This window comes from Carassius carassius, chromosome 16 (genome assembly GCF_963082965.1).
Source record: "Carassius carassius chromosome 16, fCarCar2.1, whole genome shotgun sequence".
Taxonomy (NCBI): domain Eukaryota; kingdom Metazoa; phylum Chordata; class Actinopteri; order Cypriniformes; family Cyprinidae; genus Carassius; species Carassius carassius.
This window is the reverse complement of record NC_081770.1, coordinates 6,770,240-6,842,328: the sequence shown is the minus strand read 5'-3', so window position 1 is coordinate 6,842,328 and position 72,089 is coordinate 6,770,240. Positions and strand designations below refer to the sequence as shown.

Here is a 72,089-nt window from a genome sequence, read left to right as displayed (position 1 = left end):
ACAGGAATTATAGGTGGGGGGATTGCATGTACAGTGCTCTCTCCCTCAATACCATGACTTAGGTGCCCTTGAGCAAGGCATCGAACTCCCAACTGCTCCCCGGGCGCCGCAGCATAAATGCCTGCCCACTGCTCTGTGCGTGCGTGCGTGCGTGCGTGTGTGCGTGCGCACGCACTTTGGATGGGTTAAATGCAGAGCACAAATTCTGAGTATGGGTCATCATACCTGGCTGAATGTCACTTCACTTCAAACACTGGAGAAGAAACAGAAACTGTTACTAAGACTTGCTGCAACTATTCAGACCTTCACTGGTTAAAAACATTATGTCAAGACTAGACTAGAAAGAGATTTAATGGACAACATCCACAAAATAATGTTCATAAAATCAAGTGAGTTCGTATCTGAGTTCAGTGAATCCACATCTACATTTATGTTTACTAATGTAACCGATACTTTTTTTCCAACGTGACATACAAACAAAGTGAATAATTTTAATGAGACAATAACACACTTTCTAGAATACCACACGCTAAAATGAATATTTAATAGTGTATAATAGTTTTATTATTTATAAAAAAAATTATAAAAAAAAAACATAATGGCTGTCCAAGGTGCCAATTATTTTGCACATGGTTGACTAACAAGTCTTAGAGTGTGTTTTAGAGAGGAAGTGTCGTTGAACACATGGGTCATGATCTGATTCAGTCTTCAGTCTGGAGGAAGTCAGCAGATAGTTCACTTTGTTAACAGCTTGTTCTCTACACAACTTTACTGCAAGCTTTAACATTTGACTGAAACTATTTCATATCATTGAACTGATGATGTTTCACACACTGCTCTTTGGCTGTTTGTGCTGTTGCCGTCTGGTTGGTAAGTTGCAGACTTTTATTTATTTATTTATTTATTTTACATTTGCAAGTTATTTTTCGTGGAGCTCTTATGAATTCAAACCCACCATCAATAAATAAACAATTCTGTCTGTACAAACACAAGAGATTGTAATAAATACATATCTAATAGAACTTATGCCTGTTAGGCTGTTTCCTTGATTTTAAACAGTGTTGTCATGATCACTTTTTATAAGTAAGTTTGAGTGTAAAAGTTGTCAATTTAGTAAGAAGTTCAGCTATAGTAAGAGTTAGTTTGACATGTTTAAGATGCGAAGGCACTATTATAGTGTAGGGCACTAGGTCCTTGGTTGTTAAACTACTTTAAGTACAGCCATTGAAACAGCTTTGAACATGATTTTACATGGGGAAATCTGAACTGTCACATGTATAGACATCAAAACTCAGTCTACAGTAATGGTGACAATCAATGAAAAAAAAGACTCATGCTACAGTGCATGCTGGGTATCATAGTGCCAAACTCAACAATAGCACCCAGCAGGTATTATTGCATGGATGTGATTTGAGCAGATGAAGTCATTGAGCAAAAATGATAAAAAAAAGTGAAGCTAGTTTTTAGGAAAGCTCATGCAGCACATACACAACAATTAAACCCAGTCCAGTCCAAAATTGTGTCTGAAATAAGGTTCCCAGTCTAAAAAAAATTAATGTAAATGCAACTCAAGAGTTTGTGTAAAAGAAGTGATTGAACCTAATGAAACGGATGAATAAAACACAGGGCTATAAATAGAAGAGATTAGAAAGAAACAAAACTAGACACAGATGAAGGGGAAATCAAAAGCCACGGAAACCTAACACTAGAAACTAAAGAAAACAGAGCTGAACCAGGAATAGAGAAAACTGAAAAAACAGAACTAAAGGAGCATCTTTTGGTACTTTTTACTTCCTAACACTCTGTCTTCGGTTGCAGACTCTGCTTTACTCTCCACCGCTTCATTTTGAGCATGTGCTTGAGAATGTGGCTATTACTCCATGTTTATGGTTAATGTATGCTAGTGTGTGTATGTCTTGAGGTGTGAAGAGTGTGTGTGTGTTCTTGTGAGTATAGTGTGTGATTGAAAGGATCTCCACAATTTCACTTCCTCTATATGAGAAACAGTTTTACTGTGAAATAAAGTGCAGAATATAGGAATGCTACACTCTTAACAAATAATTTTCCAAGATGATGTTTTGTTGCAGTGAATTCATTGAAGAAACCTTTTTGGTTCCCCCCCAAAAAACTTTCAGTGAACCGATCTTAAACGAAACAGGGTACATAACATACACAGTTTCACCTAATCTCATGTTAATCTTGAGTACCTATAGAGTAGTACTGGATCCTTCATATATCCAAAAAGTCTTTAGTATTATCAAATTTATAAAAGAAAAGTACAGCTTTCCGATTCTTTCCGGAAAATCCCGAGCTCCTGGAGGCGTACCGTGAGCGGAGCTATAATACTGATGTTTCATGTTGTTTCCATTAACATATATTCACTTATGTGCTGATTTCCAACAAAATACAGAAATCTGATTCAATTTTACTTACATGAATGGGGTCTTTTATCACAGGGACGGCTCCATGTTTTAATAGCAAACGATGTGCAAATCCAGCGTCGACTTGGGCCTTGTTTATAAAACATTTGTCACTCAAATGAACAGAACACACAAACGCACTTGATACACTCCGTTGCTGCCCCGGAAAAACAAGCTGCATCCACTGTTCATGTAACGCTGGTTTCTTGGGGAAGCTGATCATGGTAAACTTTCCCTCACATCCAAAAATGCACTTATTTGGAGGCATTCTCGAAAAAAACAGCCAAAATTTGTGCTGCATTCCAGGCAACCCGTAACCCGTGTTTTTCCAACCTTCTACCTGTGAAAGTGCACTGGAACAGCAGTCAAACCCGTGACTTTCCACCCCTGAACTCGTACTAGATCGATGTACTCCCAGTTCTGAGTTATGACATCACATAGCCCACGAAACACCAATGGCTTCACCTACGGATAGTATTGCCTACGGATGCAGTGTTTATGCAAGTGGTACACGTGGAAAAAACTATTTTAGGTTTATTAACATAATATAATGTTGTAATACATTTCATAATCTAACAACAATTCCTTGCGCCCAGGAAGTTTGCCGTGACTTGCCTGGAACACTACAAAGTCGTGAGTCATAGTTTGAAGTCGTGACTTACGGGCTCAAAAACCTGCCTGGAATGCAGCATTGTACCAACCCGGAGGTAAGATTTTCGGCACAGAAATTCTCAGTCATTTGGCCATGTTTAGCGTGAGAATCCATCTCTTTAACACTGTGAACAGCTCTGAATACATGAAACACCATTGTACCCCCTTTTAAGGTTCTTCATGGAACTATTGATGCCAATAAAGAACCTTTATTTTTAAGAGTTTATTGTTTGAAAAAAGATCTTATTGATTGAATGGGAGATGTTAATATCATTTACTATGTGTAAATGAAATATCCGATTGATATTCAGCTGCATATGCCTCTCTATATATCCGTGCAGATTATTTATCAATCTGTCAATGTCAAGGACACAATCAAGTAAATTATTTTTAAAATAAAGGCATTGCAATATTATTGTACAGTTATCAATTTTTGGCAAATACAAAGTCATGAGGCTGCAGTTTCCTTTTGTGTGAAATCTGTTCTGTTTGGGATGCAATGGAAAGAGTGTTTTCTTTCCTTATCCTAACATTCATCCGAGGTAAACTGCTTCTTGAATAAGAACAAATGTAGGGCGGGGCTTAATTTTATTCATGGGAGGTAATTGGATGGTTGTGGTTTGCTGTTGGACAATCTCAAGTGAGTGACAAGTTGCCCCGCCCTCGTGCCAGTAAACACATCATCAGAGAAAAGATGTAGCTGTTAGAGGGAAGACAAGTTATTTTGATTAAAGATTTTGAGGGCACATGGATAAGTAATAATAATAATAATAATAATAATAATATATATATATATATATATATATATATATATATATATATATATATATATATATATATATATAATAATAATGTTGTGCATGGATACATTTTGATTTTGTGCTGGCTTTAATGGGAAGTAATTCATATTTATCTACGTATATTAAAAGCTTTGGACAATGCTTGACAGGTTAAATTTAACTTAATTGAGATATTTGCATTTTTATATGGCAAAACAAAGCATTGCTCTCCATCTACAGTGGCCAAAGTAATTAATATTATTTAATATTTAATTTTTTAATGCCATCTATTCTTTTTTTTCATTTCCCCCTGCTATTTATATTTTGTTACATGACTATCTGCAGCAACCCCACAAATACAAATGTAAAAATTTGTCACGATTTTTGTGAAAAACTGAATATACATACTGAAAAGACCCCTGATCAAAAGCGAATATATGGTGTACCTTGGGGCATCTTGGTCGCCAAAATGTGGAATATTCATATTCATATTTCAAGTTGCGTTGCACATTTTCCCTTTGCATTGTTTAATTGTATAGAACAATGCTCCAAATGTTTCAGAAACACAAATGTAGAAATATTTGTCATGCCAATAAAACGCCATGAAATTTAAACTGAGAACTGAGTAGCACCGTACTTCACCTTTAACTATGTTTAGTGTTGTTTTTAAAACACTTGAATCAGTGTTTCTGCCACACTGACCTTGGAATTCATGTGCTTTTATTTAAAGGAGCCGTTCACCCAAAAATCCTCTTTCCCCTTATATTGTTTGAAGTCTGTTTGATTTTTATTATGCTATGTAAAATGAACAACAATTTCAGGCAGAATTACAGACTCAGTTGATATTCACTATCATCAGTGGGAGAAAATAAATAAATACAAATCTGAAAACCAGGTGATGCTCCCCTCACCAGAGGTTTGCAAAATTTGAGCTTGCCTCTCCCCTTGCAGTTCAGCGCCTCTGCATTGCTCAGGAACCTTTAGGTACACACGCTAAGCTCTGTGTACTTTCTGAAAACCACATGGTGGCCAGTGTGCACGTGAACACTTTGTGCACTTTCTAAAATCAACGTAAGTGGTAAGTGTGCATGCAAAACTCTGTACACTTTCTGAAATCCTGTATGGTAAGGGTTATGCGCTCCACCTCATTCCCTTTCTTGAGATGATTAGACCTTGGTTCCTTGGGCTCCATTCAGCCAATGTGTATTTCCCCACGGGGGAAGTCGTGGCCTGGTGGTTAGAGAATCGGACTCCCAATCGAAGGGTTGTGGGTTCGAGTCCCGGGCCGGCAGGAATTGTGGGTGGGGGGAGTGCATGTACAGTTCTCTCACCACCCTCAATACCACGACTGAGGTGCCCTTGAGCAAGGCATCGAACCCCCAACTGCTCCCTGGGCGCCGCAGCATAAATGGCTGCCCACTGCTCCGGGTGTGTGTTCACAGTGTGTGTGTGTGTTCACTGCTCTGTGTGTGTGCACTTCGGATGGGTTAAATGCAGAGCACAAATTCTGAGTATGGGTCACCATACTTGGCCGAATGTCACTTCACTTTCACTTCACTTCACTTTCATTTGTTTATACACTTCAAGCATCGCTTCCCTCAACATTTGGGGCTATTTGGGCGATTCTCGTGGTAGTTTAGCAGCGTTCCCTCTTTCCAAGAAGGGTCACCTATGAGTGTGCTACTCTGAATTCGGAGTACTCCTCTAATATGAGACTGAGTTCTCAGTTTTTTCCCTACAGCGCTCCAGCATTATTTCCACAGATCGAGTTGATGACTCTCAAACATACTGTTTTGAGATGCACCATTTAATCTGTGAGCTGCTCTATCAGAGTGCCACGAAAGCCCATCCTTAGAACAGTATTTGCAAATCCATGCTATGGTAAGTGTGCACGTAAAGTCTTTGCGCAGTTTCTGAAATCCACACTGTGGTAAGTTCGCATGGTAGTATTCTGCATTGTTCCTAAAATCCTATATGGTGATGGCTTCGCGCGGTTGCTTCGTGCTCTTGAATCGGTAAAAGCCCCGTTCATCTTGGGCACCACTCCACCTATGTATCCTAGGATACCTATCTAAACAGGGTGTTGCTACTAGAGATCTGTTGAGACAGCTACTTCAGCAAGCTTATGCAAAGCAAGTGGTAAACCCTGTGTGACAGGTAAGACTTATAAAATGCTAAGTTCTTAGTCGTATCCCTTTAAAAAAATCTTTCCTGATTCCAAGCCTTCAGCTGTACCCCGGGCCGAGGCCCTAACAATTAAGTTGTGTGCACTTACTGCCTCTCAGTGGTGACAGCCCAAACAATTCACATCTAATTCTGGGTACACACTGAAATGTAATCGGGCTGATTTTGGGCCGATATACACCCTTCCGACAATCCTAGCTATGTCCAGATTATCTTGATGGTTCTACAGGTTATTTAATCAGATTTCTTCTTGGTGTGAGGTGTGTTAAGAGTGTCCGAACCTGATCGGAAGAACATCGGAGCAACCCGAACGCGTATCATAAATATTAATCATGTTTAATATTTACAATCAGAAATCCTGATGTGTTTGGGGAACCCCGAGGACAAATCGCTCACGATCTGGAGATTATCACGTGAAACGAAACAATATCCAATCAGAATGGGAGATGATGGAAGACGGAAGCAGTCATGGCACAGCACAAAGTGAAATTGATGTGGAAAGCAGAGATGGAGGATCAGCTTGTTGATTTGTGGCAACAGCAAGTGTGTGCTGTCTTTGTCACATCATGGCACACCACACACTATAGGAGCAAAAGGGTCAAATCTAGGATTTTTTGTATCCTCATGTTTGTATCACATTTTGAAAATCTTATAAGATGTAAAAAATGTTTTGGTGTGTACCCAGCATAAAGAGCACAGACTACATCTGATTTCAGGATTTAAAAACAACAGAAATCTTAATCTGTGTGAAATCTGTTTGTTCTCCAGGTGTGTTTAGTGAGTCAGTGTCAGTGATGGAGGGAGATTCTGTCACTCTGAACATAGATGTTACTCAAATACGTAAAGATGATTATATACTGTGGAAATCTGAAGCTGAAAAATATATGATAGCTCAAATCAGAATAGATCATGGAGTCTTTAACACATTTAATGGTCTCGATGAGAGATTTTAGAGACAGACTAAAGCTGGACAAACAAACTTTATCTCTCAGCATGTCAAACATCACAACTCAACACGCTGGAGATTATAAACTAGAAATACACCGAGCGAAACTGTTATCAAAAACATTCAGTGTTTCTGTCTATGGTGAGAAAAGATCATTTGTCTTTCAAATATTTTTATTTTATATTTTACATGCACTGTAAAAAAAAAAAAAGTTGCGTCAAAAATAAGGCAACTTATCGCAAGCGCTTTTTTGAGTAAACTGAAATTCAGCCAAGTATGGTAACTTATACTCAGAATTCATGCTCTACATTTAACCCATCGTGCACACACACACCATCATTTATGCTGCAGCACCCAGGGATCAGTTGGGGGTTCGATGCTTTGCTCAAGGGCACCTAAGTCATGGTATTGTCAGCCCGAGTTTCAAACCCACAACCCTAGGGTTAGGAGTCAAAGTCTCTAACCACTAGGCCACGACTTCATATTATTTAAGTAGTCTAAATAAATTTAAAAGACCATACCACGGGTCAAATAACTTTTTTTATTATTGAAAGTTTGTGTCCAAAGCACAAGGACATACCAAGTCTTGTATATGAACTTCTTTACTGAATGCATTTTACACTGAACTCAACACATGGTACATAATGCATGTTAAACAAATCCAGTGTTAATTATACATTCATACGTTAGCAGTCTTGTGGCATGAAGTCACATGTATTTAACATTTTTGTTTGTTTTTAAAGGAACTATTACGTGAAAATTTGTATATTGCGTATTTTAACATCAACCTAATCCACTGGGCAAAGTTACGTCCTGTGGACATCTTTTTATGTCTTTGCAGACGTTGAAAAGACGTCCACTGAGGAGACAGAATGTTTTTATGACGTCTTTTTTTGAAAATGTTTTTTATGTCTTGTGTACGTCCGATATAGACGTTATTGAGAATTAACAGAGGTTTAAATGTTGATATTTGATTCATTTGAAGTCACCATTGTGGTGATCAGTGTTTGGTTTAGTTGGGATCTTGGTCCAGTTATTTCTTGTGTTAGCTTGTCTCCTGCTGTTGTAACGGTGTATTTAAAAACGCTGTTTTTGTGGCAAAGAAAGACAAGATGTAAGAGAGCTCAGGTGTTATCAGCTCTTTGTTGGTGATGAGAAAGTCATCACATAATAAGTATTTGAGATCAAAAAATAAGTTTTGTTTGATATTTTTAAATGGCACCCGGAGCAAAATATTTATTTTGAAGATGGACAAAATGAATGCATTTTAAATAATTTGAGTAAAAGTTTCATGTACTCACACACACAGACTTCTAGATTTAGCATATGCATCACAACAACGGTGACAATCAAAAGAGCTCCATAGCACAAACTCATCCTTATTTTCCAGCCTTTTTTGTTCTGATTGTCACCATTGATGTGATGCATATCCAAAATCTTGATGTCTGTTTGTGACGACATGATCGGTTTCTAAAACTTATTTTTCTACAAGGTTTCTATCCATAAAAAACAATCACAGTCGCAATAATACAATAACATCTTATTTTGCTCAAATTTGTAACCATTACAAGCAAGATGTGTAGAGTACACTTGATCTCAACTCTCTTTTCCACAATAAGAGTGCTTTATAACACACAGTTACAACAGAAAGAGACAAGCTACCATCAACAAAGAGCTGATAACACCTGAGTTCTCTTAAATTTTGTCTTTCTTCGCCACAAAAACAGCGTTTTAAAATACACCATTACAGCAGCAAGAGACAAGCTAAAACGAGATGTAACTGGACCAAGATCCCAACTAAAACAAACACTTTTAGTAAACACAAATGAATCAAGTATCAACATTTAAACATCTGTTAATTCTCAATAAGAACTTCTCTAGATGTTTCACAGAAATAAAGTCACAGAACCTTGTAAGGAGGATCTGTGAACGTCTATATCGGACGTACAGAAGACTTCAAGCCACAAGACTGCTAACATATTAAGGTATAATTAACAATGGATTTATTTAACATGCTTTATGTACCATGTGTTGAGTTCAGTGTAAAATGCATTGAGTAAAGAAGTTAATATACAGGACTTGGTATGTCCTTGTGCTTTGGACACAAACTTGCAATAATAAAAATAGTTATTTGACCCGTGGTATGGTCTTTTATTTATTTAGACTATTTGAACAATATAAAGTTGTGGCCTAGTGATTAGAGAGTTTGACTCCTAACCCTAGGGTTGTGTGTTTGAAACTCAGGCTGGCAATAACACGACTTAGGTGCCCTTGAGCAAGGCACTGAACCACCAACTGCTCCCCGGGCGCCGCCAGCATAAATGATGGTGTGTGTGTGCACAATGGGTTAAATGTAGAGCATGAATTCTGAGTATAAGTCACCACACTTGGCTGATTGTCATGTCACTTTTTTCACTTTAAAATTGTGTATGCTTATAGATAATAGGCCTTGTGTTCAGTAAGCAAAAAATATTTTGTTCTGATTTTTAGGTAAACATGACTATTTATGTTGTGACAACTTGTGATATTAAGTTATTATTTTAAGTTGGGTGGACTTTAGTCCCCGTTTGTTAAGTTTACTCAAAAAAGCGCTTGCGGTAAGTTGCCTTATTTTTTTAAGTTGATGCAACTTTTTTTTTTTTTTAACAGTGTGATGATTTCTTACAGTTAAAGATGATACACACTCATTGTGAACATACTCAACATTGTTGATTAGTTTTGGCCAGACTTGTTTATTGTCTCATGTTTTTAGCTCATCTGCCTGTTCCTGACATTACCAGAGACTGTTCTTCATCCTCATCTTCACAGCAGGATTGTTCATTGTTGTGTTCAGTGGTGAATGTGGGTCATGTGACTCTCTCCTGGTACAAAGGAAACAGTTTATTGTCCAGCATCAGTGTGTCTGATCTCAGCATCAGTCTCTCTCTACCTCTGGAGGTGGAATATCAGGAGAAAAACAGCTACAGCTGTGTGATCAACAATCCCATCAGAAACCAGACCACACATCTCAACATCACTACACTCTGTCACACATGTGCAGGTGCAGCAGCGCATGTGCAGTAGAGGGAAGGATCTAATAGCAGCATAATTTTATTTATAAATAAAGATGGCAGTCTAAGAAATAACAATAATCCAAGACAAAGGTAAATGAACCCAAGAGTGTGTAAAATAAGTGACTAATGAATAAAACACAGGGCTATAAATAAAAGAGACTAGAAAGAAACAACACTAGACACAGGTGAAGAGGAAATCAAAAGTCATTAAGATAATTTGTCTGGGAAAGGCGATATTGTTGCATTATATGTAATAGTATACATAAGATAATACTACATATGCTTGGAGTATGTTAATATTTCTTACTTTCTAACACTCAGTCTTCAGTTGCAGACTCAACTTTACTCTCCACAGCTTCATTTTGAGCATGTGTTTGGCAGTGTGTGTGTGTGTGTGTGTTCTTGGGGGGAAGTCGTGGCCTAGTGGTTAGAGAGTTTGATTCCTTACCTTAGGGTCGTGGGTTCGAGGCTTCAGCCTGGCAATATCACGACCGAGCAAGGCACTGAACCCCCAACTGCTCCCCGGGTGCCGCAGCATAAATGATGAACATTGCTCTGGGTGTGTGTTCATGGTGTGTGTGTGTGCACCTTGGATGGGTTAAATGCAGAGCACAAATTCAGAGTATGGGTCACCGTACTTGGCTGAATGTCATGTCACTTTTGTGTGTGATTGAAAGGACCTCCACAATTTGACATCCTCTATATGAGAAAGAGTTTTACTGTGAAATAAAGTACAGAATCTATGAATGCTACACTATAAAAAAATAAGGCTCCAAAATTGTGCTTTTGCAGTGATTTCATGGAAGAAACCTTTTTTGCCCCCCCCACACACAGAAAACTAAAAATAAATATAAATAAGTAAAAATCCCACGACAGGAGACGAGACGAGACACTAGACTTGGTTCACGAGAACGAGAGAAGTCAAGACCTTTAAACTTTTTTTTTTAAAAGAAATCCAATGATGTAATATATAGGGGGAAACTGTATTCAAGTGAAAAACACAAAATGCAAAACAATGTAGGTGCAGTTTGAAATCAAATTGTACTTAATGAAATTAAATAACTAATATGCTACGTTTGTGTAAGCAGTACACATCAAAACATGAAGAATGAAAACGCAGTACATACCAGATTTGTCATAATAACGAGTCATAAACACATCCACAACTGTAAATCCGGGTTTAGTTTGGAAGGTAAGGGTCCACTGAACGAAATCTCATGGAGCACGTTTAGTCCAACGAAGTAATAACGTTGTAATTTGGATGATAATTCCTTTGTTTACATTTCAGTTCTTTAGCGACAGAACTGTTTGTGTCCGTTATGGAATAACTCGTGCTATGAAACTGCGTCTTCGTAGTAAAAAAAACGGCATGGTTTTGCAGCGTACAGTGTCACAAACAGAATGAGAAGATCCACACACACACACACACACACACACAAAAAGTGAAAGAAAAGCAAAAGATAGTATATTTGAATTCTGGCGCTATCTCGTGATGGCTCCTAATGTGCTCTGACGCACCTGTCAGATGATGGAGGCGGAACTTATAGCGATCATCTTTTTCTTTGTTTGTTTTATTTTTCAACAGTTTTTATATATGTGTGAGTGTGTTTTATGGTGAATGTGAATGTATCTGCATGATTACCATCTGTTTAAATGCAAATCAGATGAACGCCATATGAATATGGAGAGTGGTTTATTGACTTTATGGCGCATCTCTATGATTACCATCTCTGTAACTGGCCATCAGCACGTATTTTCATTGTAATTCATTGTAAATGCTGCATTTCTAGCAATCTCAGATTTGTTCTATAATTGGCATACAAAGTTAAATATTTATATATATATTTTTTTTTATTTATTATTTTTTTTTTATTCTTAAATAACTTATATGATGTCTTCGTTTCTGTCTAGTGTTTTATAATTGAAAAACAAATATGCAGTGGTATGTTTGATAACTAATAAATATTTTATATATATATATATATATATATATATATATATATATATATATATATATATATATATATATATGGGGTTTGGGGTCTAGACATAGTCTCAGAAAAATATTTGCAGGAATCACATTTTTCATGAGATCTTCTTCAGATTTGAAATAGAAACTCATTTGACATGTGACTTTCAACCCATTACTTTTCTAGATTGCTCCAGGACTGATTTCATGTATTTTTATATCAAATAATAAAAACAATATTCAGTGTGGTACAAAAAAAAAAAATCTAGGCACTTCAGTGTCTATAACTTTTAATACTGAAGTAAGGAACTGTTACAATCATAAGTTAGGTAGGGCAGTAGTAGGGGTGCTGGCTAACAAGATAATATATTTTATTCCTGTATAAACAACATGTAAACACTGCAAAACAAATATGTTTGTTCTCCAGGTGTGTTTAGTGAGTCAGTGTCAGTGATGGAGGGAGATTCTGTCACGCTGAACATAGATGTTACTCAAATACATGGAGATGATTATATAATGTGGACATATGGACCTAAAAAATCTCTGATAGCTGAAATCAGGAAAGATTCTGGAATCTTCTCCACATTTAATGGTCCTGACGAGAGATTCAGAGACAGACTGAAGCTGGACAAACAAACTTTATCTCTTATCATCACAAACATCACAACTCAGCACGCTGGAGATTACAAACTACAGATACAGAGAGCGAAACAGTCATCAAAAACATTCAGTGTTTCTGTCTATGGTGAGTAAAGATGGTTGGTCCAAAAGTTCACATTAACACTGTGAAATGATTAAAGTTTCATATTTCTCTTTCATTTCAATTTTTTAGCTCATCTGCCTGTTCCTGTCATCAGCAGAGACTGTTCTTCATCATCATCTTCATCTTCATCACAGCAGAATTGTTCACTGGTGTGTTCAGTGGTGAATGTGGGTCATGTGACTCTCTCCTGGTACAAAGGAAACAGTTTATTGTCCAGCATCAGTGTGTCTGATCTCAGCATCAGTCTCTCTCTACCTCTGGAGGTGGAATATCAGGAGAAAAACAGCTACAGCTGTGTGATCAACAATCCCATCAGAAACCAGACCACACATCTGGACATCAGCAAACTCTGTCACACATGTTCAGGTACAGCAGCTCTAGTGCATTTACTTAATTTGTTGATTTTACCAAGACTGTAAACTTAAGTTGCCAGAAATTATAAATGAGCTTCTACCGTCATTTGCATGTCTTTCTAAACAGTCTGAACATAGGTTGACACTCCAGGAGTCAGAAAGTAAAAGTCCTGCCATATGTTTATTTCACCCATGAACTCAGCAGCTGATTTCACCAGAGGAGGAATCAAGTCATTCCTTCCAAGTCAACAACAAATCTCAAGTTAAATCCCAAGTCCTCAAGGAGTTAAAGTTAATGAGATAATTAATTGACTAATTAAATGATGATTGTGCATTAGTGATGAACACCTGCTGTTATTGAGAATTACAGAGGATCAGATGTCAATGTTTTTTGGTTAAAATTATGCCACCATCATGGAGATAAGTGTTTGATTTAGTTGTGTTTGATCTCTTGACCCTTGAATAGTTGTGCTGGGTTTCTCTCTGTAGCTCTACATATGTGGTGTTGTAGAGACAAGAGATCAGTGGTATACAATAAACATATAAGACCAATGAGCTGATGATTATATTCAAAATAATGTTTTTTCGTAAGTTTATATTTTGAATAAATATCCCAGTGAAACTACAGCACCCCAAAAGATACTACAACAGTTACAAAGAATTGATTTTAAATCTGTGTAACACAAATCAAAATTTAAACTCCACTGATTTTTAGACACACACAGATATCAAGATAAATGATCAAGATTAAATGCATAATCCTAAACAGTTTTTTTCCTCATAATATTAAGTTTGATGGTGCAGTCACATTTTTTTAAAGAATAATACATTTGAATCAAGATCCTACAGTCATCAAAAGCATAGGTTACCTGCTAGTTTGTTTCTACATTGCATAAACGTTTGCTTAGAAGCAAACTTTTCAAAACTGTTAAAAGGCTCAAGAGGCCAAATGAAGCAAATACTGACCATAGTCATGGTGACAAAGTTATTTTTTATTTTCCTTCCAACTGATTTCATCCAAGACTGTGCTTAAAGTCAGTTATAGCTCTTTTCTTCAGTGATGTTAATTGTTAACAGTAGGTGTTCATCACTAATGCACAATCTTCATTTAATTAGTCACATAATTATCTCATTAACTTTAACTCTTTGAGGACTTGGGATTTAACTTGAGACTTGTTGGTGACTTGGAAGGAATGATTTGGTTCCTCTGGTGAAATCAGCTGCTGAGTTCATGGGTGGAATAAACATATGGCAGGACTTTTACTTTCTGAATCCTGGAGTGTTCACCTCTGAGTCTAATTATCTTTCTTTTGTTGAGAAGAAAATGAAATATGTTCATATGAGTTCATGTCAGAGACTAAAATCAGCTTTTCAATCTCATTTCAATTTATCATTGGTTTAACTTGTTTTTGTTTTTTCAGAGGTTCATCTCAGTTGTTGTGATACAGTTGAAGCTGCGATGCGATTGGTGGTCACTGCTCTGGTGGGCGTGGCTTCTGCAGCTGCTGCTGTTCTTCTGATAAATGACATCAGATCTGCTAGAGGTTAAAAGAAGAAAACAGAGCAGATATCAAATATTCTCACATATATTGGATTTTTATCTTAAAGATGACTATATGTGTAGTCTAATTGTTTAATGATGGCAAAATGAAGCTTTGCTAAAACAAATGTCACCCTTTTAACATTTCTTTTTCAACTACTCCTTACTTAATTTTTTATGCTGAATTTTCATTTTGTTTCATTATTATATGCAGCAACCCCTAAATAAAAAAGTAAAATTATTTGTCGCAATTTGTCCAGTGCTCCTTCAAAACCATGACTGAGGTGAGACCCTTTAGCAAGACACCGAACCCCCAAACTGCTTCCTGGAGCCACAGCAATAATAGCAGCACTATTCTCCGGGTGTGTGTGTTTGATTGTTTGTTTGTTTGTTTACTACTCACTGATGTGTGTGTGCGCACTTGAATGGGAAAAATGCAGAGCACATATTTTGGGTATGGGACACAATACTTGGTCACCTGACTTTCACTTTCATTTATTTTATTTCAGTCGATTTCTTTTAAGTCAGTTAGTTGTGTTTTTACTCACCTCTTCCCTTTTTTCGTTCTTCTTTTTCTTTCAGTGATTCTATTTGTTAAAAACATGTGTTGAATAATGAGCACTTAATTATCTGATGTACTAAAAAATGCTAACACTCTGTAGTGTGCACACTGAGCAGTGTTCATTTAACACTGATGATTGTGCTGAAGAGTAGAGCCGGTGTATAAGGCAAAGATGGAGCAGAAAACATTGATGGATGGTGCTTTAGTTAAAAGGCAGTAACTGTGTAGATGTCTATCACTGAGTTACATTAGTTCAGACGTGTGCTGAAGGTTGACTCCAAGAGATTTGAGTTTAATTGATGCAGGTTTAATCATTTATTAAGCGAGTCAGTTTAAAATATAAACACAGTATAAATATTAGTTTTTTAATGGTTTAAGACAAATCACAGTGAAATTACTAATAGTATACTTAATTACTTATATCTACATGAATTTGCATTATTTTTAACACAATAAATATACAATAAAATACAATTCAATATTAAAACAGCAGTGACAACATGCAACAGGAATTCTGAAGAGGACTTTTCATTGTAGACATACATTTTTAGGGTAAATACAATTAAGCATGCTCATTTTAACCGGTTAGCCGTTAACCGATTGTAAGAATTTTGACCGATCAGTAAATGTTACAGAGATAATGCTTAACGACACATATTTTACATTTTTAAACAGAACATTGTGTTTCTCCACATGTTTGTCTGACTGTAGTTTTTTACTTGTAAACTTTTGAAATAATGACTCACAGAAGGTAAAGTTAGAGAAAAGAACAGCGCTGTTTGCAGCTCAAATCAGACACAATCAGCACATCTATCAGTGAATTAGATTCTGTTAAAAAAAGGTTTATTTGACTTTTTATTTGAGCATTGTGTTAATAAGCGCAAGGTTGGGGGTTTGAATCCCGGGGAACACATGATAGGAGAAAATTGTTAGCCTGAATGCAATGTAAGTCGCTTTAGATAAGAGTGTCTGCTAAATGCATAAAATAAAATAAATAAAAAATAAGAATCAAACACAGATCTTAGTGTGATGTCAGGTTTCAGTACAGTATCTTTACTCATCTATGGGCAATCCTTCATACTTGTTTTTCTCCATGTCTGCTGTGAAAAAAACAATAATAATATTTTTAATGTCTCAACTGACTAATCAGAATCAGGTATTCCAGAGAGCCAAATAATAATTTTTCATAAAGCACATGATGTTTCTCTCTCACTATAGTTTCTTCATGTAATACTCACTATTTCTGGAGCTCCTGCGGTGATAGTTAATCACAGCAGCAGCAGCTACAACAGTCAGCAGCAGAACAGCAATAACACCAACAACAATTCCTGCTACAGCAGCTGAAGACAGACCTGAATCTAGAACAGATAAAGACTTTAGTGAGAGAAAACATTACAGTGTGTTTATATTCCATATTCACTGCATATATTCTCTCTATGGACACTTTTGCATCTCCAAAAGGTTTATTCCTCTGTTATAGGGATTATAATGACAGGTTTAGAAATAGTATATGAGGTTGGCCTCCAGAAATGTCAAGAGAGGAATTTTCACTGTCTCATGACTTAATGATACAATAGTCACATGTCAAATGTCACAGCTGCCTCGTTTCTGTTCTTCTTTCCAGTACTATGGCTTATTCATTATTTCTGACTTCTTTATTACAAGCAGCAGGTGGTTAGGATGATGTTTGACATTATATTTATGGATTTTTGAAATGTAGTATTTTGTGTTCAAATTAGGGCTGGGCGATATATCTAACGATATGATCATGCGCATCTAATCAGTAAAGCTGCTTCCGTGATCACCGCTAAAATCTCCATCACATAATTGTAGTGGCATTTAATAGACAGCAGAGGTGGGACTTTCAAGTCACAAACAAGTCTTCAAGTCATATCCAAGTCCTCAAAGGGTTAATGTTAATGAGATAATTAAGTGATTAAGTGATGATTGTGCATTAATGATGAACACCTGCTGTTCTTGAGAATTACAGAGGATCAGATGTTGATGTTTTATTGGTTTTATTGGTTTATTGGTTTTATTGGTTTTATTGCTAAGTCGTGGCCTTCAATACCACGACTTAGGTGCCCTTGAGCAAGGCATCGAACCCCCAACTGCTCCCCGGGCGCCGCAGCATAAATGGCTGCCCACTGCTCCGGGTGTATGCTCACAGTGTGTGTGTGTGTTCACTGCTCTGTGTGTGTGTGCATTTCGGATGGGTTAAATGCAGAGCACAAATTCTGAGTATGGGTCACTATACTTGGCTGAATGTCACTTCACTTTAAAGTGATGCAACCATAATGGAGATCAGTGTTTGCTTTAGTGGGGCTCTTGACCCTTGACTGTCATGTTAGATCTCTTTATGTAGCATTGCATGAGGTGCTGTAAAGCAGAGAGAAGACATTAATCTGTATGTGATAGGTGGTCAGATTACAATCAAATCAACATTAGCTCTATTTAAGTTTAGCATAATCAACCCAGAAAAACTACACTATGGAAAAAAAATTAAAGTAAGTGAATTTTAAATCTACTAAGTGCATACAAAATTTGAAAAACTATACTCTGTAGACACACACAGACATCAAGAACCAGCATATGACTCTCAACAGTGGTGACAATCAACAAAATGTTGCATGCTGGGTAAAACCTTAGTAAAAACTCCCGTCATGCACTGCAGTATGAAAAATTGTCACCACTGTTGAGGATCGTGTGATAAGTGTGTTTGTCTAAAAACCTGAACTGATTGTCTCCTTATGTGTCTTTCAACATTGAAGCATTGTGATCTTTTTTTTTTTACTTCAGTTCAGTAAGAGCTGAGTGTCAGTCTACTATCCAAAAATAAACACAATTTCATGATGTTCAGTCATCATGAGTTATAAGCAGAAAAACCATAAGATCATTGATTCAGCAATGCATACATATTTGTTGCGAAAACATTATTGCAATTGTTTTCAATCAAATTGGTTTGAATTAGTAAAAGGGTCAAGACACTATTTAAAGCAAACATTGACCACAATTATGGTGGCATAGTGTTTTTTTCTTTTACTTTTTTTTCAGATGAAGGCTGTGGCTAAATTCAATTGTAGTTCTTGTGTTTCTCTTTACTTCAGTGATGTTGATTGTTAACAGCAGATGTTCATCACTAATGCACAATCATCATTTAACTAGTCACTTAATTATCTCTTTAACTTTAACCCTTTGAGGACTTGAATATGACTTGAAGACTTGCTTGTGACTTGAAAGTCCCACCTCTGATAGACAGAGCCGTAGATTGCTGACAAGCCACGCCATATCGCGTTCATTATCGAAGGCGATTCATCTGCGATAATGAACGCGATATGGCGTGGCTTGTCAGCGATCTACGGCTCTGTCTATTAAATGCCACTCCAATTATAAGCAGGTGATGGAGATTTTAGCGGTGATCACGGAAGCAGTTTTACTGATTAGATGCGCATGATCATATCGTTAGATATATCACCCAGCCCTAGTTCAAATTAAATTCATGATTTTTAAATAACAACAGCAAAACCATGTTAAGTTAACTGTAAAGTCAAGCTCCCATTAAGAACAATGAATGTATAAATATATTGTACATCTTTTTATGAAATATAACAAGAGGTAAAAAAAGCAATGCAGAAAATATACCCAAGTCAAACTCCCTCTTCTCCATACGGGGCTCTTCTTCAGTTGTGACTTGATCCGACAGAGCAGCTGGAATAATAAGATTGATTATATATATATACATTGATATCTATATTGGATAAAGACTATGAATATGATAAGTCATTTTGGCAGTTTCTTTTCATCTGCATAACTGCAGGAATGCTGAAGTGATGAATAAAAAAATACTGCAATAATTCATAAAAATAGAATCATTAATTTTGATTTCATGGCGTCTTCAAAGAAACGGTGATAAATTATATCGGTGACAAATTATCACCGTTACATCGGTGATAAATTATAGTACGTTTGGTCATCATGAATGTTTTTTTTTACATTTCAATAACATCCATCTAGCCATCCTTTTTCTAATCCACTTGTGTTATGTAGGATAACAGGACTTCAGTAATAACATGTTTAATCAGAAGTACCATTTTATGCTGATGAACAACTTAATTTAAAGCATGCCAATGAAATCAAATTTGGTTTTATATGAACTATTTTTGTATTAAAATAGAAAAATCACTGATTTTTGGTCTAATATATAATTTATTCAAAAATAAAAGAATAAATGACTAACTTAAAGGGTTAGTTCACCCAATAATCAAAATTATGTCATTAATAACTTCCAAACCCGTGAGACCTCCGTTTATCTTCGGAACACAGTTTAAGATATTTTAGATTTAGTCCGAGAGCTCTCAGTCCCTCCATTGAAGCTGTGTGTATGGTCTACTGTCCATGTCCAGAAAGGTAAGAAAAACATCATCAAAGTAGTCCATGTGACATCAGAGGGTCAGTTAGAATTTTTTGAAGCATCGGAAATACATTTTGGTCCAAAAATAGCAAAAACTATGACTTTATTCAGCATTGCCTTCTCTTCCGTGTCTGTTGTGAGAGAGAGTTCAAAACAAAGCAGTTTCGTGATATCCGGAACGAGAAAGAATCACTCGATGTAACCGGATCTTCTTGAACCAGTTCACCAAATCGAACTGAATTGTTTGAAACGGTTCGCGTCTCCAATAAGTATTAATCCACAAATGACTTAAGCTGTTAACTTTTTTAATGTGGCTGACACTCCCTCTGAGTTAAAACAAACCAATATCCCGGAGTAATTCATTTACTCAAACAGTACTGAACTGCTGTGAAGAGAGAACTGAAGATGAACACCGAGCCGAGCCAGATAATGAACAAAAGACTCATGATCTAAAACACGTTTGCAAAACGTTTACCTTATGTGCGCTGAATATACCCGATGGCCGGATCAACATTCTGTCCAACGTTATATAACCAATCCAGGGGTTTTTCTGCATTGATCTTTTTTTGGCGGCTGTCAAAGCCTTATTTGATCGCCTGACAGGGCGCGTACGAGAGAGATCCCCGGCTCTCTCTCCCTTGTGCATATTAATCAAAATCATTTAACACGATAGAAAAAGGGCGAAACACCAAAGTTTCACGCGCGCTTGCGCACTCACAGTCTTCAAACTACACGAGCGCTGTCTTGCTCTCTCTCTCTCTCTCTCCCTCCCTCATGCATATTAACCAAAATCATTAGACACGATAGAAAAAGGGCGGAATGCCAAAGTTTTACGTGGAGCATTCAGAGATTTTTTTTCTTCTCCATGACAGGCTGCTGGCTCCCACTGTTAATTTAAATTTTTTTTTTTTGGGAAAAGCACTCTCTGTATTAGCTTAAAGCCCTAAAGTTTACATTGGTTACCGTATTCTTTCAATTGCTCTAAACAAGTATTTTGGGTGACCTTTTTTACTGAATGCTAGACATCAAGTTGTTGTTATTTTCATCTGAAAGAAGAACATTTTTTCAGTAAACTAGGCCCTATGTGTTCAGTAAGCTTGTTTCAGTAAGCTATGTGTTTTCAAGGCTTCAAGGTTTTATTGAATGCTATCTCTATACAAGTGCAAAGTAATGCATTCTTAGTCTTTTATTTTGTAATTTTAAGAGCAATAAACATATTTTGCAATGTTGAGGAATTCATGTTTTTTTCATTCAGATATGTAAATCAACATGTATAAATTGTTAGTAGTCAATAAATGGGGATATAATCGAAATTGAATCGGTCTGGAAAAAATTAATCGTTAGATTAATCGATGCATCGAAAAAATAATCGCTAGATTAATCGTTATAAAAATAATTGTTTATCCCAGCCCTAATTCTGAACTGATTCTGTGCTAATGTTATGAGCCCAGGTAAACCGAAGGCTTGAATCAAGGGCAATCTTCTGCAATGACGCCATTACGTCGAGCGCAAAAGAACCGGTGAACCATTTTCTTCAACCGGTTTATTGAATCGAACCGAAAGAACTACTGGTGATCTGAAAACCGATACAACCGGTTCTTGACTCGTGAACGAGTCAATCTTTCGTTCGTTATCTGGCTCGGCTCGGTGTTCATCTTCAGTTCTCTCTTCACAGCAGTTCAGTCAGTGTACTGTTTGAGTAAATGAATTACTCCGGGATATTGGTTTGTTTTAACTCAGAGGGAGTGTCAGCCACATTAAAAAAGTTAACCGCTTAAGTCATTTGTGGATTAATGCTTATTGGAGACGCGAACCGTTTAAAACGATTCAGTTCAATTTGGTGAACTGGTTCAAAAAGATCCGGTTACATTGAATGATTCGTTCGCGAATCGCGAATAGGAAATCACTACACTGTAGTGTTTTTAAATCTCACAACAGACCCGGAAGAGAAGACAGTGCTGAATAAAGTTGTCGTTTTTGCTATTTTTGGACCAAAATGTATTTTCGATGCTTCAAAAAATTCTAACTGACCCTCTGATGTCACATGGACTACTTTGATGATGGTTTTCTTACCTTTCTGGACATGGACAGTATACCGTACACACAGCTTCAATGGAGGGACTGAGAGCTCTCTGACTAAATCTAAAATATCTTAAACTGTGTTCCGAAGATGAACGGAGGTATCACTGGTTGGGAACAACATGAGGGTGAGTTATTAATGACAATTTTAATTATTGGGTGAACTAACCCTTTAAGGGTAAATTCTATTGAGTAACTCACCAGGGACGATCACCTTGAAAGTTTTTATGTTATCATCATGACTGATGCTGTTTTTTTTGGTGATTTTTGTGCTATCACACTTGCGGTTTCTGTTTAAACTTTGTCTTTTTCCTGAACTCTCACTTCTGATGATCTCTGCTTCATAACGTCCAGTGTGTTCAGTTGTGATGTTTGTGATGATCAGAGATCCAGACTCATAGTCCACCTTCAGCCTGTCTCTGAATCTCCCGTCTTCTCCATCATATAAACAGCTCGTGTTGGGATGTCCATTGATCAGAGCGATTCGAGTGTCTTCAAAATACCACAACAACTTGTCATGCTCTTTTTTGATTATATCAGTCTGTAGAAAGACTGTATCTCTCTCCATCACTGTCACCACGTAATCACCAAAAACCCCTGGAAAAACAAATAAATAGTTACTTAATATAGACTATAGTTCTTAATTTGAATTAAGTGTTATGGATATATCATTAGGGGGGAAATAAACATGTTATAAGCCATCTTTTAAGATATTTCTCCTTATATAGAACCTTTTTGGCATTAAGGGTTCTTAAATATTCAGTTAAGAACCCCATGTCCCGTGTAGGACACATAGAAGTCTGATACTACTCTCTAATGATGGCCAGTGTGCAGGTGACCAGGAACTAAAGAAACACAGCTCTTAACAGATGTAGGAAAATCAGAAACCAAACAGGGAAGTCAAGGAAACACAGACGACACAGACACAGGATACAAACACAAAACCAAAACTATGTAATATAATAGCGTTGTTGAGTTTTCAATAAAGTCATACAGTTAATTATTCATATAATATTTATGCTTAGATGTCATCGATCTGAGTCAGTTTAATGGTCAACGCATCAGAAACGCAGCTTTTATGCTGACGAGTCATTAAAACAACAGCATGACACTGACTGAACCTTTCCTGGGGAAATTTTGTATAAAAACGAAAGAACTCTATGAGTACAAACACAAGTACATCGACAAATACAATCCAAGATAAGATTTTAGCAGTTGATGATGTGAAATTGTCATTTACTATCGCTGAAAACCGAAAACGTTGAGGTTACAAATTGAAACGTCTTACCATGAAGGAGAAAAACAAACAGAGGGAGTAAAAAACAGCATCTCATCATGTCAACAGCTGTGTTTGTTAGAATTAATAATAGCATTGCTCCGTAGATCTACTGCGAGGCGTTCTCTTCCAATCACAATAAAAATGACACGAAATATTAATGGTTAGCCTATGGTTTCGCTTCTAGTCATAAAGGAAGAGAAGGGAAGCAAATTAGCGTTATTTGCATAGTGCAGCTGTAGTGCAACTCTACATCACACAAGAGCTCATTATCTCTTTGAATGAAAGCAGGGAAAAGTAACCAAATATTTCTAATGTTACCCACACTCTCAGAAAAAAAAAAGATACAAAAGCGGACACTGGGATGGTATGACTACATTTTCAAAAGCATACCTTTTGATTAAATGCACACTTTAAGTGCGTATATGTATCTTCAAGGTAGGCAAGCGGACTAGGTGTGCCTTTTGAAAAGGTACCGCCCCAGAGACAGCTTTTGTCTGAGAGTCAACAATCCAAACCGATATAATTTATAAAGTTGGTTCGACGTTTGACTTTTTGTCAGAGATTCAGCCTCGAAAATCTTCAATTGTTCTAACGATTTAGCACAATGACAAGAATCATACTGTGTTTTAATTGTTTTCAAATGTAGAAGAGAACACACATTGTGTTTTATTGGTTTTAATCTGCCTTAATGAATTATAACTGATAGACCTTATAATGTAAAAGTGCAGGAAAGGGACTGTCTGCAAAGTGCAAAACGAAGAGAAAAACACACACACTTATTCCATCTAAATGCTTCACTTGTGAAATGTATAAATAATAAATCTCAAATCAAAGGGGTGTGTCTTATTATGTGTTCATAAAAGAACATTTAGCTGTTGGTTTTATTCACAGAACTGTAGCACAACAAAAATTATTGAAATGTACCGAATGAGAAAAAGCAGGCAAAGCATGACAAAGATTGTGCAGTTTAACGCCACCTAGAGGAACATATATTGCACTTGTCTTGACCAAGTTTGACATTCAGAAGTTTAAATAAATCAATTTAGAATGCATACAGTTTGATATGTAAACTTAAATGGGTGTGTCTTGTTATTTGTTCAAAGAACAATATTTAAAGCCATCTTTTACTATGTAAAATCAGGATGCATACTATTGAATTAAATTTTAATCCGTTAACACACTCATTTTTAAAACATTCTGTTTTCCATCTCGACTTCAAAGGATTTGTCTTGTTATCTAGGCCTAAAAGAACATTTATGTTCAGGTTTTACTCTCTTATGTTATTCAGGATACATGCTATTGAACTAAATTCAAATCTGTTAATAAATTCATGTAAAATGCATGCAGTGTTCTTTCTCAAATCTAAAGGGTGTGTCTAGTTACTGGTTTCTAGACGAACATACTGATAATGGTTTTAGCCACAGAACTATAATAGAACTCATACTATTGAAAATGAAACCAACACATCATTTAGTTATGTTTTTTAATTTTATAATGTAGTTATATAAATACAATCTTTTATCTCAGCTACAAAGGCTGTGTCTTGTCACAGATTTAATAAATGATATTTTGCAGTAGTTTTCATTGTCAAAAGTGATGCTGAAGTCAGGGCCGTCGCTAGTGGGGTGAAAGGTGGTGATGATTATAGGGGCCCACGGCTGAGGGGGGGCCCCCAGCGATCTCAACCGCCTGGCTGAGGCCAGCCTAAAAGATGCTCAGAACAGTTGACGGGCCACTGCTGCGCTGTCACGAAAGCTTATCATTTTCACGTGTTTTTTAACCTTGCCGTTTTAAATATGCAAAAGAGTTTAAAGCGCTGGAAAGCTCAACTGAGTAGGCTATTCACGCGCTGTGTTCAGTGCACACGCAGAGAGCTCTCCTTCAGGAAGTTTGCATCCTCCTGCACCTGAACGAACAAATACAAATTTTAAACAAATAGAAAAAGATGCGAAATGCCCAATTCAGCACTGCAGTGTTCTGGTGTTCAGGGCGCACGCAGAGACGTGTTTCCGATTTAATTACAGAACCTGCCCCTTCTTGCATTTGCACCAACAAATAAATACAAAATGTCAAAATACCCGTCTTGAAAAAGTGTGTTCGAAAAAACTGTTGGTTATGTCTAAAAGTAAAAAGTTTGACATTCAAAGTTATAAATTATTTTAAAATCAATAAAGTCTTCTATTTTAACTTCAAAAGGTGTGTCTTGGTTCTGTTTTCTAAATGAACATTTCAATTTAGGTTTTACACTCGTATGTAAATCAGCACACATGTTATTGAATTAAACAGTAGGGTTCTTGAAACATCTCATTATCAAAGGTCTTCTAGATTTATACTCTCACAGTTTGTATGTCATTCCAGACAAAATGATGATGCTCAGATCAGATCTATGTGTGAAGCACTGGCTCCTGTCAGAAAAAAATCTCACTTGATTATTACAATTAATGGCCAAATTAATGTTTGGAAATGTAAACTATATTTCCTACTGACACACTACAGCAAAATATAGAAATAACTGACTTAAAACCATTTTTAGAATGTAATGAAAGTATCAAAATACTTGTGTTCAAATATTTTTGACCACCACTGCATATTATATATGAAATGCTAATCCAAAAAAACAACCAATATATATTGTATATTAGCAGTGTTGGGAAAGTTCACTTTCTACATGAACTAGTTCAAAGTTCAATTCACAAATTTTAAAATGAACTAGTTCAGTTCATAGTTCAAACTACAAAATTTTGAACTAAGTTCACAGTTCCAAAAATGAACTAGTTCATAGTTCTTATTTTCCATATGTTGCTGCCAGCTATTATTTTTCAAAATTATTGCCACAGCCCATATAGACTCACATTCAGCAATTATTTTATCAGTTTTAACAATGAAGCTATGCGTCAGATTTCATCTTCATATCCAATTTTGAATCCTTATCCAACCAGGGTTTACATTAGCATTGAGGGGACAGCATTTCCCCATTGTTGCTTTAATGCTTTGTCTGGTGTTGCCAGATTGGGTGTTTTTCCGCTACATATTAAGACCCGTTTACAGTGTGTTTTAGCCGGGTTTTCGCCTGGAAGGCTCTATAAAAATCTGGCACCCTATTGAACGAAGTCAACCTGAGAGAGCGTGCCGTTCACAGACACCAGAATGAACGAGTTGACAGTAACGTTCATCAGGCAGTAATACAGCACGTTCAGTTCACGTTCGCCCAAAATATGAACGAGTTCATGAACTATCGTTCAATGAACGCATTCAGGCACAACACTGTATATTAGTTTATTGACATATAGTGCATTCGTTTTTAAGCATAGAAGTATGGAACAACACAAATTACAATTAATCTATAGATCTATAAATACACACACATAAATCAGCATAACATTTCCATCCATGAATTACCATCAACCAACAACAAAAAAGTGGTGTTAGGGGGCAGTAATACTGGAGACTCTTGGGAAGGCTCTGCACGCTTTTATTGAACGTTAATAGCATGACTTCTTCATCACTTTTGACGATGAAAACTACTGGGAAATGTTTGTCTAGGAATCTCCAAGAATACACAGCCTATGGATTTGAGAAACTAAGCTGTATTCAATTTAAATGAATGTATTAACAGATTTTAATTTAATTCAGTAACATGTATCCTGATTTATATATGACAGTAAAACTTGCATAGATATGGTCTTCTAGGATACAGTAACAAAACACAAACTTTGAAGCTGAAATAGAAGACTATTGAATTTAAATGAATTTATTAAAATATTAGAAAGTCAAAACACCTGCAGTATCTTCCTCTAGGGGGCAGTAATACTGGAGACTCTTTGGTAGGCTTCAAATTTAGATTTTTGAAAGTCAATAGTGTCAATTCTGTATCACTTTTGGCAAATGAAAACTACTGCACAATGTTCTTAAAGAAATCTGTAACAAGACACAGCCTTTGAAGTCTGTATTTATTTTGAACTAAATTATGTAGTGGTTTCATTTTCAATAATATGAGTTCTATTATAGTTCAGTGGCTAAAACCACCATCAAAATGTTTGTCTAATCTGTAACAAGACACACCCATTGAAGTTGTGTAATAAAACTGTGTGTGTTATAAATTAATTTATTAAAATGTTGATTTTCAAACTCAAGTCAAAACAACTGCAAAACAAGCATTGTCTTATTTGTTGCATTTCAATAGCATGTTTTCTGTTATAGTTCTGTGACTAACAAATACAAAAAAATCTTCTTATGAAAAAAAAAATATTTAATAGTAGCGGCGGCAACGCATCACTCTCGCTCTCAAAATCTCGAGATTCATTATGAGTTAAACATTACGTTTTAACATAGCCTACATATAATCCTATAACTCATGAAATTATTAGAATGGTATCTCCGTTATATTATTAATAAACATTCGTGTTATGATGAACTTTTTAACATGTGCAAACTCATAAATCAATGCATAACACGGTTAATACACTGTAAAACCCGACAAGTAAACTTAACTTAAACCGTTTGAGTAAACAGATTGCCTTGATTTAAACCATGTAGGTTTTGAAACTTTGCATTCAAGTAATTAAGTGATTAACTAAGTGCTGATTGAGAATTAGTGATGAACAGCTGCTGTTAACAAACAGAATCACTGAAGAAAAGAGAAACACAAGAACTACTACAACTGACTTCAGACAAAACCTTAGATGAAATCAACTGAAATAAAATACATGAAATCTCTCAAGATCTGATTAAACAACCCCACAAACAGCATCACCAGCTCCACTTATTAATAACCAGACTGACTTTATTTCTGTCAGACGTCTACAGAAGATCTTATTGAGAATGAACTAAGGTTTAGATGTTGATTTATTGTTTCATTTGAAGTAACCATGTTAGAGATCAGTGTTTGCTTTAGTTGGGCTCTTGACCCTTGGTTTCCATCTAAGTCTTTTCTCTGGCTGTTATAACCGTGTGTTTCTAAAACACATTTGTTGTACTTCAGAAGCCCAGAAGAAATGCTAGCAGGTGTTAACCTGTCACTAGATGTAGGTTGTTATACTTTATATTGGCGACGGTAATCATCAATTATTGAACTGTACGGAGTCTAATCTCTGATGAAATAGGTGTTGTGTAATTTGATTCATTATAGTAAAAGTGATTCTAAGAGCCAGTGGTGCTGTGATAATTAGTTAATCTGAATGACTTTTCAAATAGTGTGGTCTTCTACGGTGTTAAACAGTCACACAAAAAACATCAATAATCAGCATGAATTAAGTACTCATAACTGTTAGTTTTTTCAACTTAAACGGTTTAAGGCAATCGGTTTCCTCAAATGGTTTGAGTTAACATAACTTAAGTATATCTGTTTACTCAAACCGTTTGAGTTAAGTTTAATTGTCGAGTTTTACAGTCAAGGCAATCGCTTTACTCAAACGATTTGAGTTAAGTTAACTTGTCAGGTTTTACAGTGTACATTGCAGATACGAAAATTGCATTAACAAAGTGGAGATGCTGTTGACAAAGTACAAAAGTGCCATTTTGGTAGAGTGAAAGGTTGAAAGAAAGGAACATAAAATTTGTGATCCACTGATAATTATGTTCCAGTTTTCTGTTAGTAAGAACAGTAAAGCTAGAGTGTTTTGTGACTGCTGTGTCATATGGGCCTGTGGTTACAGCTAGAGCACTTTCAGTAAAGCGTGGTCAGATCATGTTGGGTTGGGGGAGGATTCACACTAGAATGATATCTCACTTCTGTCCTGTTTAGTAGTCTGTTTTCAGATGTTATAATAGCACAGTGCTTAAAGAAAATGCTTCAAGTTATAATTTTGGTCTGCATGTGTTTGTGCAAACTTGCTGGTAAGTGATATATTGATGTTTATATATATATATATATATATATATATATATATATATATATATATATATATATATATATATATATATATATATATATATATATATATGTGTATATATATATACATATATATATATATATATATATATATATATATATATATATATATATATATATGTATATATATATATATATATATGTATATGTATATATATATATATATATATATATATATATATATATATATATATATATGTGTGTGTGTGTGTGTGTGTGTGTGTGTGTGTGTGTGTGTGTGTGTGTTTATTGATTTAGTTAATGCTTTAGGGTAATAAAATTAATATACATTTGTCATTATTTTCAGATATTCTGAAACTGAACAAGCATTCATAATCTGGTTTAGGTTCAGATCTATCATCACAGAATAATTTAAGGACAGATTCAGATTCTCTCCACTTTACACTTCCTTTTAGCTTCTTTCCTGTGTGGTGCTGTTTTGTGTTCTTCGTTTCACTTTTAAATAATTACAACATATAGTACATAAATCCTATAGCAAAGTAAACCAACATAAAGTCATTAACCCTTAATCTGTGACAAACTCTATATTCTTCAGGTGTGTTTGGTGATTTAGATGGACTGGAGTCAGTGTCAGTGCTGGAGGGAGATTCAGTCACTCTAGACTCTGGTCTTACTGAAATAATGGATGAAGATCTGATTCTGTGGAGGTTTGGATCTGAAAACACTTTAATAGCTCAAATTGATATACTGGCAGGCAGCATTATTCTATATGACGATGTTCCTGATGGGAGATTCAGAGACAGACTGAAGGTGGATCATCAAACTGGATCTCTGATCATCACAAACACCAGAACTGAACACACTGGACTCTATCAAATGCAGAGCAACAGTGTGAGAAAGAGATTCAGTCTCTCTGTCTATGGTGAGTTTCTTACCTTAAAGTACAACCTATTGAATAATTTAATTTTGAATGATTGTTATGAAGTTGGCATCGCAAATTAAAGTAAAACAACAACTAATCACAATAGTCTATCGTTTGTGAATAACATCACAAACTCTCCCTCAACACATTAAACACTGTCAAAAAACAGCCCTCTTATTTACCATTCATATTATTTAATCTGATTTTACTCATGTTTTCAGCTCGTCTGTCTGTTCCTAACATTACCAGAGACTGTTCTTCATCCTCATCTTCACAGCAGAATTGTTCATTGTTGTGTTCAGTGGTGAATGTGGGTCATGTGACTCTCTCCTGGTACAAAGGAAACAGTTTATTGTCCAGCATCAGTGTGTCTGATCTCAGCATCAGTCTCTCTCTACCTCTGGAGGTGGAATATCAGGATAAAAACAGCTACAGCTGTGTGATCAACAATCCCATCAGAAACCAGACCACACATCTCAACATCACTACACTCTGTCACACATGTTCAGGTGAGATAAGCATTTATTCATTGATCTCAGTCTACTGGTCATGTGCTGAAAAGATGGGTCAAATTAATGAGTTAACCAATAGTTGTGCTTCAATACATTCAGCTACACTAAACAACACACATTGTGTTTGTATCTATTCAGCCATGTCTTTTTACCTGAACATGTCAAAAAATTGTCTGCATAAAAAAATAAATAATAATAATAATAATAATTAAAAAAGTAAAAAAAAAACCTTCTACACTGTAAGAAATAGGGGTACAGTAGGAGTCAATTTCTGTCCCCCAAGGTACAATCTACACTAACGTACCCCATAGGGCTTATTATTGGACCTCAAGGTACATGTATGTACCTTTTTAAGGGGCAAAAAGGTACATATATGTTCCGAAACATTAAAAGGCACATATATGTACCGTTTCTTTTAAAGGTTAAGGTACAATTTGTAGAGCCAGCCCTGATTGGCTGCTTGAATCTCAATTTAAAAGAGCGTCCAGTTTCTTCTGTTACTTTCTTTTGGTTGAGACGAAGCCATAGCACGCTTATGCATGGGTTTTAGTAGATTTGGGTAGTCCAGGGGCCAAAAAGTAAAAGTCCTGCCATATTTTTGCTCCACCGATGAAATCATGAGATTATTTCATCAGAGGAGGAACCAAGTCATTCCTTCCAAGTCACAAACAAGTCTTGAGTCAAATCCTAAGTCCTCAAAGAGTTAAAGTTAACGAGATAATTAAGTGACTAATTAAATCAAGATGCATTAGTGATAAATACCTGCTGTGGTGAGTATTTGCTTCAGTTGAGCTCTTGAGCCTTTAAACAGTTTTTATAAATTTTCTTCTAGGCAAGGCAAGGCAAGGCACGTTTATTTATATAGCACATTTCATACACAATGGTAATTCAAAGTGCTTTACATAAAAGAAAGTAAAATAGTAATGAAGAAAAAAAATAACAAGAATAAAACAAGCAATTTTAAAACTTTTAAAATTATTAAAACTGTATTTATTTAAAATGAATTTAAAACAGTTAGAAAATGATTTTACATAAAATAAAATAAAAAACAGTGAAAATATATATTGCAATCAGTTTGGACAATGCACAGTGCTCATTCAATAAATGCACAGCTAAACAGATGAGTTTTAAGTCTAGATTTAAATGTGACTAGTGTTTTAGCACATCTGATCTCTTCTGGAAGCTGATTCCAACTGCGGGCGGCATAGTAACTAAAGGAGGACTCCCCTTGTTTTGTGTGAACCCTTGGTATTTCTAACTGACTCGATCCTAATGATCTGAGTGCTCTGTTAGGTTTATATTCAGTGAGCATATCTGAAACATATTTCGGTCCTAGGTCATTTAGTGACTTATATACGAGTAAAAGTACTTTAAAATCAATCCTAAATGTAACTGGAAGCCAGTGTAAGGACCTGAGGACTAGTGTGATATGATCAGATTTTCTGGTTCTAGTCAGAATCCTGGCAGCAGCATTCTGGATGAGCTGCAGCTGTCTAATGGTCTTTTTGGGAAGGCCGGTGAGGAGCCCATTACAATAGTCCACCCTGCTGGTGATGAAGGCATGAACAAGTTTCTCCAAGTCTTGGCTGGAAACAAAAGATCTAATTCTTGCAATGTTTTTTTAAATGATAGTATGCTGATTTAGTTACTGCTTTGACATGACTACTGAAACTAAGGTCTGTCTCCAGAATCACACCAAGATTCCTGACTTGATGTTTAGTTGTTTGACCCCTAGAGTTAAGGTATGCATTCATCTTGAACACTTCATCTTTGTTTCCAAATGCAATGACTTCTGTTTTTTCCTTGTTTAACTGAAGAAAGTTCTGGCACATCCAACTATTAATTTCATCAATGCATTGGCAGAGGAAGTCAATGGGGCTGTAGTCATTTGGAGATAAGGCTAGGTAAATCTGGGTATCATCAGCATAGCTGTGATAGGCAATTTGGTTCTTTCTCATTATTTGACTTAGTGGAAGCATTAGTTCTAAACAATTACATTATTGTTTTGCAGCAAACATTGGTGCAATGCTGATACAACTCTTGATATAGCAGATGACTTGTGTTTTTGATGATTGTATGATCTTGATTAAATTTCTTGATTATACGTTAAAAAAAGAGCTCGTGGCTTAGTTGTTAGAGAGAGCTGCTGTGTATTCACCGCTCTGTCTGTGCACTTTGGATGGGTTAAAAACAGAATACAAATTCTGAGTACAGATCATCATACTTAACTGTATTTCACTTTCACAAAAAAGAAAGAATTCTCATTATGCAAATGCCACTATATAATGCTTCAATATGTAGAAAGAGGAAAAAAAAAACCCCACATTTTGGAATGAGGCATTTAGCCATGAACATTTATCATGTGATCCTCAACAGTGGTGAAAATTATTATTCATACTGCAGTGCATTATGGGAGTAATTCATGTACTGCAACATGAAGCAATTTGTTAATTGTCACCATTGTAGAGATTCATATGCTGGTTCTTGATATATGTGTGTGTCTTAAAACCTCTGGAGTGCAAACTATATGGTACAAAAAAAAAAAAAAAAAAAACCATACCCTGTAAATATAAGAGCAATTTTTTTTATGTACATGCTATAGTATCACCGGAATTTTTCAAAACCTAAACATGTGATAAGAACGAATAAAAATAAATATTAGAGATATAGTTAAACCAGCTCATCGTGACTATATGTCTTTCATCTGTCTTCTCCACAACACCCCATGCAGAGCTACAGAGAGAGCTCTAGCACAACAAGTCAAGGGTCAAGAGCACAACTAAACCAAACACTGATCTCCATGATGGTGGCTTAATTTTAACCAATAAAACATCAACACTTGATCCTCTGTAATGCTCAATAACAGCAGGTGTTAATCATTAATGCACAATCATCATTTAATTAGTCACTTAATTATCTCATTAACTTTAACTCTTTGAGGACTTGGGATTTGACTCGAGACTAGTTTGTGACTTGGAAGGATTGACTTGGTTCCTCCTCTGGTGAAATCGGCTGCTGAGTTCATGGGTGGAACAAAAATATGGCAGGACTTTTACTCTTTGGCCCCTGGACTTCCCACCTCTGGTTCTTACAGGGCTTTCAACCAAGGGGGTCCTTCAAAAAATATCAGAAGCAGACATAGAAGTAACCGACGTCGAGATGTACTGCATTCTGAGTCTATTCCATTGTTTTGGCAAATCAAGTATCCTTTTAACATAGACACCATGTGGATCCTTTGTTCTATGAGCGTCACTTTTATGCATGATGTGTCAAGGCTGATAAAAAAAAGGACTATACTGAAACCAAGAGATGAAATGGATTTTCAGGCAAATTACACTCACTCAGTAGATGATCATTTCTATGTTATAGTTAGACATTGTTTTTAAATTGAAAAGGATTTAGTAAATTCTGATTTTAATTCAGCGTGTGTGTGTGTGTTAATATATATATATATATATATATATATATATATATATATATATATATATATGTTATAGCCAACGATTGTACCCTTTTTGAAGGGTGAACTTCTGTACTGTTAAATAAAGGTTCAAAATTGTCACCACAGGTACAGAACTGGTCTCTTAAGGTACAAGTTACAAGGGTACAAATGTATTCCCTATGCCAAGGGTACAAAAGCTGTACCCTTGAGGGTACAGCCCCAGTGACAAGCTATTGTACCCCTAAAGGTACAATTATGTACTTTATTTTCTGAGAGTGTAGGAAAGTAAATAGCTTTGGGAGATAACTAAGGGATATTAATCTACAGGCCACAAACAGTTGACTAGCATTCATTACATAGTCCACAAACTGGAATACATGTGGCTTTCAAACATGCTTCCTCTCTTCCCTTAGCAAAAAGTAGTATACTTCAAGTTTATTTTATTAAGTTTACTTAAGTAAAGTTCAAGTATACTTTTAAGTATACTTTATGTAGCAAGTATACAAAGTGTTCTAGTGTTCTAGTAGTACAATTGTAAGTGTACTGTTTCAATACTCCTTGGGACTAAATCGGCCCACTTTCTAGTATATAAAATATACTTTTAAATATACTTTAAGTATAACAGTAGCAAACTTTGAGTACACAACTAGTTTACCTCTATGTTTGTAGTTTGTACTGCAATTATAATAAAAGTGAACTTGATTTGCTGATAGTTTACTAATTAAATACTTTGTACACTCATACTGCAAGTATACTCATAAGTTTTCTTTAAGTGAAATTTATATCATACTTTAAGACTACTATGTCCCTATTCAGGTTTGAATTTGTAAAAGTTTCGTTACATGAATATCTGACCATGCAAAACATACAAATAAAGAACAGTGTATCTGCTTGTAAACTAAAACATTTAATTCTAGCTTCATGCATTCTTTTTTTAAACACGTTAATGTGGGTAAGTTACAAAAAAAAAGTTGATAGATGCAGGCTATGCACACTTTAACTACACAGAAATCCTTGCAAAATTCCAATCAGACAACGGATGAGGAGATTTCGCTCAAGAGCAATTGATGACATGGCTGAGAAGAAAATATTTAAGTGTAGGTATTATTATGGTTTTTATGACCTAGATGAACATTTTACCAGTTGTTACCTATACAGTTTATACAAACATTATGGTCATCGACCAGTGATTGATATCTCAAACATAATAATAGTGGTTAGACGTTGGATTTTGGTTGAAAATGAAAATCGGGTTGATGTCTAAATCCTACGACTGTGTGACGTCAAGCTCCAATGTTTAGCAGATGCTGAATTTTGGCTGGAATAAACACCCCCCACCCCCCAAAAAAACATAAAAAAACGGTGAAATGCATGGCAGTACACGTAATATCAGCTTCACGTATTACTAACCAGTTTGACTTTATTTCTGTCAGACGTCTACAGAAGTTCTTTTGAGAATTAACAGAGGTTTAGATGTTGATGTTTTATTTGAAAATGATTGGTCACCATTATTGTGATCAGTGTTTGCTTTAGTTGGGTAGTTTGACTCTTGGCTTAGGAAGTTTGTGGTTCCTGTAATAGGGTTTTTTCCAAAACACATAATTTGTTATAAAAGGAGCCATAAACAAAGATAAGGTGATATAGTTTTCATCACCATGAAGAAAAATGATTGAGGAAAATTAATTTTTATCGTCATTGACCCAAAGTGGTTTTTTATTATTAATGAACAATATTCAAGAGACAATACTTTCTTCCCTCAGATCAGACATTCTGAATTTTTATTTTTAAATACATTTTGGGAGAAAAAGCTTTCGAAACACATATACATCAATAATCAGTATATGAATCTCAACAATGGTGACATGCTTCATGCAGCCATGCATGCTGGGAGCCACCATAGTATAAAACGCATGGCTCCCAGCATGCATTGCTGCATGAAGCATGTCACCATTGTTGAGATTCATACGCTGATTGTTGATGTCTGTGTGTGTCAGCGTAGGTTAAGTTTTTTGAGCTCATGTTTGTTAAAAGATTTTTAACTGATTGTTATAATACCGCTGGATCTCATGTGGCAGAAACACAGGGTTTGTAATATGAATGTACTAATGGAACAACATAATTGTTAGATTATAAAACATCAGCGAATCAGGTTATTTCATGATGATTATAAAACCATTAACAGGTAACAGCCATCACTTGATCTCATGTCACTTTAGCTTTCTTTGATGCTGCAAATGTGCTCAACAAACAAACTGTCACAGCAGCCACAATAGCCAAAACATATAATAAGTGTTAAGAGCTCAACTAATGGAAACACTAATGGTTTTAATTTGACTATGTAAATGTTACGGAGCAGAAGAGAAGGCAGGCAAAGAGACAGATCTAAATGCAAGAGGTTATTATTTTTTAAACTGAAATGCAAAACAAGAACCAATAAGCAAGGACTGTGGGGAACAGAAACACATTTACAACTGAAAAAGGGGAAAAGGCTATGCAAACACATTTTAATGTGAAAATCTGAGTGCTGCATTTTTACACATGTAGGATTATGTTACTGTATCATTAAACTAATGCAGAATTGCATTTCTGTCTTGTTTCTGTATTTCTAGTGTGTTTTAATGTATTTTGAGGAATGTAGAATTTATTTTTATGAGCGAGACGAGTAAAGAGCTTTGCACAATATCACTTTATAGACAACAACCAAACTTGCCAAACATGCAAACTTTTTTTTTACTCATTAAAGCATTATAGCAAACATCTGTCATCAAAACTTGAATCAAAAGCATGCTTTAAATTATGTCAACAAGTAAAGCAGCAAAAACTGAGAAGGATGTTCATGTATCTGTAGATCAGACTGACAATTTCACTCAAACTAATGACTGTCTCTCTATCATTTCAGGCTCTCGGTCTCTGATAGTGCTGATATTTTTTTCTGCTGTGGCTGGATCTCTGTTGATTGTGGTTGCATTCGGGATGTTTCTCACATGCAGGAAGTGTAGAAAAACTGTTCAAAAAGGCAAGTTTGGCTGTTATCTATAAAGTGACATTGGGCAATGCTCTTGCTCAGAAAAACTAATTCTGCATTTCTCAAAATGCAATAAAGCACACCGGAAATACAGATACAAAACAGAAATGCAATTCTGCATTAATTTAATGATACAGTAACTCAGAAACATAATCCTATATGTGTAAAGATGCAGCACTAAGTTGGTTTTCATATTAAAATGTCTAGAATAACACTGTTTCACTGGTGGGTGACATTTTATTTCAGCTTCAACTTATTACATTTCATCACACTATAATAAAATGTAAATTACTTTAGCATTTATCTTGGTATGATTTATAATTTATCTGCAAATAATGTCTATAAAGTTCATTTTCTGTATGAAATCCAAACTGAATCCATTTGTTGAAGCCATTAAAACCATGTAATGGGGCATTAAACATGTTCATTGTGAACAATTAATGAACCATTAAATGTTTTAACTTTGACAGCCCTATAATAACAGCACATATGTTGTGAAGAACCAGATCTAGTTAAGATTGAGATGTTGTTGTTGTTGTTGCTTAATGCATCTATTATTATTTTCAAACAGTTCAGACTCCTGAAGAGATCACTTACATTGAACCAACATTCAACAACAGAAAAGTGCATAAAACAGTAAGATTTATTACAAAGGTATGCTGTTCATCTGTGTATCAATTTAGCACTCAGGAATTTATTTTTTTAAGGATACTGCCACAAACACAAGACATTCCACCTCTAAATTTTTGCACTTTTTTCTGTCAGTGGTACATACCGTACTATCCTGGGCTGCCTTTTCCAAAAGCATTATTAGCCTAAATACTATTGTATTTTTTACAGGATGTTAAAGAGGAGGCTCAAGTAGAGTATGCACCGATCACCATAAGAAGATAAAATATAGCAGACCTGCAAAATCCTGCGACATCGATTACAACTCCTGCTGATAACAAGTTCTTTGAAACGTGTAGATGAGTTTTGGGATTGTTGACAGTCACTAAAAATGTAGTAGCTACCTAAAGTCCTGTTCACACCGGCAGTGACTAAAACCACCTTTGTGCTTTCTCTAACAAATGACGGACCTGTATTTGGACTTGATTTGAGCTTTGAAATATTCATTGAGTGAATTCAGACATAATTATTTTGTCACATAGCAGGGAAGTACCGTATTTTTCTGACTATAAGTCGCACCTGAGTATAAGTCGCAGGACCAGCCAAACTATAAAAAAAAAGTGTGACTTATAGTCTGGAAAATACGGTATGTGATTTTGGATGCAGCAATTCACTTCCAAAAATCCATGTTTTTATACCAGTAAAAAGTCTTCTCTTGTAGCCTAATCTTAATGTACAATTACGTTGTGTTTACCAAAATAAAACTTATTATAGACCCAATTCATTGGTGTTTAAATAGTATAGTCCTGGTTTAAATCAAGGCAATCTGTTTACTCAAACGGTTTGAGTTAAGTTTACTTGTCTGGTTTTACAGTGTATATTCTTGACCTTACAGAGGTTGCATTAAGTGTTTCTGTAGTTATATAAAAAAAACATCTGTGTATTTGACACATATTGCATAATCCACTTCATCAGTGTTAAAGTAGCCCACACAAAAACCACGCTCACATCACTATGGAAAACATGAAAAGTGTTTAACTCCAGGCCTCTGATTTAAATCCTCCCATGATTGCAAGTGGCAAATCTCATCTTTCAGTTAAATCCAGCTGAAGATGAACACAACTAGAGTTAATCTGGCTAAATTAATGAGGAAACACTTAATTTAGTAGCTATACAGAGTGGTCAGATGGCAAAAATATGTGTAATCTGACAAATTTAAAATCGATACTTACGCATATGTCTCTCCATAACCTCAAAGTCCCACTAAATGCCAGATAAATAGTGACAGTTTCAGTGGTTATTTTTTGCTCCCATAAGAGATGTTATTTCTGACAAGAACTACTCTTGACATCACAAGAATACACCACATTTCTTGATGTAGACACTGATGTGGTCGAATGTGTTAGAGCAGCCACAAAAGACCAGCTACTTTCCGCCTACTGACCTAATATGTAATCATTGCGAGAAATGTTCAAAAGTGGACAGAAGAGATGGATTAAAACGGCAGATGTAAAGGGTTATGTGTCTCCATTGTCCACTTGTGATCTGATCGACCAAAACACATCTTAATACCAAGGCCGTGATGGTGTTTCACCTGCCTGTCTAAAAGTCTGTGCTGACCAACTGCCCCCATCTTTACACAGATATTTAACAGATCTCTGGAGCTGATATTACACAGTGCCTGAAATTTGCCGGCTGCAACTCTGCAACTACATAGACAAGCTGGAGACTTTTCAGGCTATGCGTAATATCATTGTGCCAATTGTATGGCAGCAAAGTTCCTTGATTATTTCACCAGAATAAGAGTATAGTACCTAACCATAGTGGCCTAGAAATTCGCAACTTTTCATTTTCTGTCGGTCTTAACACAAAATGTATCTACAGAAGAGTCAAGTTTTAAATAGAAAAAATATTGAAACTCTTTGGTCATTTTTGAGCGAGATGCTAACGGTCTAATCAGATTCAGTGATCTATGCTAAGCTAAGCTAAAATGCTACTGTCAGACCCGGAGATCGGCTGAATGGATTCGAAAATGGTAAAACTCAACTGTTCAACTGTTTAGGGGAATAATAAATGATGATAAATGATAAAAATGTGAATTGATAAAAATGTGACATAGAAATGTATAAAATGTAAGTAAAAAAACAAAAAACAAAACAAAACATAAAACGGAATTTTTTTTTACCTGTGTGTCATGTGGCCATTAACCTCAGAAAACTAAACAGCAAATGTTTTAATTAATTATGAAATCTCGGGGGTAGTCAAGAAAATAGATTAGGACAAACATAATGTACTGACAAAAATAAAAAATTTAAATTAAAATAAAGGAATATCATTGAATTTTGAATATCATTGATTCTTTTAATCTGATGCAGTGGGTTAAAGAACCCACACACAACCGTGGTCATATGTTGGACTTAATATTGTCTTTTGGACTCTCAATAACTGATACGGAAGTGATTGAACTACCCATCTCTGATCATTTTCCTATCATATTTAAAATGGCTCTTCCAGCTATGCCTTACATGACTGTCTCTGACTTAAAACAGGTTAGAGTGTATTCACCGCGATTTTGCGAGGCTTTCACTGAACGTTATAATGAAATCACTTCCTCAGTGTCCTATGAATCCTTATTATTAGATCTAGATGTTGAGCAACATCTTGAATCCCTAAACACTGTGTGGTTGGAGACTTTAAATGCTGTTGCACCCTATAGGTTGCTAAAGCCGCAACATAAAGCTGAGCCTTGGTTAGATCAAGATATCCGCTCCCTGAGACAATTATGTAGGAAAGCAGAAAGAAAATGGAAGAAAGACAAACTTCAAATATCCTTTACCATACTTAAAGAATGTTTATGGACATATCAGAGTGCAGTTAAGAAGGCCAAGTCTCTTTATTTTTCTAATCTGATCGAGGAGCATCATCAAAGTCCTAGAGTTCTTTTTTCGATTATCAATTCAGTATTACATCCCCCTGTACAGACGTTCCGTAATCCTACTAAAGCATTATGTGAAAATTTTCTAAATTTCTTCGAGACAAAAATTATAAATCTAAGAGTTCAAATACAAGACACCAGTGATGATAAATTGACTTCAATGACTCCATTGGCTTCTTGGACTACTTTTAATTCTATTTCCTTAGACTCATTAAAAGAAATAGTTTTAAAACTAAAAACCTCTTCTAGTCCCCTTGACACTATGCACCCCCGCTATCTGAAGTTATTAATTGATATTGTAGGACCTGGCCTTGTAACTTTACTTAATAAATGCTTGCAGTCAGGGATTATCCCTGATAGTTTAAAAAGGGCCACTGTGACTCCAGTGCTAAAGAAACCCACACTTGATACATCTATCTTAGCAAATTTTCGCCCTGTGTCTGTCCTTCCGTTTATTTCTAAGGTGTTGGAAAAAATTGTCTCTCTGCAACTTCAGTCTTTCCTATCCACAAATCATATATATGAGATCTTTCAATCAGGCTTCAAATCATTACATAGTACTGAAATGGCCCTTATTAGAGTCTTAAATGACATCTTAATGATTACTGATTCGGAAGCTTCTGTCATTTTAATTATGCTGGACTTGTCTTCAGCTTTTGATACTGTTGATCACGGAATTCTCATCTCCCGACTGGAGTCCTATGTGGGTTTAGGCGGGGTAGTATTAAACTGGTTTAAATCTTTCCTAACAAACAGAACTTTTTCTGTTAAAATTGGAAATTTTACTTCATCATTACGCAAGCTATCCTGTGGCGTACCACAAGGATCTGTTCTTGCACCCACTCTGTTTTCTTTATACTCCATTTTCAGGAAACATAATGTAGCCTTCCATTGTTACGCTGATGACATGCAAATTTATCTTCCTTTGACAAGCGGTAATGAGAATGCTGTTAGTAACTTATCAGCGTGTTTGAATGATGTAAAGGCATGGCTCTCAAAAATTTTTCTGAAATCTTTTTTTGAACTCAGATAAATCGGAATCTATTGTTTTCTGCCCTACCGAGCAAAGAAGGAAATATTTACCTAACCTTGATCTTTTAAATTTCACTATCTCAGCAAAGGTTTGGAATTTAGGTGTGGTAATAGACAACAACTTACAATTTGATAGGCAAATTGCCTCGGTAGTGGGCTCTAGTTTCTTTCATCTACGCTCTTTTTCCAAAATTAAATCTTTCCTATCCAATGATTCTCTTGAATTTGCTATTCATGCCTTTATAACATCCAGGCTAGATTATTGCAACTCTCTTTATTATGGGATTTCCAAGAATCAAATCTCGAGATTACAAATTGTTCAGAATGCAGCAGCACGCTTTTTGAAAGGTGGCAAAAAATTTTATCATGTGACACCTCTTTTGAGATCCCTTCACTGGTTACCTGTCCAATATAGAATTGACTATAAAATTTTATTATTAGTCTATAAATCATTAAATAATCTTGCACCATCGTATTTATCGGATTTACTCCACCCATATACTTCAAAGCGAGAACTGAGATCAGGAAACAAATCCCTCCTTCGTATTCCTCGAACCCGCTTGAAAAAGAGGGGAAATAGAGCTTTTGAAGTGGTGGGCCCCACTTTATGGAATAATCTTCCTATTCATCTTAAAATGGCTTCCACTTTATCAGAGTTTAAAACAGCTCTAAAAACATATTTGTTTGGAGTGGCTTTCAATGTGTAATTTACTTGAACTTATCTTTTTATGCACTTTAATTGATTGTTGATAGTGACGTTGTTGGTACATTACGTATTTTATCGTGATTACTTTTAATGTGTATTTACTTGAACTAACTTTTAATGCACTATATTTGATTGCTGATAGTGACGTAGCTGGTTAGTATGTATTTTGTCGTGATTACTGTACAGCACTTTGGTCGGCTAAAAACCGGAAGTAAATGTGCTCTAGAAATAAACAAACTTGAACTTGAACTTGAACTAGGAATATCTTGGTCATTCAAGAAAAAAAGGTATTTGTTCATCAGTACTTGATGCAATGTTTCGAACATAATTTTAAAATTTAAATCATTGTTGTACTTCAAGTCAAATGTTATATGGCCAGGAGGTCGATATAGCTTACTTGTTACACCCCTATTCTCTATTGAAGCCATATTACATCATATCTCTGTGCAACAGTAACATCAGTGTTTAGAGTATCAGAATCTCTCTCTATCACTGACACTGCATCAGCAAACACTGGAGAAGAAACAGGAACTGTTACTAAGACTTGCACTGAGCTGTTCAGACCTTCACTGGTTAAAAATATAACAACAACAAAAGAATATGTGACCCTGTCTGTGAAATCCAGGCTAACGTCTCAAAATCAAATTATGAGATAAAAACATCAAAGTTTCATTTCAACCAAAATTTCACTATGATTTCAATCGGTGACATGGCCTTACTCAGTCAGTATTAAATATATCAAGGTTACATTTTCACAAAATGCTCTTTACATTACGGAGAAAAAAAAGACTTTAGCTGGGTTTTCACAGACAGAGTCACATGTTCATAAAATCTAGCGAGTTACAACATCTGAGTTCAGTAAATTCACATCTACCTTTATATTTATTAATTTAAATATATATATATATATATATATATATATATATATATATATATATATATATATATATATATTTTTTTTTTTTTTTTTTTTTTTTAATTCAAACGTGACATACAAGCAAGAAAGCAACAAAGTGAAGAACATACTGTATAGTAAACTGCAACCTAAACTGAGTATTTAATAAGTAGTGGATAATAGTTATGTCAAAAAAATAAAAAAGGCTCTCCTGGCTGCCCATTAATTTTGTTGGGTGTGTTTTAGACAGGAAGTGTTGTTGAACACATGGGGCATGGTCTGATTCAGTCTTCAGTCTGGAGGAAGTCAGCAGATAGTTCACTTTGTTAACAGCTTGTTCTCTTCACAACTTTACTGCAAGGATTCAAATTTGACTGAAAATATTTCAGACCGCTGGACTGATGATGGACATGTTTCACACACTGGCTTTTTGCTGTTTGTGCTGCTGTCGTCTGGTTGGTAAGTTACAGAATAGATTTCTTTTTTTTTTTTTTAACAGCTGCATATTTTTATGGTGGAGCTCAAATGAATTAAGTTCCACTATCAATAAATAAATAATTCAGCCTGTACAAATATTTGAGATTGTATAATAATAATAATAATAATAATAATAATAATAATAATAATTAACTTTAGGGAGTTCCCCTGATTTTAGTTATGAATCCTAACACCATAGAAACTAAAGAAAACAGAGCTAAACCGAAATAGTGAAAACTGAGTTAGTCCCATAGGAGACTTTGAAGGGCATGAATCAAAGCCAGTACACTACACACCATGAAAGTATGAAATGTTATCCAATATTATTTAAGTAGAATTTTTGCATTAGGTGTAATAGCACAAAATAGCATAGAGTATGTGAGCTTGGAGTATGTTAGAATACTTCTTACTTCCTAACACTCGGTCTTCAGTTGCAGACACTGCTTTACCACTGCTTCTCCACAGCTTCATTTTGAGCATGTGCATGACAGTGTGGCTATTATTCCATGTTTGTGTCATGAATCGAGAAGCACCCGGCTGCAGCCTGCAGATCAAGGCGGGGCTGCACCTGGGGTGTGGTTACACATGCAGCCCCGCCCCATACCTACTCTGATTGGTTCAATCGTCTTTCATAGACTTACATGATAGGAAATGTGTGCGTAGTTGGTGTAGGATGGAGAATGCTGTTTAAAAAGCTAAAAATGCTGTACAGTTTTATAAAGCCTTCATAATGCACAAAAGAAGAAAAAAAACATTAGCCTGTAACTCGCCATGTCCCTGAAATGAATGTTTTGTTAAATTAAGCTGATCTTTAGGCTAACATACAAATATAGTAAATTAATTGGGTTGATTATCCACAGGTATTCAGATAGAAGAATTAATTATGAATTAAATTATTTTAGAAAATATGATTATTTCATATCATCAGAGTATGAGAAAGGAAAATAAAAGGGGTGTATCATTACTGTTTTAATTTATATAGCATGACAAGACAATTATTGTTACATATAATTATCCGTCATGCAGTTGATAAATGACTGCAATAGTCTAATGTGTCTGTCAATTCAATTTCTATGAAACTTTACATTTCCTTTACTACATTGCAAAACATAGACTTTTTCTCCCCTTTATTTCAGGAAAATATGCTGCTCCTCGTTATTTGAGAGTGAAGAAATCGATAAACTTTTATTTCTATCAGCCAGTGATTATTCTGAAAGGATATACCTGTAAACCATTGCTATAGTAACGAACACAATTTCATGATAATTGTGCTCTTATTTTAGTGCAGTCTCACAGCCACTGTCAAATATTGAGATAAACTTTATAAAGTATCATCTATTTATATTAAATTGGTATCTTCTCCGATATCCATTTTGTGACCATTGAGTCGATTCTTTTCAATCAGCAGGAATGATTCGGGACATTCTACGTTTAATGTGGCTTAATGCATTAAAAGAGTGTTTTTAAAAGACCAAACTCAGTAAACAAATTAATAATAAAGCATTCTATTCACTGACAGGCAGATGAGTCCAGAATAAGAATGCAATGTGTTTAATTACGTGTTAAGCATTTTCCTCCCATAGAAAACCATTAGACTGAAAGAAAAACGCATACCGTGGCCTAATGCATTAAAACGTGTTTTAAAAAGACCAAACTCAGTAAACATTTTTAATAACACATTTTATTTACAGACAAGCAGGTTATGGGTGGAAATTAAACGCTTTGTGTTCGTATTTTGTGCTCATATCTGCTTGTCTGTGAATAGAATGCTTTATTAATAATTTGTTTACTGAGTTTGGTCTTTTTAAAACATAGTTTTAATGCATAAAGCCACGTGCTTTCACGTTAAGTGGGCTTTTAGAATGTCCAAATTATTCATTTGTGAATTGAATATTCACATTATATATTATAAATATTCAATTTTATTTTTTTTAGTGCTTGAAATAATCTGCTTTAAATTCCGCTGGGTTTCATGCGCTTGAGCCATTAGGCTGTTTTCATAAATAACATGCACTATACATCATATTGGGTGAAAACAGGCAACCAGACCGCATATGTGTTGTATTAATCAATAGCAAGCAACCGGAATCATCTAACCACATGTTCTCTTGCTGTTTTTACTATAATAAAGATTACAGCATCTAAAGAACATCACTGACAAGTAAGTGTCAAATTGCACAACTAAAGCCAACACTTACCACCATTATGGTGACATCAAACCAAACTATTACTTTTAAACAGACATCAACATCCAACATCTAAACATATGTTTACATCTTAATTAGAATGTTAGGGGATAATGTTCTAATAATGTTGTCAATAAACATTTTTAGAATGTTTTTAGATAACGTTATCCTATCTTTTGAGAGAATGTTCTGGGAACAAAAATAAAACTACCCGCTAAAAACATTGTTAGAACAATCCATAGGAATGTTTTTAGAACATTTTAAGAACAAAAAAATTCTAGCTGGGACCTCCTTTAGTGGACTTTGCTATCTTAGGAACTACCAAAAGTCCAGCGTCCAGCATTTTGTGACCTTAGGGAACGTGATGTATTGTAACATGGTATAAGACTATTAAGGTATGCAGGAGCTAAACCATTTAGGGCCTTATAGGTAAGTAATGATAATTTGTAATTGACGCGGAACTTAATAGGTACACTGTTAAAAATGTATTGTTCTTTTCCTGGAAACACCTGGCAACTAATTGCCGTGAATTTACAGCGAGTAATACACAAGAAACATACTGTTAATTTAATACAATAAAATTCTGTGTTTATACAGCAGTGTTGCTGTGATTACAGTAGCATTGATACAATAAAATGTTGTATTTTGTATTGTTGTCGTACAATCCTCAACAGTGGTGACAATCCCGAAAAACAGAATTGCAGCAATGCATGCTGGGAGCCATGAACATGTTTTGTATGCTGGCATTGAAACATGTCACCATTGTTGTGTTTCATACGCCAAATGTTGATGTCTGTGAGTTTATAAATAACCTAAAGCATGTTTTAAACATAAAGTTAGCAAAGATAATATTTATACACTGTTAAACATCAGTGTATGAACCACAACAGCGTTTTAAATTACTTATTTTTATATCAGTTGGTTCACTTAAACCATTTTAGTGCAGTCTGTAGGTTTCTGGTATTACAGGTATATCCTTTCAGAATAATCACTGGCTGATAGAAATAAAAGTTTATCGATTTCTTCACTCTCAAATAACGAGGAGCAGCATATTTTCCTGAAATAAAGGGGAGAAAAAGTATTGCAGCAAAAGTTGATGGTCAAGAGCACAACTGAAGCAAACCCTGATTTCTATGATGGTGATCTCAAAAAATCATTTTCAATAAGACATCAACATCTTAACCTCTGTGAATTCTCAATAAGAACTTCTGTAGATGCATGACAGAAATAAAATCATTCTGGTTAGTATTACTATAAGTGAAGCTGGCAATGCTGTTTGTGGAGTTGTGGCTGAAGAAAGTTGTAGTTTGTGTTCTTATTTCTCTTTCTTTCTTGCTTGTTCACAGCAGGTGTTTGAATGACTGAGAGAATGTTGCAGGAACATTTTACTAACCTTAAAATAACATTATACTAATATGGAAACTGGACTTTTTTATGTTAGAAAGAATATGAAATTACCAGTTTTAATGCTATCCCACAATGCTTTGTGGTGTCTGTAAAACAATGCTTCTACAGTGTAGTTACAATAATATTACAGGACTGTCCTTCAATTTCCCATCATGCATTTGCATTTACAATAAAAACCATGAATACAGTGTATTGTTGTAAAATGTATTGTAAAATTACATCAATTGCTAACAGTGTAGCCAGTGCAGAGACTGTAAAATTGGGGTAATATGATCATATTTTCTTGACCTGGTAAGGACACTAGCTGCTGCATTTTGGACTACCTGTAGCTTGTTTATAGAAGATGCAGGACAGGCACCTAGAAGTGCATTACAATAATCCAGTCTAGAGGTCATGAATGCATGAACTAGCTTTTCTGCATCAGAAACAGGTAACATGTTTTGTAGCTTGGCAATGTTTCTAAGATGGAAGAATGCAGTTTTTGTAACATGGGAATATGATTTTCAAAAAACAAGTTGCTGTCTAATATAACACCCAGATTTTTGACTTTAGTGGAAGTAGCAGTTAGCTTAGATAATTTAGAAGTTTCATCTGGTCTCGTTGAGATATATAGCTGAGTATCATCAGCATAACAGTGGAAACTAATCCTGTATTTTCTAATAATATTACCAAGGGGCAACATGTATATTGAAAATAGAAGGGGACCTAGGACGGATCCTTGTGGCACTCCATATTTTACTGGTGATAAATGAGATGACTCCCCATTTAAATAAACAGGATGGTAGCGAACAGACAGGTAGGATCTAAACCATCTTAGAGCCTGCCCTTGAATACCTGTATAGGTTTGTAATCGATCTACAGTATGAGTATGTCATGATCCATGTTGTCGAATGCAGCACTAAGATCAAGTAAAACTAGCAATGAGAGTCTTGATCTGATGCAAGAAGCAGGTAATTTGTAATTTAAACAAGTGCAGTTTCTGTGCTATGGTGGGGCCTGGAACCTGACTGAAATTCTTCATACAGATAATTTTTTTGCAGGAAGGAGCTCAATTGAGCAGACACAATTTTTTCTAAAATTATAGACATAAATGGAAGATTTTAAATAGGCCTATATATTGCCAGTTCACTAGGATCTAGTTTTGGTTTCTTAATAAGAGGCTTAAAACCGCCAGCTTAAATGGTTTTGGGACGTGACCTAAGGATAATGATGAGTTAATAATATTGTGAAGCGGTTCTTCAGCTACACTGTCAGAAATAGGGGTACAGTAGGAGTCTGTTTCTGACTATTTCTGTCCCCCAAGGTACAATCTACACTAACGTACGCCATAGGGCTTATTATTGGACCTCAAGGTACATGTATGTACCTTTTGAGGGTCAAAAAGGTACATATATGTTCCCAAACAATAAAAGGTACATATATGCCAGCCCTGATTGGCTGCTCGAATCTCAGTTTTAAAGAACGTCCGGTTTCTTCTGTTTCTTTCTTTTGGCGGAGACGAAGTCATAGCACGGTTACGCATGGGTTTTGGTAGATTTGGGTAGTCCAGGGGCCAAAGAGTAAAAGTCCAGCCATATTTTTGCTCCACCCATGAACTCAGCAGATGTTTCCAATCCAAACACCTGCTGTTTACAATCAACATCACTGAAGAAAAGAGAAACACAAGAACTACAACTGACTTTAAACACAGCCTTGGATGAAATCAATTGAAGGAAAAAAAAACTTTGCCACCATAACTGTGGTGAGTATTTGCTTCAGTTGAGCTCTTGAGCCTTTAAGCAGTTTTTAAATTAATTGCATTATTGTTTTTCAGCAAAAAATTGTGCAATGATGATCCAACTCTTGATCTAGCAGGTGACTTATGCTTATGATGACTGTATGATCTTGATTCAATTTCTTAATTATGCGAGAAGAGTTTGTGGCTTAGTTGTTAGAGAGAACTGCCGTGTATTCACTGCTCTGTCTGTGCACTTTGGATGGGTTAAATACAGAATATGAATTCTGAGTACGGGTCACCATACTTAACTGTATGTCACGTTCACAAAAAATAGAGAAATCTCATTACACAAATGCCACCATATAACGCTTCAATATTAAGAAAACAAAAAAAAAAACGTTTTTGAATTATGCATTTAGCCATGAACATTTATCATGTGATCCTCAATAGTGGTGAAAATTATTATTCATACTGCAGTGCATTATGGGAGTAATTCATGTATTGCAACATGAATCATTTTGTTGATTGTCACCATTGTAGAGATTCATATGCTGGTTCTTGATATATGTGTGTGTGTGTTTGTGTGTGTGCGCGCGCGTCTAAACAGCACTGAAGTTCAAAGTTTTATATGTGTTATTAGAGCAATGCTTTCTTTTTGTGCATGTTGTCGTTTCAGTAGAATTATTCAAAACCTAGACATGTGATAAAATAAAAACATTTGAGATATAGTTAAACCAGCTCATTGTGACTATATGTTCTTCATATGTCATAGTTCTGTCTTCTCCACAACACCCCATGCAGAGCTACAGAGAGAGGTCTAGCACAACAAGTAAAGGGTCAAGAGCACAATTAAACCAAACACTGATCTCCATGATGGTGGCATCATTTTAACCAATAAAACATCCACATCTGATCCTCTGTAATTCTCAATAACAGCAGGTGTTTATCACTAATGCACATTCAATAGTCACTTAATTATCTCATTAACTTTAACTCTTTGAGGACTTGGGATTTAACTTGACAGTCGTTTATGACTTGGAAGGAATGACTTGGTTCCTCTGCTGAAATCGGCTGCTGGACTTTTACTCTTTGGCCCTGGACTTCCCACCTCTGTACAAAACTGGTCTCTTAAGGTACCAATCACAAGGGTACAAATTTGCACCCTATGCCAAGGCAGCCCCAGTGACAAGCTATTGTACCCCTAAAGGTACAATTATGTACTTTATTTTCTGAGAGTGTACAGGTAACAACTCTTTCAGTAATTTAGTGGGTGCAGGATCTAATAAACATGTTGTTGGTTTAGATACCATGATACATTTATTTAGCTCTTCCTGTCCTATAGTTGTAAAGCACTGCAGTTTATTTTTGGGTGCGATGGATGAAACTGAAGTGTTAGATGCTGTAGAATCTACATTCGCTATTGTATTTCTAATGTTATCTATTTTATCAGTGAAGAAATTCATAAAGTCATTACTATTAAACGTTGATGGAATATTTGAATCAGGTGGTGTCTGGATATTTGTTAATTTAGCCACTGTGCTAAATAAAAACAGTTTTTGGATTGTTTTGGTTATTTTCTATGAGTTTGTGTATATGTTGTGCCCTAGCAGTTTTTAGAGCCTGTCTATAGCTGGACATAATTTGTTTCCAATGTTGAACAAATACATCATTTAAAACACCACTATTGGAATGTCTTCAATTAGAAGTGATGGGAACAGAAATTATGACTGTGACCTAGGGCTGGGCGATATATCGAACGATATGATCATGCGCATCTAATCAGTAAAGCTGCTTCCGTGATCACCGCTAAAATCTCCATCACCTGCTTATAATTGGAGTGGCATTTAATAGACAGAGCCGTAGATCGCTGACAAGCCACGCCATATCGCGTTCATTATCGCAGATGAATCGCCTTCGATAATGAACGCGATATGGCGTGGCTTGTCAGCGATCTACGGCTCTGTCTATCAGAGGTGGGACTTTCAAGTCACAAGCAAGTCTTCAAGTCATATTCAAGTCCTCAAAGGGTTAAAGCTAAAGAGATAATTAAGTGACTAATTAAATGATGATTGTGGATTAGTGATGAACATCTGCTGTTAACAATCAACATCACTGAAGTAAAGAGAAACACAAGAACTACAACTGAATTTAGCCACAGCCTTCAAATGAAAAAAAAAAGTTAAAGAAAAAAAACACTATGCCACCATAATTGTGGTCAATGTTTGCTTTAAGTAGTGTCTTGACCCTTTTACTAATTCAAACCAATTTGATTCAAAACAATTGCAATATTGTTTTCGCAGCAAACATGTATGCATTGCTGGGTTGAACCTTGCAGTAACATATGAACTTATGCTTTTTCTGCTTATAACTCATGATGACTGAACATCATGAAATTGTGTTTATCTTTGGATAGTAGACTGACACTCAGCTATAACTGAAGTAAAAAAAAAAAATCACAATGCTTCAATGTTGAAAGACACAAAAGGAGACAATCAGTTCAGGTTTTTAGACAAACACACTTATCACACGATCCTCAACAGTGGTGACAATTTTTCATACTGCAGTGCATGACGGGAGTTTTTACTAAGGTTTTACCCAGCATGCAACATTTTGTTGATTGTCACCACTGTTGAGAGTCATATGCTGGTTCTTGATGTCTGTGTGTGTCTACAGAGTATAGTTTTTCAAATTTTGTATGCACTTAGTAGATTTAAAATTGACTTTTTTTTTCCATAGTGTAGTTTTACTGGGTTGATTATGCCAAACTTAAATAGAGCTAATGTTAATTTGATTGTAATCTGACCACCTATCACATACAGATTAATGTCTTCTCTCTGCTTTACAGCACCTCATGCAATGCTACATAAAGAGATCTAACATGACAGTCAAGGGTCAAGAGCCCCACTAAAGCAAACACTGATCTCCATTATGGTTGCATCACTTTAACCAATAAAACATCAACATCTGATCCTCTGTAATTCTCAAGAATAGCAGGTGTTCATCATTAATGCACAATCATCACTTAATCACTTAATTATCTCATTAACTTTAACCCTTTGAGGACTTGGGATATGACTTGAAGACTTGCTTGTGACTTGAAAGTCCCAACTCTGGTAAAAGCTGAATGTCAGTCAACAATCCAAAGAAGAATATCTCACGATGTCCAAGTCATCATGAGTTATAAGCAGAAGATCATCTGTTACTACAAGGTTTGACTCAGCAATGCATACATGTTTGTTGCGAAAACAATATTGAAATTGTTTTGAATCAAATTTTTTTGAATTAGTTAAAGGGTCAAGACACTACCTAAAGCTAACCCTGACCACAATTATGGTGGCATAGTGTTTTTTTTTTTTTTTTTTTTCAGTTGAAGGCTGTGGCTAAATTCAGTTGTAGTTCTTGTGTTTCGCTTTACTTCAGTGATGTTGATTGTTAACAGCAGAAGTTCATCACTAATGTACAATTATCATTTAATTAGTCACTTAATTATCTTATTAACTTTAACCCTTTGAGGACTTGGATATGACTTGAAGACTTGCTTGTGACTTGAAAGTCCCACCTCTGCTGTCTATTAAATGCCACTCCAATTATGTGATGGAGATTTTAGCGGTGATCACGGAAGCAGCTTTACTGATTAGATGCGCATGATCATATCGTTAGATATATCGCCCAGCCCTACTGTGACCAGTCCCAGATAGCATATAATAATCGGCCCAAGCTTGGCTGGCCCTTGGCTCAGACTCGGCATCAGTGAGTGTTATCCGGTCCGAGTGTGGTGCACAGCTCGCACTCGCGCATGTGTTTGTGATGCGGCTGTAAAGCCCCAAAAAAGTATCTTATGTTACTTACACGTCTAATGTCGTGAATTTGTCAAAAACAAAATGTAAAATGCAAAATGTAAAAAAATATATATATATACAGGACATTATAAATTATAGATGCTTTATAGAACAGAACATTCACTAATATTTATAACAATAGCAAATCTATATTTATGTAACGCAGCAGGTAATTCTTTTATACGCTTGCTTGTATTTTGAAAGTGCTTCATTGTGCACATGTATCACCTTCACTCACGCAGTGGGCAGAATCTTGTACCTGTGCTCACGACTACTGTCCGCCATGTTTGTGCAGTTTGGATGCAAACAAAACAATGGATTATTTACCAAGAGATATGGATGTATGGAGTCATTTTGATAAAACACTTCTGGTAAGCATCATTGAGGATTTCTTTTTAGTATTTTACTAGAGCAGGCGCTTATAAGCTCATAAATATACTCCGAAATCTTCACCTGACGTGTGAAACTGCAGTGAATGTGGCTTTGTGTGAAACCTAAGTAAAAAAAAAAAAAATAAACAATATATTTTTCATTTTTGATCAAATTGTTGTGCGGGTCTACTCTAGAGTTTTTACTCTGCAGAAAACTGACGAGAAACCCAACCCACCAACAGACGAGGAAGATGAGGATGATAATCATAGTGGGCCAGCATATACAAAGAGAAAGGTTTGTTTGTATTTTAGCTCCACACATTTTTATTTTTCTGCATAGCGATGACTGGTGAAAAGTGTTTATTGATTTACTTCAATGTATAGTTAACCAGAATTCTGTCTTTTGACACTTTGAAGAATGCTGGTAATCAAACCCAAGAAGTTTGTCAGGTATGGACAGTACGAAGGGGACACAATGATTTTCATATTTTGGGTGAAGTCTCTTAAATTGGCATGCTTCACACTAAATATTAATCATGCTGGGCACAGCCACTTATTGTGCTGTCATTGCAGTTAGTGCTGTAAATAGTCTGTCTAATTATAAATAGTCTGTACATTGCTACAACATAAATGTAATGTAGTTCACAATGATGCATTACGTTAGACATTTACTAATAGATACTTGCATATTATTTGCTCTTTACAGGTGCAGAAATAAAAACTCTGAAAACAAAAATGTCACCAGATTAAGATGTGAAAAGACATGTTACAACACTGAAACCATAAATCCTGAGCAATTTGAAAATGGGCAACAACCGAGGAAAAGTACTCACTGTTTCTCTCAAAAATGATCCATGGTTATAGTAATAGTAAATGATTAGATGAATAAATAAAAGGACAAAATGGTTTTAATTTTAAAACTCTGCCATTTACTAATGTCTTGTTCAAAATACTTAGTTGTGGTTTATCTTTACCATAAGGTATCATTAGTTAAAATTTGTAAATGTTGAAATTAACATTAAACAAGAATGAGCAATACATTTGTTACAATTTGCATTAATCTTTGATACTGTTAAAAACAACAACTGTTCTTTGTTAGTTCATGATAGCTCTGATCCATTAAATAATGTCAACAGGCACAAATTTTTCTTAACAATGTATTAGTAAATGTTGAAATTAACTAGGTTAAAATATTCACTACAGTTAACTAAGGTTAATGTTACGTATTTGTCATGTTAGTTCATGTTGGGTAGGTAACTAATGTTACAAATGAAACCTTATTGTAAATTATAAAGTCTCACCTGAGTGTTTATTGTTTATATGTGTTAAATTATTTATATGTAAGTATAAATAAATGCAAGGGTAATTTAGCTGATTTTGATATATATACTTTCTGTATAACTTATTTTTTCTTCTTTTTTGCTGTAATTGTATAGTTTTGTAAATAAATTGTTCTCAGGCCAACTTAATCCAGTGAGCTCTTTACTTTTAAAATGCATTTATCATAATGAGATGAGTTAGGGTTAGCGGTAAGTAAACATTTGAGCAGCTTATCAGTTTTAAATGAAAGATTAGTGAACAGTAAAGAAGATATTAAAAATGAATTCGGGCCACGTTCGGGGCGCTGTACACTTCAGTGTCAGTTTTCAAGATGATAGAATGGAACGTCTCTATGACTTTCACATAAACCAAGAAAAAACTTTCATAAAACATAAAAAAAGCTAATTTCAAACAAACATTCACTAATAACATTTTCATGTTTTCTAGATGATAGAATGGAATGTTTTTATAACATTCACATAAACCAAGAAAAAAACTGGACATTTGAAACATTAAAAGAACATTCAGAAATGAAGTTTTCGTAATGTTTGCAAATGTGAATTGAATGTTCCTCTAACATTCTCAGTAACCCCACAAAAAAATGTTTCTTAATACATAAAATTTTTTCAATGTGTACAAAACATTCAGAAATAACGTTTTCATAACTTAATGGCACAATCTGACTTTGCTGCAGCCTGGAATTGAACTACTGGTTTTGTCTGGTCAGAGGAGAACTGGCCCCCCAACTGAGCCTGGTTTCTACCAAGGTTTTTTTCTCCATTCTGTCACCGATGGAGTTTCGGTTCCTTGCCGCTGTCGCCTCTGGCTTGCGTAGTTGAGGTCACTTCATCTACAGCGATATCGTTGACTTGATTGCAAATAAATGCACAGACACTATTTAACTGAACAGAGATGACATCACTGAATCCAATGATGAACTGCCTTTAACTATCATTTTGCATTATGACACACTGTTTACCTAATGTTGTTCAGTTGCTTTGACGCAATGTATTTTGTTTAAAGCGCTATAAAAATTAAAGGTGACTTGACTTGACTTAATGGAAATGTTAGCAAAATGTTCTGACAACTCATTTTTGTTAGCTGGGGCTGTTCTTCATTACATTTACAAAACCGATCTATTGAAGAAAGTCAACAAAATGATTTGAGACCTTTAATCTGTGTCTCTGTTCTTCAGGTGTGTTTGGTGATACAGTTACAGTGAAGTCAGTGTCAGTGACAGAGGGAGATTCAGTCACTCTAGACTCTGGTCTTACTGAAATAATAGATGAAGATCTGATTCAGTGGAAGTTTGGAACCAAAGACACTGTAATAACTGAAATCAATTTAAGGGTCAGCATAATCTCTGTATATCAAAATGTTCTTGATGGGAGATTCAGAGACAGACTGAAGCTGGATCATCAAACTGGATCTCTGACCATCACAAACACCAGAACTGAACACACTGGACTCTATACACTACAGACCAAAAGTGTGATCAAGAGATTCAGTCTCACTGTCTATGGTGAGTTAAATACTGGTTTTATGAATGTGTTAGATGTATATTAACAATTCTATTCTTTTAATTATTGATTATTAAAACAACTAGATAACTTTAATTAAGCATAATTTTCCTGTCTGATATTTGTTCATATATTTAAACAATAATCTGTTATAAATGTAAAAAGAGAGAGGAGTGAAGATCACTGCTGTGAGACTGACTGATGCAAAAGACACAACTATTATTTGTTTTATGTTTTCAGCTCGTTTGCCTGTTCCTGTCATCAGCAGAAACTCTCCACAATGTTCTTCATCATCATCTTCATCTTCATCACAGCAGAATTGTTCACTGCTTTGTTCAGTGGTGAATGTGGGTCATGTGACTCTCTCCTGGTACAAAGGAAACAGTTTATTGTCCAGCATCGGTGTGTCTGATCTCAGCATCAGTCTCTCTCTACCTCTGGAGGTGGAATATCAGGAGAAAAACAGCTACAGCTGTGTGATCAACAATCCCATCAGAAACCAGACCACACATCTGGACATCAGCAAACTCTGTCACACATGTTCAGGTACAGCAGCTCTTGTGCACGTATTCACTAAATTAATTTCTTGATTTCACCAAGAGAACTTAATGTGCCAGAAATGATGAAGAATGGGATTTTTTTCTTTTTGTTTTTTCCTGTGTCGCACAAAAGGTTTTAGACATAAAATTTACAAAATGTTTTATACATAATAAAAAATTATCAACAATACACATCATTTCAACTGAAAACAAAGAAGTATTAGCAATTTGTTTAAAGATTGCATTAGGAAAAAAGTAAGAAAACATAGAAGACCAAACATCAGAACTTGAGGGAAGACATTTAACCATCAATTACAGTTTATACGAATTAAAATCATCCCATATTAAAATGGTTCTACTTGCTTTATTTATTGTCAATAAAACAGTGTTTAGATAATTTGAAAAGCCTTTCAAAAAGAAAAGAAAAGAAAAGAAAAGAAAAGAAAAGAAAGTGTGGTTTCTTGTTGGCAAACTTCCTTGTGTGGATTTAAAATTTTTAAAGAAAATATATTAATACAGATTCATAATGTCCTAAAATATTGTTTTTAAAAGTTATGGATACATCTTGCTGAATAATAAATGAGCCAATATTTGTTCCCAGAGTTGTTCAGTTCAATCAAGTCCAGAATAAATGAAACACAGTTTCTGTGGGAAACTGGCAACATCAAAATTTTGTGTCAAAATTAGTCTTACATTTTTCATACATTGTTTTACCAGGATACTTCCTTTACTTTATTAGTTAGAAATAGTAATTTTGTTGCAAAAGTGGGGAGTAACTGCTATTTGCCTCTTCGCTTATTTTTGACATAAAAAAAATATATATTTTTAAATTTGAAAAATTGTAGCTTCATTAGACATTTCCCCATGTTTTTTTAATGCCACCAGATGGCACAATTCTCACTTAAAAAATGAATTTTAAATTGCATTCATTGACGATTGATAAGTAAATAATTAAATAACAAAAAATATATATTAATCAGAATGGGTAAAAATAGCTTATTATTATTATTATTTAAATATTGCATACTATCATAAAATCCCTTCAAATTTCTAAATAATAATCAGAAAATATTTTTGAACCAAAATGTATTACATTGATACTCCTGAAAAAAAAAAAAACATTTCCATTAAATTGGAGAGTTCTATTAAAAGGCCCATTTGGGTCGCAACCATACAATATTCCCTTTAAAATTATTTTTAAGGATGCAGAGATACTTTCTCCATGACCTATCCATAAATCTATACCCCACTTTTTTTCTTATTATTTTCAGAAGCACAGGTCAGTTGTTGTGATACAGTTGAAGCTGTGATGCGATTGGTCGTCACTGCTCTGGTGGGCGTGGCTGCTGTAGCTGCTGCTGTTCTTCTGCTCAATGACGTCAGATCTACAAGAGGATGAAAGAAGAAAACAGAACAGATTCAAGATATTGTGACATATATTGGTATTTAAATTGTACAGATGAGAATATGTGTTGTCCAGTCCAGTTGTTAGTGATGGCAAAATGAAGCTTTGCTCTTTGCACTTTGGTCTAGTGTCCAAAATGATAAATATTTCATTTCTAAAATACCATCCATTTTATATTTCTTTGTTTTCATTTCCCCCTTCATTTATGTTGTTATTGTTTTGTTACATTATCTGCAGCAACCCCACAAATACAGGCTCACGGAAAAAAGACAAATAATGCAAAATTTGTCATGTTTCTCTGTCATTAATCTTACTGATAATCATATTACATTTTAAACTCCTCATAATCAGATTACTGTTACCAATGATCTTCAGTAATTATTGATCTCTGGGCTGCATTTCCTCAAAAGCATTGTAAGCTAACTGTGGTGGTAAATTCCATTTAACTCTATTGGTAACAAAATAACTTGCTACCATAGTTGTTTTTGAGAAATGCGCCCCTGTACAAAATTTAGGATATTTTTCAATATTTTTTTTTTTCATGTAGTGCAGGAATTCACAATTTTTTTTAATTTTTTTTTCAGACAAATCTGTAATCTATCAGTGAATCAGATTTTGTTAAAAAAAGATCTTAGTGTGATGTAATGTCAGTTTTCAATGCAGTATCTTTCCTCAGCTCAATATTTCTTCGCGGCCCGGTGAAACACACCAATTTGCACGCTCTCTGCACGCTTAGTAAACAAACTACAGCTAGTCCAAAATGCAGCAGCAAGAGTTCTTACTAGAACCAGGAAGTATGACCATATTAGCCCGGTCCTGTCAACACTGCACTGGCTCCCTATCAAACATCGTATAGATTTTAAAATATTGCTTATTACTTATAAAGCCCTGAATGGTTTTGCACCTCAGTATTTGAATGAGTTCCTTTTACTTTATAATCCTCTACGTCCGCTACAATCTCAAAACTCAGGCAGTGTGATAATACCTAGAATATCAAAATCAACCGCCCTCAGATCACTTGGACGTGGTTGTGTACAAGAGGTAAAAACGATATAAATACTATTCGTTTTCTCACACAAGCCGCTCGTTTCATGTCTTAGGCCATCAATGTGTACTTACGATGGGGAATTGTTTAATTTGGACTTCTCTGTGCATGCTCTTTGAGGTGGTGACCATAAACCTGCATTATATGACTGACAGACAAGAACGGTTTGACCTAAAATTATCAAAATTGAAACTACTGCGGAAACAAAGACACCTACATCTTGGATGCCCTTGAGGTAAGCTAAAACATACCAAAATTTAATTTCAAAGTGAGCTATCCCTTTAATGTGCAGCGGTAATACCCATTATGGATGTCCACCTACTGTGTGTACATTTAACTTTTCCGGCCTGTTATTGCTACCTGTCCCAACTTTTTTGGAATGTGTAACTCTCATAAAATCCAAAATGAGCCAATATTTGGCATGACATTTCAAAATGTCTCTCTTTCAACATTTGATATGTTATCTATATTCTATTGTGAATAAAATGTAAGTTTATGAGATTTGTAAATTATTCCATTCTTTTTTTACTCACAATATGTACAGTGTCCCAACTTTTTTGGAATCGGGTTTGTATAAGAATTTTGCAACTATAGCAAAGAGAAATGGTGTAAGATTCATCCTGACCACTGTGCTGCAAATACAGGAAACACTTGGTGGAAGTTACTGCAGCCAGAGCAGAAGCACATGAACCAGTCATAAAATGGCAGTGTCGTCATTGGCTGGCTTTCACAGTTATAGAGTCAGTTACAGTTAACGTTGTTTTTTTTTTAATTTGCCTATACAGCTGATTCACAACCTCAGAGCTCCAAACAAGGTTTATCAGTTATTGTTAAAAATCTATTTCCTTATGGACTGTTGTGCTCTATTCTTTGAAATGGTTTATTATTAATAGACTATATTTGCATATGATGAAATAAGTTCTTTGAGCATTTTTACAGAATATGAATTTGTTAACTGTTGAACAAGGCGCACTGTTCGCTCAAATAGAAACAAACAAACAAATACAAACCATTTACACCGCCAGCAACACTGACAAAGTGACATGATCTCATTGATTTCAGTAGACAGTTGTGGATTTCTGATAACACGAGCGACCCTGACCTTTGACCAACAGGATGTAGCTGTGTACAGCGACGTGATAAAGTTCAGACAGCCTATGTTTGTTTTTATGTAAATGAGAGTTTACAACTGAGAGTTTAATTTACAAACATCTACTGAAATTGAGGAAGCAAAAAGAGGTAGTAGTCTATAGCGTGTCGTTAAAATGCTAAAGAGGTATTAAACTAAGAAATAACTGAGATATTATGCTCTTTTGCATGATCATCAATCACCCAATAGACAAACACATACAAAAAAATACATTTTCAGTGTGTTTTTACACCGTAAAACCTGACAAGTTAACTTAACTCAAACCGTTTGAGTAAACAGATTGCCTTGATTTAAACCATGTAAGTTTTAAAACTTTGCATTCAAGTAATTAAGTGATTTACTAAGTGCTGATTGAGAATTAGTGATGAACAGCTGCTGTTAACAAACAGAATCACTGAAGAAAAGAGAAACACAAGAACTACTACAACTGACTTCAGACACAGCCTTAGATGAAATCAACTGAAATAAAATACATGAAATCTCTCATGATCTGATTAAACAACCCCACAAACAGCATCACCAGCTCCACTTATTAATAACCAGACTGACTTTATTTCTGTCAGACGTCTACAGAAGATATTATTGAGAATGAACTAAGGTTTAGATGTTGATTTATTGTTTCATTTGAAGTAACCATGTTAGAGATCAGTGTTTGCTTTAGTTGGGCTCTTGACCCTTGGTTTCTGTCTTATTTGTTGTAATTCAAAAGCCCAGAAAAAATATCATCAGGTGTTAACTTGCACCTAGGTGTAGGTTGTTACTAGGGATGGGCGTATCGATCCTGTAGTATCGATAGATCGATATCCTCGCGCTACTCATTTGGCATTGATTTCCTTAAAAAAATATCGATATAAACTAAAAGATTATAATTGTATCACTAATTGTAATATGTATCACTTTCAGCTGTTTTAGATTACTTCCTTAAATTACTATGTGCCGGGACACCCCTGGCTGTACCAGTGGCGGCGTATTGAGCTGGTCCATGTCACGTGACAGGAGACGAGCGAATGAGCGAGCGTCATTGTTGAGCGTCACAGCCGACAACGACACACACACACACACACACACACAGCTGAGCCAGCCAAGGCCACCAGCCCAGCACGAAAGCGGGAGTCGGAGGGAAAGAAGTTGAACTAAGAAGCATATAATATGGCAGACAAAAAACGAAGCGTGGTGTGGTGTTATTTTTCACCAGTCGATAAACTCACGGCAAGGTGCCAAGTGTGTGATAAAAAAGTTTCCCACAGCAGCAACACAAGCAATTTATTCAAACATCTAAAGACGACGCACCCCGAGACCCACAGTGAGCTTGAAAAAAGGCAGGCAGAGGCTGCTGTGAAAGTCCAGTCTCCTGCACCACCCGCAGTCCGGCAGAAGACCCTGCACGAGAGTCTGCAAAATAGCCAAGTGTATCCAGGTACAGACTTGACAGTGGAGTGATAAAGTCTATAAATATTACAATCACAATCTAATTTTAACAGACACTTCAGGTGAAGGGGATAAGTATATCCAGTAACGTTACTGTCTAGTTGTTGATTAGCCTAGGTCTTGGTTTTTAGTAATGTTTACTGAATATTTTGTTTAAATAATTATCTGAAATTCAAATAATTTCCACACCTTAAAGGGGAATTTACAGAAGTTGAAAATTGCTGGCTCAGAGTATTAAAACAAGATAAGAAAATATGAGATACAATTTGGGGGATTTTTCATCTTTGCATGACAGTTTTATTTTTTCCATTGAAAAGAAAATATTAAAAACTATGATGTTGGGATATTGGTTTTAATCTGTAACATGATTTCTTACATTTGGAAACCATAATTTCATATTTCATTAATTATATATCACAAACTTCTGCAGCTTCAGATATGACAGTTAATTGGAAAGTGACGTGAAAACTTTATCCTTTTCAGGTGAGTCTCAAAGAGCACGTGCTATCACAATGGGCCTGGCCAAAATGATTGTGAAGGACTTACAACCCATTTCAATGGTAGAGGATCAAGGTTTCCGGCATTTTATGAAGGTGGTGGATCCCCGATACCAGATCCCTTGTCGGAAATCCATGATGACAGGTGAAATTCCCAAACTGTACGAGCAAGCACAAAAAACAGTAAAGGACTCCATACAATCAGCAAGCAGTCTGGTTTTAACAACCGACATGTGGACTGCGAGAACCACCGAAGCTTATTTGACTCTGTCAGGACATTTTATTGACAAGGACTGGCAGATGCAGTCTTGCAATCTTACAACAATCCATGTAGCTGTGCAGCACACAGCAGATAATATATCTGAACTCCTCACAAAAATAACTGATGAATGGGGCATCACCAGTAAGGTTCATGCAGTTGTTACAGACAATGGAGCCAATATGGTCTCTGCTGTGCGTAAAACTGGTTGGAAACATATTCCTTGTTTCTCTCACACACTCAACCTCATTGTGAAGGACTCCATTAAGGCTGACACAAGTATTGAGTCCAGCTTGGAGAAATGCAGTGCTATTGTTCGGTTCTTCCACCACAGCACCAGAGCGACTGACAAACTAACAGAAGTCCAAAATCAGTTGAACTTGCCACAGCATAAACTAATCCAAGCAGTGGATACTAGATGGAACTCGGTGTTGTACATGATTGACAGACTGTATGAACAACAACAAGCCATCACAACTGCACTTTGTCTTCTTGGGAGAAACAACATGTGCCTAAGTGATGGAGAATGGTCCCACATCAGGCAGGCCATTGACGTCCTCAGGCCTTTTGAAGAGGCGACTAAGGAGATTTCAGCAGAGCAGTGTGTGACAATTTCCAAAGTCATACCTCTGATCTCTCTTCTCCAGCAAGCAACCGCATCTGCTGGGCAGAGTAACAGTCTGGCTTCACAACTTGAAGCACAATGCAAGCGACGGTTCCAGAACATTGAACGCAACCACACTCTTGCAGTCAGCACCTTTTTGGACATTCGCTTCAGAAACATTGTGTTCTGTGATTCTGCAAATGTGGAAATGATTAAATCACGGATCATCACAGAGATGCAAGCCCTGGCTTGCGCTGAAACACAGTCAACCAGACATGAAGCCGCTGCGACTGCATCAACTGTGACACAAGTGACACAAGGGTCACCTGCTGAGTGTTCATCATCCAAGGGATTATGGCGGGAGTTTGACAGTCGGGTTGAGGCTTTTCAGAGCAAACGCACAGCAAACACAGATGCATATATTGAAATGAGAAGATACATGGAGGAAAAGGTGATCCCAAGGAGTGAGGACCCTTTGATTTGGTGGAAAAAAAATGAAACCACATTTCCACTGCTGAACAAAGTTGCGAAAAAATACCTTGGAACTGTTGCAACGTCTGTTCCAGCAGAGAGACTCTTCTCTAAGGCCGGAGAAATAATCAGCCAGAGGCGTAATCGTCTTAAAGCAAAAAATGTGAATATGATACTTTTTCTGAACAGCAATCTGAAACTTCAGTAAAGTGTGACGACATATCTTGAGTGCACTAAAAGCGTGATGGTGTCAGACAGTTTTCTAGTTCATTTTTCCAAGTTCATTTTCTCAGGGAACAACTGTCTTTGTTATGCAGGTTTATAGGATAAGTAAATCCTAGTTTATCATGATCTTTATGACGTCATGTTTTTGATTCAGTGAAGTGTTACATGTTTACTTCTACAAAGAGGCTCGAAACATAACATTGTTATGATGTATTCGGGGTTTTTTTTTTTTTTTTTTTTCCTTTTAGCTTTTTCTACCAAGATTGATCTTTTTTTTTCTTTTTTTTGAGAAATAAGAAAAGTGAAAATGTGTATGTTTTTGTTCATATTTAATTTATTTCATTCATATTTATGTTATTTATTTTAATTTTTATTTTATGTATTGACCATAATAAATTTTGTATAAATGGTCCGTATTTGTCATGTGATTTGTCTTAAATGTAATAATATTTTTACTGACAAAAATTGCCAATAAGAAATGAACGGTATCGGTATCGGTATCGATGAAAATGCAAGAAAAAGTATCGGTATCGTATCGAATCCTAAAAGTGTGGTATCGCCCATCCCTACTCACAATTAACAGTTATTCAATCTATTTAATACAGTAAAAGGAAGTTTTTGGTTTTACGCTCCATTACCGTTGGAATTTGACAGTGTTTTGCTGTATATTTTACTGACTTTTTTTTTACAGTGTAGGTCACGTGACAAGGACAGAGATTCAGCACTGTTAAGATCATTTGAAGGAGAAAGTTATTTTGCACAAAAAGAAGAACTAACACATGAGCATATTAGCATAAAGACACAAACACATCAAGAATCAGTGTGTCAATCACAGCAATGGTGACAATCAAAAAATTCAGATAAACAGATCAACTCTGAACGTCACAACTAAAGTTACAAAAAAAAACTGTGAGTCACGGAGTTTGATTGGTGGTACCAGCATGCATTGCAACAAGTTTTATGTTGTTTGTCAGCATCGTTGAGGAAAAAGTCAAGACTTCTTTTATTTCAGTTGATTTCATGCAAGTCTGTGGCTGGAAATCAGTTAGTTGTGTTTTTACTCACCTCTTCCCTTTTTATATTTTTGTTTCACTTTTTCAGTAAATCTGCTTTTTATGGTGTTCACTAATGCTGAATCAGCACCTAATCACTTAATCATGTGTGTTTTTTTTTTAATCCTTCAGTGTCACTTAACACTTTGTATGGAAAGTTGTGGCCTAGAGGTTAGAGAGTTTGACTCCTAACCCTAGGCTTGTGGGTTCTCAGGCTGGCAACACCACGAGCAAGGCATCAAACCCCCATCTGCACTGTGTGTGCACTTTGGATGAGAAGCACCCGGCTGCAGCCTGCAGATCGAGGCGGGGCTGCACCTGGGGTGTGGTTGCACGTGCAGCCCCGCCCCATACCTACTCTGATTGGTTCAATCGTCTTTCAAAGACATACATGATAGCTAAAAACGCTGTAAAGTTTTATAAAGCCTTTACTATAATGCAGTTTTTTATTGTTAACTTGACTCACTATGTCTGATTTATTGAATCAAGAGATGTTAGCTGCTGCAAGTGAAAGTGAAAGTGAAAGTGAAAAGTTTACTCTTCTTGACCAGATTAATACACAAATGAATAACTGGGACATTCTAAAAGCACACTTAACGTTAAATTAGGCTACGTGGCTTTCTGCATTAAAACAGTGTTTTAAAAAGACCAAATTCAGTAAACAAATTATTAATAAAACATTCTATTCACAGACAAGCAGATATGAACACAGAATACGAACACAAAGCGTTTAATTTCCACCCATAACCTGCTTGTCTGTAAATAAAATGTGTTATTAAAAATGTTTACTGAGTTTGTTAAATTTAGCTGATCTTTAGGCTAACATACGAATATAGTAAATTAATTGGGTTGATTATCCACAGTAAGACGATCAGGTCTTCAGATAGAAGAATTAATTATGAATTAAATAATTGTAGAAAATTTGATTATTTAATATCATCAGAGTATGAGAAAGGAAAATGAAAGGGGTGTATCATTACTGTTTTTATTTATATAGCATGACAAGACAATTATTGTTACATATAATTATCCGTCATGCAGTTGATAAATGACTGCAATATTCTAATGTCTAGTGTCTAGTGTCTGCCAATTCAATTTTTATGAATCTTTTAATTTTCTTTACTACATTGCAAAACATAGACTCTTTCTCCCCTTTATTTCAGGAAAATATGCTGCTCCTCATTATTTGAAAGAAATCGATAAACTTTTATTTCTATCGGCCAGTGATTATTCTGAAAGGACATACCTGTAAACCGTTGCTATAGTAACGAACACGATTTCATGATAATTGTGCTCTTATTTTAGTGCAGTCTCACAGCCACTGTCAAATATTGAGATACACTTTATAAAGTATCATCTATTTATATTAAATTGGTATCTTCTCTGATATCCATTTTGTGACCATTGAGCCGATTTTTTTCAATCAGCTGAATGATTCGGGACATTCTACGTTTAATGTGGCTTAATGCATTAAAACAGTGTTTTTAAAAGACCAAACTCAGTAAACAAATTAATAATAAAGCATTCTATTCACTGACAGGCAGATGAGTCTAGAATAAGAATGCAATGTGTTTAATTACGTGTTAAGCGTTTTCCTCCCATAGAAAACCATTAGACTGAAAGAAAAACGCATACCGTGGCCTAATGCATTAAAACGTGTTTTAAAAAGACCAAACTCAGTAAACATTTTTAATAACACATTTTATTTACAGACAAGCAGGTTATGGGTGGAAATTAAACGCTTTGTGTTCGTATTCTGTGTTCATATCTGCTTGTCTGTGAATAGAATGTTTTATTAATAATTTGTTTAATGAGTTTGGTCTTTTTAAAACAGTTTTAATGCATAAAGCCACGTAGCCTAATTTAACATTAAGTGTGCTTTTAGAATGTCCCAGTTATTCATTTGTGAATTAATCTGGTCAAGAAGAGTAAACTTGCAGCAGCTAACATCTCTTGATTCAATAAATCAGACATAGTGAGTCAAGTTAACAATAAAAAACTGCATTATAGTAAAGGCTTTATAAAACTTTACAGCGTTTTTAGCTATCATGTATGTCTTTTAAAGACGATCGAACCAATCAGAGTAGGTGCAGCCCCGCCTCGATCTGCAGGCTGCAGCCGGGTGTACTTGCTTTGGATGGGTTAAATGTAGAGCATGAATTCTGAGTATGGGTCACCATACTTGGCTGAATGTCATGTCACTCACTTATTGAATATTAATAAATATTCTTAGTTTATTCTTTATTTATTGAATTCAAATTAAATGTTCACAACAATAAACTTACATGTTTTAAATATTCCTTTTTAATGATTTAAGCCAAAACTACTAGACTAAAAGACTAAAAATAATAATAAAAACGATAATAACATTAACAATTTATATATTCTAAAGCACATAAATACAGATGAAATGCAATATTACAGACTTTGTTTTGAAGCAAAAAAAGAAAAAAAGAAAAGAAAACAAGAACAATGACCATGTGATGCAAAACTTCTTCATCTGATTGATTTTTCATGTGATCTGGATTACATAACCACAGTAGTCTTTGTAAATATATTACATTTCAAAATTTCTTAATCAGGTTACAATTGCTTTTATGGATTACATTACATATTATTCACACAATGGGATCCACTGACTTCAATCATTGATCTGAACAAATGTCTAAACAACATTTTCTTAAACCTGGAAATCTCTAAATGTGAAATGTGGTGTTTTAATGTTATACTAGGATTCTCAAATTCCAGAATGCTGAGTAATATTATACATACATTACAGTTATTGGACAAAGCTAGAAGGATCATTTATCTTCTGTGATATAATGAACGCAACAGTTTTAATACAGTGATAGTACAAGTTTGCATTTGTTTGCATAATGTTTTGGTACAACCATCTGATTATAGTCACCTTTACATAAACTTGCTAATTGTTGACTGGTATATAATCCTAAAATTGTTGTGTGCATAAAGTGAACCTAAAATATATATTTCATCCAAATATTTATTTATTGCACAAAGAAACAATAAGTTTCAAAGTTACTTCCAGAACCTTAACCTGCTCTGTTGAGCTTCGGTGGATTAAGGATCCATCCTTCATTGTAATAACTACTTCTGATGCTCATCTGCTGATCTAAATATAAACATACATTTTCCTAAATGTAATGTACTCTAGAACAGATTACAGCTGGTGTCAAAGTTAACATGTAGAAGAATAAATACATTTAGCTGCACATATTTCAATGCTCAGATTTCACAGTTACTTCATCCTACATCATCTAAACAAATTCAAGAAAGCAATGGAAAACATAACAAAAATATTTAAATGCCTTAAAATGAGTGTGTCCAGTGTTACTATTAGCTTTTCAGCTATGTTTTAAGCAGTTTGTTTTTTCTTGTTTTATAATCACACTTTTGGGACCTCCTGTAATAAAACAACGAATCACAGAAGATAAAGTTAGAGAAACGAACACTGCTCAAACACAAATCAGACACAATCAGCACATCCATCATCTATCAGTGAATTAGATTCTGTTAAAAAGGTTTATTTGACATTTTAAAATGATTTTGTCAGTGCAGGTAAAATCAAAGACAGATGTGATGAAAAGTCTGTTTACAGTACCGTGTCTTACCTCATTGTTTTGCAGTAATTCTTTATTGTAGTTTTTCTCCTTGACTGCTGTGAAAAAAACACACAAATAATTAAACATGAAGGTCATTACCAGGAAATATCTGGAATGTAACAACTGACCAATCAGAATCAAGTATTCCAGAGAGCCAAATAATAATTTTGCATAAAAGAACATAATGTTTCGCTATCACTATAGTTTCTTCATGTAATACTCACTATTTCTGGAGCTCCTGCGGCGATAGTAGCTCACACCAGCAGCAGCTACAACAGTCAGCAGCAGCAGAACAGCAATAACACCAACAACAATTCCTGCTACAGCAGCTGAAGACAGACCTGAATCTAGAACAGATAAAGACACACAGACATTAGTGAGAGAAATCATGACAGTGTGTTTATATTCCATATTCACTGCAAATATTCTCTCTATGGACACTTTTGCATCTTCAAAAGGCTTATGCAAGGCTTATATAAAAAATATAAATTATTCCATATTTCAGTAGTTTATGAAAGGTTTGTGAAAAGTCAAGAGATGTGTTTTCACTGTCTCATGACTTAATGATATTAGTCACATGTCAAATGTCATCATGTACTTTAAATTTGTTTATTCAGCTGCCGTGTTTGTCTTTCCAGTTTGATGTACAGTGCACATGGTGTGTTGAATTACAGGTTTGGAGGGAGCATGTTATTGGCCTTCTAGAGATAAAAAAGGAAGGGTGAAAATATACCCAAGTCAGTCTCCCTCTTCTCCATACGGGGCTCTTCATCGATTTTGACTTGAGCAGATAGAGCAGCTGAAAAAAAGAAAGAAATATAAAACAACACATTGACGTTAAATTAATGTTGAAAAATTCAGCTCATCAGTTCAGTAGAGTCTTCAGAAGAAGAAGAAAATGAAGAAAAACACTAAAGAGTAAATTACATTAAGTAACTCACCAGTGACGATCACATTGAAAGTTTTTATGTTATCATCATGACTGATGCTGTTTTTTTTGGTGATTTTTGTGCTATCACACTTGTGGTTTCTGTTTAAACGTTTTCTTTTTCCTGAACTCTCACTTCTGATGATCTCTGCTTCATAACGTCCAGTGTGTTCAGTTGTGATGTTCATGATGGTCAGAGATCCAGTCTCATAGTCCACCTTCAGCCTGTCTCTGAATATACCTCCAACACCATCATATAAACAACTTGTGTTGGGATGTCCATTGATCAGAGCGATGCGAGTGTCTTCAAAATACCACAGCAATTTGTCATGTTCTTTTTTGATTATATCAGTATGTAGAATGACTGTGTCTTCCTCCGTTACAAACAGTGTCACATCACCAAACACACCTGGAAACACAAATAAACAAAAGTTTTAAGTGTGAGTCTTGAGGGCACTTTATGTGAAGTGAGCTACAGAAACACACTGTGCTAATATGTCTCTATAATAATGCTATTTTAATGCATTTTTTATATATAATATTGCATGCTAGTATCAGAAAAAATGGAGAGGCTGCTCACTACAGAGCAAATGGGTGGAGATTAGGTCTAGCTCCCTCTCAGTAAAAACTTTCGTTTTTACCTCCATTTTTCATGATCTGAACTCAAAGATCTAAGACTTTTTCTATGTACACAAAATGCCTATTCTCTCAAATTTTGTTCACAAATCTGTCTAAATCTGCACTTCTACTATGCCGAGATCCATCCACCTCACAGGTGTGGCATATCAAGATGATGATTAGACAGCATGATTATTGAACAGATGTGCCTTAGGCCGGCCACAGTAAAAGGCCACTCTAAAATGTGAAAATTTACTGTATTGGGGGAGTTTTCTACTTTTCCATTCGACTACAGATATAATGGGTGTGAAGTCACACGTTGAAATCCATGTTCTTTAGCAAATTTCTGGATGTCTTTGCTACTGTAGCAAGACCTAAGCCATTATCGCTGCAATCCACCTGTGGAATGCTATGTCTGTCTTTCTCAGTCTCCACTGCAATTTACTTGAGCTTTGTGTCTGTGACCGAAAGAGTTTTAGCTAACATATTCACATGATGAGTCTCCATAGTGTGTGTGGAGCTTTCAGCATGTTTTCCTACCTGTATTGCAGCTCTGGACAGAGCATCTGCCAAAAGTATGTACTTTATTTGAGTATAAACCAGCCACATGTCATACCTCTGCAGTCATATTATCAGCTGCTGAATTCTTGGAGACATTTGATTCAGGTTATTTTTGAGGTAGAAATTAAAGGTTTGTGATCCGTCTCTGCCACAAATGTTGGTAACCCCTACACACCTATGAAATCTTTCCACTCCATACACCAAGCCCAAGCATTCTATTTCTATCTGTGAGTGTCGACATTCAGACATTCAGAGTCATTTTTCTTGAGGCATATGAAACGGGCCTCCAATTTTCTCACTTTGCCTGCAATAGAACTACACCCAGTCCATCTTTAGATGCATCTGTGGATATCTTTGTCCTTCTTGATGGGTCAAAGAATGTCAGCACAGTCTCTGAACTAAGGGAAGTCTTCAACCGTTTTTCTTCATGATCAGCTGTCCACTTGAACTCGCCTTTGTCATGTTTCAGTTCTCTCAAGTACACTGTTTTTAAAGAAAAGCTTGGTATGAACTATTCAAGAACAATTTCAGCCCATACTTCCGTACTCGCTGACATACATGAGCCTTGTGTTGTGCTGTTATTTTGTGGATCCCCACAATACAATGTCATCCAAATAAACATGCACACCCTCAATGTATTCACTTATGTGTTCCATGGCTCTGTGAAATACTTTGGGAGCTGAAAAAATTCCGAACGGCATCCTCAAGGAGGAGTATGCTGTCCTTATGTAATTTCAGCTTCCAAAAGTCCTGAGATGCATCCAGCTTTGTAAAGAACTTTGCACCTGCCATATCACATATGATTTCTTCTCATGTTGGGATTTGATAATGTTCTCTTTGAATGTTGGCATTTAAGTCCTTTGGATCCATACAAACACGTACATCACCATTTGCTTTTTCCATGCACACCTCCGAATTTACCCACTCTGTAGGCTCTATCACTTTTTCTATGACTCCCACTGATGTAATTCTTTCCAGCTCTTGCCTCAGCTTTTCACAAAGAGGTGCTAGAACCCGTCTTGGGGCGTGGACTACTGGCTGTGCATCTTTTTCAACATATTTTGTAGGTGAATGGTAATTCTCAGATACCCTTCCAAAATGTCAGGAATCCATTTCACCATATTTCCCACATTGTTCTGTGTTTCAACATTATTTATTATGCATATTCTTTTCACCAGATCTAGGTCTTCACATCTGTTTCTTCATGCGCCTTTTGACTCTGAATCTTGCAACTTTCCGAAACTGCTTGCTTTTAACTTTAAGAAACTGTCAAAAGTCTCTCCCAGTTGCTGCATATGTTAATGAAAAACATACCTTTCAAAAGTCTTTTTCAGCGAGCAGTGTGAGTCAAGCCTCTCGGTTACCACGTCATATTTGCCTGTTGCCTTTATCTTCGGCCTGTTCAAACATTAGCATGTTAAACATCTCTATAGATAGATGTCTTGTGACAGTGTGTAGCAGTTCAATTTTACGTGCATCTTTTGCTTCATCAAGGCCCACTGCTTGCAGGTAAAGTGTAAATCCTTGTTTAATAGTTCTCCATTCACAATCAATATTCCTTGTCTAGTTCACAGCATCAGCTGGTTTAACACTTGATGACTCTGGGTGTTGGTGTTCATCACCACTCCTGGTGCAAGTTCATGTTTCTTGATCCAATAAATAAACACTGTAACAAAATTATTTTTCTTTCTCTTTCTTTTTTCAGGACGGGAACAAGGGCAGCCGCTACACAACTAAACTTCTGCTTCATAAACCCCCCCATCATTAGTGATGGGAAATTCGATTCTTTTCCACGAACCGGTTCAATAAAACCGGTTGAAAAAAACGGTTCAGCTGTTCTTTTACACTCAACGTAATGACATCATTGGCGATGACATAATGGCATCACGTCTATCAAACATTTAAATATATAAAGTCAGTAATCATAATTTT

The 72,089-nt window shown here is 35.6% G+C and overlaps 5 protein-coding genes across 6 annotated transcripts in view; 4 read left to right on the top strand and 1 right to left on the bottom strand.

Annotated features, from left to right (window-relative positions):
• The window catches only part of LOC132159323 (uncharacterized), an 18,497-nt gene extending 3,605 nt beyond the window's left edge, over positions 1-14,892 (top strand). The window contains exons 2-4 of the mRNA XM_059568837.1: positions 12,430-12,747; positions 12,835-13,131; positions 14,540-14,892. Coding sequence (XP_059424820.1) covers positions 12,430-12,747; positions 12,835-13,131; positions 14,540-14,667 — 743 coding nt within the window. The 3' untranslated portion in view covers positions 14,668-14,892. The remainder of the gene's footprint in view (positions 1-12,429; positions 12,748-12,834; positions 13,132-14,539) is intronic.
• A 1,355-nt stretch (positions 14,893-16,247) lies between these two features.
• Positions 16,248-23,096, bottom strand: LOC132160317 (uncharacterized). Of its 2 annotated transcripts, none has more exons than XM_059570084.1 (5): positions 22,999-23,096; positions 21,912-22,307; positions 18,863-18,928; positions 16,459-16,578; positions 16,248-16,320 (listed from the first exon to the last, which is right to left on the bottom strand). In XM_059570084.1, exons 1-5 carry the CDS (start codon positions 23,081-23,083, stop codon positions 16,274-16,276), a joined length of 714 nt encoding a protein of 237 aa, XP_059426067.1. In that variant the 5' UTR covers positions 23,084-23,096; the 3' UTR covers positions 16,248-16,273. The 2 variants fall into 2 exon arrangements, with proteins under 2 accessions (XP_059426067.1, XP_059426069.1); XM_059570086.1 differs by having other exon boundaries at positions 16,248-16,317.
• Positions 23,097-28,802: 5,706 nt separating this feature from the next.
• LOC132159321 (SLAM family member 9-like) lies at positions 28,803-36,792 on the top strand. Its single transcript, XM_059568836.1, has 4 exons — positions 28,803-28,824; positions 29,436-29,762; positions 29,984-30,271; positions 36,707-36,792. Exons 1-4 carry the CDS (start codon positions 28,803-28,805, stop codon positions 36,790-36,792), a joined length of 723 nt encoding a protein of 240 aa, XP_059424819.1.
• Positions 36,793-43,200: 6,408 nt separating this feature from the next.
• LOC132160305 (SLAM family member 5-like) lies at positions 43,201-57,751 on the top strand. Its single transcript, XM_059570069.1, has 4 exons — positions 43,201-43,377; positions 55,431-55,757; positions 55,996-56,301; positions 57,566-57,751. The coding sequence occupies exons 1-4, from the start codon at positions 43,320-43,322 to the stop codon at positions 57,691-57,693; spliced, it is 819 nt and encodes a 272-aa protein (XP_059426052.1). The 5' UTR covers positions 43,201-43,319; the 3' UTR covers positions 57,694-57,751.
• A 4,083-nt stretch (positions 57,752-61,834) lies between these two features.
• Positions 61,835-63,361, top strand: LOC132159320 (E3 SUMO-protein ligase ZBED1-like). Its single transcript, XM_059568835.1, has one exon. It carries the CDS (start codon positions 61,835-61,837, stop codon positions 63,359-63,361), a length of 1,527 nt encoding a protein of 508 aa, XP_059424818.1.
• The last annotated feature ends 8,728 nt before the right edge of the window (positions 63,362-72,089 follow it).

What these genes read in the sequence shown, in the direction of transcription:
- LOC132160317 (XM_059570084.1), bottom strand. Translation starts at nt 23,083, where the DNA reads ATGCTATTATTAATTCTAACAAACACAGCTGTTGACATGATGAGATGC. An exon ending in TTTCAAGGTGATCGTCCCTG is followed by an intron (nt 18,929 to 21,911) that starts GTGAGTTACTCA and finishes TTATTATTCCAG; the next exon opens with CTGCTCTGTCGGATCAAGTC. An exon ending in GAAGAGGGAGTTTGACTTGG is followed by an intron (nt 16,579 to 18,862) that starts GTATATTTTCTG and finishes TATCTGTTCTAG; the next exon opens with ATTCAGGTCTGTCTTCAGCT.
- LOC132159321 (XM_059568836.1), top strand. Translation starts at nt 28,803, where the DNA reads ATGTGTTTGTGCAAACTTGCTG. An exon ending in GTGTTTGTGCAAACTTGCTG is followed by an intron (nt 28,825 to 29,435) that starts GTAAGTGATATA and finishes TATATTCTTCAG; the next exon opens with GTGTGTTTGGTGATTTAGAT. An exon ending in ATTCAGTCTCTCTGTCTATG is followed by an intron (nt 29,763 to 29,983) that starts GTGAGTTTCTTA and finishes TCATGTTTTCAG; the next exon opens with CTCGTCTGTCTGTTCCTAAC.
- LOC132160305 (XM_059570069.1), top strand. Translation starts at nt 43,320, where the DNA reads ATGATGGACATGTTTCACACACTGGCTTTTTGCTGTTTGTGCTGCTGT. An exon ending in GTGCTGCTGTCGTCTGGTTG is followed by an intron (nt 43,378 to 55,430) that starts GTAAGTTACAGA and finishes TCTGTTCTTCAG; the next exon opens with GTGTGTTTGGTGATACAGTT. An exon ending in ACTCTGTCACACATGTTCAG is followed by an intron (nt 56,302 to 57,565) that starts GTACAGCAGCTC and finishes TATTATTTTCAG; the next exon opens with AAGCACAGGTCAGTTGTTGT.
- LOC132159320 (XM_059568835.1), top strand. Translation starts at nt 61,835, where the DNA reads ATGGGCCTGGCCAAAATGATTGTGAAGGACTTACAACCCATTTCAATG.